General features: G+C 34.2%; 1 protein-coding gene across 3 annotated transcripts; it reads right to left on the bottom strand.

Annotated features, from left to right (window-relative positions):
• Positions 1-2,491: 2,491 nt before the first annotated feature.
• Positions 2,492-55,130, bottom strand: LOC129001400 (ubiquitin-conjugating enzyme E2Q-like protein 1). 3 transcript variants are annotated; one of them, XM_054428654.1, is made up of 7 exons: positions 55,037-55,130; positions 39,270-39,306; positions 14,406-14,576; positions 11,032-11,264; positions 9,029-9,230; positions 5,275-5,378; positions 2,492-4,432 (listed from the first exon to the last, which is right to left on the bottom strand). In XM_054428654.1, the coding sequence occupies exons 3-7, from the start codon at positions 14,518-14,520 to the stop codon at positions 4,301-4,303; spliced, it is 786 nt and encodes a 261-aa protein (XP_054284629.1). In that variant the 5' UTR covers positions 14,521-14,576; positions 39,270-39,306; positions 55,037-55,130; the 3' UTR covers positions 2,492-4,300. The 3 variants fall into 3 exon arrangements, with proteins under 3 accessions (XP_054284629.1, XP_054284630.1, XP_054284631.1); XM_054428655.1 differs by lacking the exon at positions 39,270-39,306 and having other exon boundaries at positions 55,037-55,121; XM_054428656.1 differs by lacking the exons at positions 39,270-39,306; positions 55,037-55,130 and adding an exon at positions 14,686-14,704.
• Between the last annotated feature and the right edge of the window lie 5,818 nt (positions 55,131-60,948).

Below are 60,948 nucleotides of genomic sequence, written 5' to 3'. Positions count from 1 at the left end.
GCTGAGGTATCTTTAACATTATACAGGGTGTCCCGGAACTCTCTACCAATATTTTAGGGCATTGTTCCTGGGTAAGAAACATATCTAAATATCATATTTAAATCGTCCGGAAGTCCTTAGTTACTCAGATAGCCGCCATTTTGTTTTTTTTCACTTATTAATTTTTTTCTGAAAATTGGTTAAACATACGAAGTTGAAACTTTGCACAAACATTTATGACAACTAGACAAAGCTACAAAAAAATTATTACGATTTTTCAAATTCATGAAACAAAATGGCGGCTGTTTAAAATTTTGTTTCTTAAATTACTCGAAAACCGTTGATTTTACAAAAATTTTAAAGAATAACGTTTTTAAGGTAATTTTATTACAAATCGATCGACACCTTAATCTTAAAGATTGGACGACTATTAACTGAGATATGGCAGTTTTAGTGATACGTGACCGCTTTCAGCATGCGCTGCAACTAACCTCCAGCGGTCACGTATCACTAAAACTGCCTTATCTCAGTTAATACCTGTTCGATCTTAAAGGTTAAGGTGTTGATCGATTTGTAATAAAATTGCCTTGAAAAAGTTATTCTTGTAAAATCTTTGTAAAATCAACGGTTTTCGAGTAATTTAAGAAACAAAATTTTAAACAGCCGCCATTTTGTTTCATGAATTTGAAAAATCGTCATAATTTTTTTGTAGCTTTGTCTAGTTGTCATAAATGTTTGTGCAAAGTTTCAACTTCGTATGTTAAACCAATTTTCAGAAAAAAATTAATAAGTGAAAAAAAACAAAATGGCGGCTATCTGAGTAACTAAGGACTTCCGGACGATTTAAATATGATATTTAGATATGTTTCTTACCCAGGAACAATGCCCTAAAATATTGGTAGAGAGTTCCGGGACACCCTGTATATACAGTATATGGGAAGTTCCCTTTAGAAAGGAATAAATTATGACCTTAATAGTTTTGCGCGTCATGACAAACACTTTAAGTATAAGGTTTATGAGAGTGTGGTTTGACTTTTAGTTTTCTCATGTGTACTTTGGGCTCCCTCTTGGCTTGGGTTGGGTACAGTAGAATCCCTCTTATTCGGAGGCCAGTCCCGATAACGGGTTTAGCGGTTAAACCGACGTCCTTTTAAACTGGTAAAAATGGACTGTTTAACTCAGAGAGCATTATATTTAGACATGTGAACACTGGTCTAATATCTTTCCCACGAGAACGGTCTTGTCAGCACCGCCACCACCCACTTCCTGCCGATCTAGTCCGGTTTAACCGTGCTGATAAAAATTGTCCGGTTAAAAAGATGTCATTTCTGCCGAGCGTAGTACTGTTAAACCAATGTCCGGTTAAAACGTGTCCAGATACGGAGTCTAGTGTATATGGATTGTAGCCTATTTGTAAATAAGGTACTTATTGTTTATATCGCTCACTCCAGCTCAATTGGCAGACATGAGGCCGCATCCCTAGTGTAGTCCAGTATGCCAGTGGGAGTGGGGGTGCATGTGTAAAAATAAGAACCGTAATCACGTTTTCAAGCAATCTAGCTATAAGAGTTATTAGCACCGGTATGGATCATAAACAAATGACGATTTTGGCCCGAAAATAAACATTATTTAACATTGCTTAAATGGAACTGCCAAAACATAATGTTCAATGCTATTAGTATAGGATTGGGGCCAACAACGTCATTTGTTTATGTTTATGATCCATACCTGTATTTTTCTAGTAATCATGGTTATTAGCTGCCATTAGCTGTATGGGCTATTAATTTACAGCTGTGTCTAGGGAATATGTCGGCCTTAGTCACTAACAAGACTACAAGATCGTGCCACTCATCCTACACTCATCTCCATTTGGCTCGAGATCATTCCGCACGAGCCGCGGGCGAGGACAACATTGCTCTCGTGTGCAGCTAAGTGCCACTTTGCTCTCTCAACACTTATGTTATTAAACCAAAATCAAAACAGATACTTTAACACAAAACAAACCTACCATTATTATTGCTGTTTTGTTATTGTTATACAGAGTGGTGTGTCAATGCTTGGTATGTTGTGTAACTACACAAATAACCATTTCATTACCTGCTTAACTAATTTATATGGCAAATTTGTTTACTCAACAACATATCTTCCACATTTTTCCTAGGTCAAGAGGAAGTTCTAATCTCTTCCCCCAAATTCGTTCCTCTATAAACACTGGGGAGAATACCTACCCAGGCGTGTTCTTGATGAGAACAAGCTGTTAGTCAGTAACAAAGCTGTCAACCCATTCATCGTCTTTAAATATGCACACCCTAGAGTGTATGCATTGTTTACCTCTAATCTAATTCAAAAATAATATTTCCATAAGGAACAAACCACTACGGGACTTCATGGAAGGAACTATATCACAAACTCTAAAATATGTCTGTTATTAAATATTTGTAAATGGTTCACACACTTAAAAACGGCCATACAGCCGTAACAGGTAAACCCCGGAAAATAAAAACCTACAGCATTATTACTTTTCTCTTTTTATTTGATTTTAGGTAACATTTATAAACACTTCATTATTATAAAAGAATCAGGATCCTACTCAACGATTCGAGTATACAATTATTGAAAATGAGAATAGTTGAACGTAGTACAGAAACATGTGGTATGACTGACTGCACATAAATCTATTCTATCAAGGGAAACATTTTATAAGACTAATACATATTGTCTTTTTAAATCATGTCATTTACATCTTAACACAGTAAATTGATTGATTCAAATTTATTTGTATAGTTAGTTCATAAATTATTTATGAGAACACAAAGTAACTCAAGAACAAAAATCTGATTACTTTTAACCGAAGAAAAATAAGTACACAAATTAATACAGGATCTAAAATAAAAACTTGAATCAATGTATAAAAGAATTATAAAATCAACTGAAAAAAAATCTTCTGCATTTTCTTAAACTAAACTATTAAACACACACAAAATGGATCAAATATTTAACACATTTATTTTATCAATGAGGTAAAACCAACAGAAAATACTTTTTTAATCCAAATTAACGTTCTTTTTTTATTGTAAACCAAAATGAAACATTGTATAACAGTTTCATATTTTAAGCACATTCGGTCTAAGATGGACGTTTTTTTTCTTTTTAGATATTAAAATACAAAGACACTTACCAAACAGTAAATCTAGAGCTAAGCTAATATGCTACAGTTAACAAATATATCACACGGAATGGGAGGAATCTTTGAGCAGGGGCAGATGTCAACCCTGGACGTACTATCAAATTTATCAGATTATTTAGCAGAAAATTTAAAAATTCAACATCTAACTACAAACGGTTCAATCAATCTTATAAAACCTCAGTATATCTAATAAACATATCCTGCAAGTTTTTGTTTTGTATTATCAATTTTAATTTGTGCAATTTCCATACCCTATATGTTATTCAACATAAATCACTAATGAAAGTTTCATACCTTGTAGACCTTTAAGCTTAACACTCACACAAATTATAAAAAGAAGTCTAAACTTTAAGATGAAAATCAGTAAAAACACAAGTGAAAAATACTCAGGTTTCTCGTTGTTCCTAAACTAAGAGATCAAGTTCATTTTTTTTTAGTAGATATCTTAAAAAAAGCTCTAAGTACGACACACATTAGAAACTATGGTTGTTTTGAATTTGTTCTCAAGCAGGAGTAAATTTAAAACAAATAAAATATTGTTTAGACTTTGAGTTCACGTTATAATATTACAAGTTGAATAGTATTCTTACTATTCAAATTTGGTTTGAAATAATTAAAAAATAAAAATGAAACAAAGTTTATCCAATTTTAAGTGCTTAAACTTTAATAAATCGAAAATGTACATGGATACAGTTTTGTCAATACACTTTTTGGCATAGTTTAAGTCTCAGAGATGAATGCACAATAATCGACACGGTATCCTACTAAGATAAATCTGAAAGACATTACCAATTAATTTTTGGCACACAAATAGTACAGGTCGAAATATACTGGAAAAACTAACTCTGAAACTCACATGCTGCATCATATTGGAATGTAGGAATCGTTTAAACTATCGAGTAAATGAGATGTGTGTGAGGAATAAGGAACAAAAATAATTAAATATTGTTAATTAATAATATCTGGGTTACTGTTACTGGGTTGTTCTTGAGTAAAATCAATTATTGACTAGAATAGCCTCTTTAAATAACCCATTTGTCTTTGATGTGGCAAGTTAAGTCGATGCTTGGTAACCGATGCGCATATGATGCAACATATAAAATGCCTTTTGAACCCCTATGGGTTTTGATCCAATTAACCATCTGAGAGAGGTGGTGTAACCCAGCCGTATTTTTCGTGAGTTTTGACCAAACTGCGAAACGATTCCTCTGCTGAACGTCGACTGAAGTCCTTACTACTGCTTTTTGTTTTCTTCGCTATTCTTCCCTGCAACATAATTGATACTCAGAATTCTTCAAACTTTCAAATTATGAAGCGTTTATCAGTATCTAAATCTTGGCATCTGTTCCATAAATCTCTGAACATAGTGGTTTACAAATTCATTCAACAATAAATTAACCGAACAAAATGTATAAAAATAAAAACTAATGCTTTAAGCAAATGATCTATTTCATCATTAAAGTCAACGAAAAAAGAACTCATGGTGGAAGGTGAAGTTTAAATATTCCAGCTTAAATGTTTTCACTATGCCTAAAATGAACCTTAGTTCAATTTGGTTTTACAGTATTATAATAGCAGATGTAATCGTACAGTGTGAGAGCGAGATGTCTATATTCCATCATACAACAGGCCATTACATTCAGCATGCCATAAGGATCTTCCTGAAATTGCAGCAATGAATACTTGATCATCATAGTCTACTTTGTGGCTACTGCTACTTCGTACATTGAAAATCAACTGTAAAACATTCAGTTGCATTGTGAAGTTACATTGACTTTTTGGATACTGAAGTAGGCATCATTTCTATATCCAACAGCTTCAGCAGTTTTTTTTTTCATTCTAAAGACTGCCTAAAAGACAGCTTAAAGACTCAACGAGTGTGGTACGGTCTTCAATTCTATTTTCTCTCTTCGTTTTTGTAACTGAAATAGTTGATATGAGATAAAAAAAACATGCTACAACACCTAGTTGCATAGTTGGTGTGTTGACAGAAATCTTTTTTTACACTAATATATGTTTTTATAGATTGGAAATAAAAGATTTAGGTAAAGCTCATCTAAATGAAAATTAGCTACTCTTTTATACAGAGTTAAGAAACGAATCCTTACCTGTCCTTTGACTATACTAGCAGCAAACTGCATTATTAATGCTTCAACAGTGTAAGCACTCGCCCAACCTCGTGGAGTCAACAGCTCCATACAGATGGCACCACCTAATAAAGATATAATGGAATAAATAAAATATATGGTAGACATGAAATATGATAATAAAATAAAGAGATTATGCTTGCACTCAGTCAGTCAAGTGTTTATTTTTTATTATTTATTATTTATCTAAATCATAGTTTTACTTTGGTTACCAGACTTTTTCTTAAATTTTAACTAGTGGTGGGCCGATCCTTGAATTGGTTGATTCCAATATGGATTCCACAACTTTAGTTTCGATTCTCGATTCCGCACTCGATACAGATACCTGTTAAAAATTCATTTAATAACACATATAACTTATGTGTGCTTCTCGCTATCCCTATGTTATTTTTATTTAATCATTATACAATAAGATAACTGCATTGCTATTGATTAAGGTTAGGCTACATAGATTATTAGGTTAGCCTATAAGGAAAATAAGATACTTCAAGAAGGCATACATTTTAACATATTTTATTAAATTAAATTGAGACAACAATCACCGGTTTAGGTAGGCCTAAAATGTTCACTGAGTTTTTTGTTTGCATAAGAATTCATACATCTAGGCCTACAATGAATGTTCCATATTGCTAGTGTTATAGACTCAAAGTCAATATCAAAGTCATCTTCAATATTGTCACCATCAATATCACTTAAATTACTAAAAAAATCACATAAAAGTCATGGACAGTGGACAAGAGCCCGCGGGCCCCCCCGCAAGTTTGTTCACCGGGCCCCCTCCCAATAATCTTAAAAAATATTATATCACATGTATTACCACCCAAACTTGCACTTTAGCTTGGTACGGCGTCTCCCGAGGCGTCATCATCGTCTTCCATGATCGCGGCAAAATGACCTATGACATCATCAGATAACAACATTATCGTCTCCCGCGTTCACGGCCCAATCCCTAAAATCTCCCGCCCCGCGACCCGTGGTGACGGGGAAATAATTTTTTCCCCAATCGCGGTAAAATCCCAAATATATCTCGCTCGCAGAAAAACGTCAATAACGTCTTCCGCAATCCGGCAAAATATTGAACGTCTCCTGTGGCCGCGGAGACATCGTCATTGTCACCCGCGGGGAAATGTTCTCGTCGATATCCACGATCGCGGCAAAAACGTAGGCCTAATCTTTCAATTTCGTGAGCGTGATCCTCGCAGACATAAAAGTTTTAATTTTAATTTTGCATTATTGTACTGAGAAATTCGGCTTGAGCTTGATTTTCTGACTTTGTGCTTGATCCCTCAAGCTTATATACAGCTCGAGTGCTCGGCTCGAAAATCGACATTATATAAAAATCAACAGTTTCCAAAGCAAACCGATTTTGAACCGCTCTGATTTGGCCCGAGGCCTAAAAGTAAGTAAAATTTTTTACCTGACTCGAAGTAAACAAATCTAAAGAGCAGCCTCCTAATAGTAAGAAATGAAGTGAAATGAAAATCCTTCTTCAGCGTCAATGAAAGAATGGAATTATTTATTAGCTAGTGCATCAGGCACCTAGGTTAATTCACCGATTTGATCGTAAAAAATTGTCAAGTTCATTAAGTTAAATCAGCATTGAGGGCCCTCTCTGGTGTGCCCCACCATTAATGTTTTATCCTCCTAGGCCGGGGACACATTGGTTCTAAATACAGCCCTATATAGCGCCTTCACGCAGTCCATAAGGACTGTTGATGCAACCTGTATGACTGATGACAATTCTTTTACTAAGGTTGGTAGAGAGTTTATATCGATCGGCCAAATAATAGTGTCAGTTAAGCTGTTGTAAACTACTTGTCCTAGTGCTCTTACTGGGGTTAACAAAGTTTCGGCATAAAAAAAAAATATGGTCATTTTCATATAAATATTGTTATGATAGGGGGCCCGTGTGGCTGAGCCTGTCACACAATTGCGGGCCGGTGCCCCGGTAAAATTTCCGAAAAAATCCCAGTCAGGGCTCACGGCACAGAAAACATACTACTATAACCAATACGTTTTCTCTGCTCACGGGCACCCATAGCTCGCGGGCCCCCCCGCCAACTGCAGACTCTCGTGGCCCCTAGTATAGTATAAGTAAGCTGGGGCATTGATCACGCACATATAAAAATAACAAACAAAACTTAGCGCCTACAAACTCGTACGCATCAGTATGATACACTATGATCAGCAAGTTATTGAGCTCTTAAGCTGCTAATGAATTGTACATAAACTCTATTACGAGTTAGAAAACGCGAGTTATACTAAGTACCATTGACTATATACACTTTGTGTGTATTATATTTATATAGGTATTCAATGCTTGTATCATCTGGCAACATTGCCCTTGATGTGACAACATGGCGGTAAGTGATAAGCCTCTATCATTCAACTACAGTTAGTTCTGTTCTACTATTTGTCAGTTGAACACATCATTCTTGTAAAATGCAAAAGGGAGCTATTTTTAATTATAAAAATTATTATGAATGTGCGATAATGAACTTAGAATTATTTATATTAACTGACATCAGAGTATTCCAAATAAACTATGATGTGCCACTCTTTACAACCTTCGACGTCAGTTAAGTTTAGCATCATAATTAACCTCCCTTTTCAGAATTGGTATCGTGTACAATGAAGCGAAGTATCGAGTATTGGCGATTCATCGATACCACTGGTATCGAAGGTATCAGGAATCGGAATATCTCTAATTTTAACCCTTGATTAGCCACACTGATTTTGAAATACAACATAATAATGATAAAAATACATCGCTAAACAGCCATCTCCAATAGTCACCATGTAGCCCTGAATTAGCTGAACAGCTAACCAGCTCAATTAGCTGACATACGGAGGTTACAAACACGTTTGGTAAAATAATTAAATCACATAAAATAAAATTGATTTACAGTAGACTCCCTCTTATCCGGACACCTTTTAACCGGACATCGGTTTGACCGGACTACACTCTGCGGAAATGACATCTCTTTAACCGGACAATTTTTATCAGCACATTGGTTTAACCGGACTAAATCGGCAGGTAGTGGGAAGTACTGAAACGACTGTTCTCGTGGGAAGTACTGAAACGACTGTTCTCGTGGGAAGATTTGAGATCAGTGATCTCATGTCTAAATACAATGCTCTCATAAATTTAAGTCAAATATCACAGTAAACAGTCCGTTTTAACGAGTTTTGGGGACGTCGGTTTAACCGGAAAACCCGTTATCCGGACTGGCCTCGGTCCCGAGGAGTCCAGATAAGAGAGAGTCTACTGTAGTTAGTTATATAAAAAAATTGATTAGTTAGTTGTATAAAAAAGAAGAAATAATACCTCAAAACTGGGTATGAATTGTTCGAATGTGAAAGTTTCAGAACACAATTTTGGAAATATAAATAGTAAACGATTTGAATTAGCTATGTCCTACAGAATTCGGAAAAAGAGCGAGGGCTAAAATAACACTTCTGGCCTATGTGACAAACAATTTTTTTTAATGTCCTCAAATCCAGCTCACTCTCAGAAAAAAAGACGTTTTAGCTCCGTAATGCAAACATGTGTAATAAAAACAGCGGACCTTGTTTTTGAAGTATGACAATACAGCAAGTTGTATCTTTGTATGACGATAAAGACTAAATCAAACAAGCTACAAATAATGTTAAACAGGATTTCAAACTATCCACAAAAATAGACAAACACAGATAATGTGACTACATTAATTACCTTCCATGACAAAGCCTCTCTCTATCCTGGGGGAGATGACCCTCATGAAGGGTGGCATGAAGGGGAAGTTGTCAGGGAAGGTGATGTGAAGGAGGATGTGTGAGACATTGTGTTCACGCATGTCTGCGGCCAAGTCGCTCTCCTGGTCGATACGATAGAGGCGAACATGCCATTCAAACAGGTTGTCATTCACTAGGCTTACCTGCAAACAAGTTAACTTTTTAGCTTTGACAGAGTAGTAAGTAGCATCTGACTATTGGATACTGAAGTAGGCATCCCATCTATATGGACCAGCTGTCACCAATTTTAGTTGGAAACTAGTTGTGTGAGCCAGTCACAGAATCCACTAGTGTCTAGAGCCAGTCACAGAATGAGCTAATGGTCTATTTTCTACCTTACTTCAAGTTGCTGGCCAAGTTGATGGTCATAACAGTTACAGTACTATAGCTCACAAAACAACAGCTCATTCCATTAGTTTGACTTGGTAAAAAATTCTTGTATTCAACAGAATTTAGTAGGCTAATTAAGATCAGCACTATCAGTTTGTGGCTCACATAAATTACAAAAATGTTTAATAAATACCCCGCTGCAGCGGACCTGCGGACTAAGCGAATTTCCATTTGCCTGGATTGATTTTCAATTAATCTATTAAATCAACATTTATGTTTAACGAGTACCTAGGTTATCTGCTACAGGGAAACTAATAAAGTGTGTTTTTTATTGAAATATTAATAGCATGAAATAAATAAATCCGCCAAGTTTGATAAAAATATAATATATCCATAAACAAGCCAACTACAACATTTTATAATATTCTCCATAAGAATAACATGGGAATTTTAAATTAACAATTTTTAAATATTCTACATAACCAATCACTGCACAAAAACACATTGATACTATACTAAATGATTTGTTTTTTAAGCTCTTTAAAAAGGTCTGGAGAAAAATTGTAAAATTTTGTGTTTTAAGGGTAAGAATTAGAAAACCCCATTTTAACCCCATAAACCCCCCCCCCCCCCCCCCCCCCGTTAAACCCCGTTCCCATGGTCCGATCATGCTGGTTTGCGATCTCATTCAAGTTTATCCCGCCTTACACCTTCAAACCAAATTTTATCAAAATTGGACAAAAATTACGCCGGACGGACACACATGTATAAATATACATACATAAAAATTTGAACGAATGGTGTTTTTTGACTCTGGGGACATCTAAATGAAAAAGTAATTCGGTCCCGGGCCAAGGTCTTACCATGAGACCTACGGTAATTGCTACTTCCATGTAGGGAAATTCGCTAAAACTGGTGACAACTTAAACATGGGGATGGAATGTCCAGTTGTATCATTAATCAAAGGTAGTAGCAATCTCATTTCCATGTTGTAGTTATCTTTTTTCTTTCTGTCCTACCTTTACAGCAATTTCAGGACCCCAGCATTGACTTTTGGATATTTAAGCACAGAAAGTAAATAAAAGAAACGTCTCATAACACTTAATTACGCTTAACTTGTACTGTTACTCAAAAGACGGTAAATATACATAAAAGATGGCAAGTGGTTAACCACTTATACAGTCACTCACAAGATAGATAACCAATTACGATCTTTGATGTATATTTGCCGTCACGTGAGTAACAGTACAAGTGGTTAACCACTTACCATCTTTTATGTATATTTACCATCTTGTGAGTAACAGTATAAGCGTAAATATATGTTTTAAGTGTTATAGATGTTTCTTTTATTTACTTTCCATACATTTAATGACACGTACAATGAACTTGAGTCTGAGATATCTGAGACTGAAACTGCTCTAATAAAACAACTCACTCCACTAAAATAAATGGGGGAATTTTACAAAGGAATTTAACATAGTTGAATTGAACCGTCAACAGAGTAGGTACAATTACAGTTAGGCTACATTCACAATGATAACAAAACAGTAACAATATTACCGTTCCCTTGAAAAATATGGGAATGAAGTCATAGAAATATTCCAATAATCTTACTGTGAATACAGGATCATCCTTTTTCTCATTCCTCTGAATTTCCTGCAACTCCTTCATGAGCCGTCGCGTTCTGACCTTCTTCTCATGAGGGGTGGAGTCAGGTTGAGGCATTGCAGGAGTTTTCTTCTTGAAGAGGCCACTCGAGGTCCTCGGACTTGGGTTGTCGAGGGGTCCAGGTTCCGCTGGCGTGACGATATCTCGATGCCTGTTGAGCAAACGTCTCGCTGGTGAGCCTAAAACACATTTAATAGAAAATTAGTAGCCTATAGTTTCTTTGTTGTTCGTAGGCTACATTGTGCTTTGTTTGAATTCGTGGTGGGCGTTAGTATAGGAAGATCTGTTTCAATACTAGAATATAAATAAAAGGATAATAGGGAAAAATTGTTTTGGCAGATAGGATAATTAATAGGTACACTTTTTCAAAATATGTACACACCATGTTATAACTTATAGCAAGGCAAACAAGGGAAGCTCAAGCAAAAAGCCAAGTAGCATACGCATTACGTGAGATCTTAAAGACGCATTTACACCAAAGTTTGGAACAAAATGTTTGAACTTGGTTGCTAACACTTGTTTCTAATTAGTTCGTAACTAAACCTTACAACAGATAGTGCACGGCTATTCTCCACTCTCGAGTTCAACCTCTAACCTACCTAAAGCCATTAAACCAGTACTGTAACATACAAACTACCAGCCCCGGCTGTCTCCTACCTGTAGGCCTACTTATACCCAGCTGTGAAACCTTTAGTGCCGACAGTTCTCAAAACAAAGATTGTACTACTGATCCAATTCTAGTACACGACTCCTGCTCCCGATTACTTTGAATACTCTACTCCAGCAAAATCCATAAATCCAATTACCTACACTAGCGCCACCAGTTAACTATGAATAAACTTATTCTACACCAAGATTTCATCCACAAGTTGAACAAGGTTTCGTCAGCCAATATTTGTTAGATTAAATAAGTGAATTATTTGGTCTGCCTATTCTCTTTTTAGAGGGGAAGACTGTGACTGTAATACCAAATTACCGTACCTGTAACTTCAAATTCATTTGAACAATTATTATCAAAAACATGTGTTATACATTGTGTACTCTTCCACTGTTGTTGTTGTAGATAGTTTAACCTCTACTATTCTGTTGTTTTAACCCTTTCAGACCCAGCACACTCATTTGTGTAGGTAAATGTTTAAGTCCTGACAACCTAAACAAAACGATTGTGTAGGTTAGATGTTTATTTTCTTTTTTTTAAGTTTCTGGATCTTTCTGTTGCTCAGACCTGTACGCAACGATTGTGTAGGTTATGGAGATCAGCTGGGAATTTTTGTTTTGCAGTCTGCCTTCATGTCTCATGGTAACACTGATTGTTTTGTTGCAATGTCACGGCAAGATAGGAGAAAGAGGCAACTGTTAAGGCTAATGACTGTTTTATTTATGTTTTTAAACATATATAATGCTAATTATTGCTGAAACTGAAATGGTTAATATGGTATTATGAAGGTTCTGTCTTTAAAACAAACCTACTGAAATCAATAATTTTAGTATTTAAAATTTAGGTTAAAAACCAACATTTATTCAAAATTTGCTCAGGACTTAAAGCGGTTGAGATGACTCAGATTCCCGGGTCTGAAAGGGTTAAAATTCAATTTTTGTCCTAACATAAGTTATTCACGTAATATTATTGGTTTAAAAGTGAAATATTCTTTAACTTTACTAAGGAAAGACTAAATGCATAAAAATTCACTGTTTTTAGCCAGAAAAATTATGCTTTTTTCGACTCTAGAACCGAAGAGGAGTGACAAGGATTGAAGATTCACATCACTACATCAACCAATTTCTAGGGAGTTATCGTAGACCAAAACTTGAGTTGAAAAGATCACACCCACCATCTCAGCAAAAATTAGCTACAACTCACCAATTAGAATTAGAAGAATTAGAGCAATAACAGATGAAAATACTGCAATTCTGGCATATCACTCACTATTTTCTTATCTGCGGTAACTTATGGAATCGTTGCCTGGGAATCCATACAAGCGAAGAACATGGATCTCATCCTGGTTCGACAAAAGAAGACACTGAGAACAATACTGAGCCTACAACCCTCGGAGCACTGCAAACCTTTTTTTACCTTACCCAGCTTAAAATCTTCAGTCTAATTTTACTCTCTCTAGTATCTATGACTATGAAACCATAATCCTGGCTAGACAACAATCCCCAACCCTATGACAAGAGCAACACTCTTACAACACTCGCATCAAACACAGCATTGACCTACCGCAGCATAGACTTCAAAAATTCAACAAAATCCAAACCTATTCAGGCAAGAAGATTTGACAATGGAGCTGTTAGCTCCGAAACTATAACTTAGTAATCATAAAAAGACTACTAGGATTGAAGACGTAAATAAGGTATTTAGCCTATTATTATTATATTACCGGTATTACTGCTAAATAACATTGTTATATATAAGTTTTGCTATTTTGCTATATAACATTGCTACCTAACTTATATAGGCTAACTTTTGCTAGCCTAGATTTAAAAAACAAATTATTAGGCCTACAGACAATTTTAGTGATTCCGGTGCCCTGCTAGCCTAGATACTTATGGTTCTTAGGAAGTCAGAGGCGGAAGCGAAGTTTTTAGGTTTGATCGTCGCTTGCTTCAAGAAATTACAGTGAAACAGATTTACTACGGGACCTTAATGATGACGATACATCATCAATACGCGAAACAAGGTGCGATGGTAGCTTCAAAAACATTTTACGTGACCACAAAGTTTATGATAGCATCCCGATCCCACGCACTGTCACTTTCCAGCCCTATTATAAACAAAGATCGTCGAGCCCGAGCAAAAATGTCTGTACATAGACAACTGTGATCTGATGACACTACATAGGCCTAAATGCTATATATAAGCACAGATAGCCTACTAGAAAAAAATATATGGGTATCATTGCTATATAAAGCAATAAGATGTAGCACGTGTTTCTTTTGATCTTTACCGACTCCTGATGGATAGCACACTTGTTGCTAACTTAAATATAACTTAGTAGGATCTGCTACATAACTTATAGCAAGTTTGAAAAGTTACCTTTACTCTTTCAAGCAAATTTTACATAATATAATAATATTGCTAGATGTTACACAAATCTCCTATTAAGTTATAACAGGTTTTGCTACATAGTGTAAACCCGGCTTTAGAATAGTAGCCTATATCTATAGGTTAGGAAATAGGTAGGCCTACCAAATTGTGAAAATCATAAGATTTTAAACAAAAAATCTTGATTCATATGTCTTAACTCCTTGAACTCTAAAAAAACTGAACAAATTTTAGGACTGTTGTTACAAAAATAGTGAATTATCTAAAAAATTACCTCCAGTTTTGGCTTGACCACTACTTCCACCTCCTTCGCCGTCGGCCATTTTTTCCGTTGACCGAAAAAGTTTCCGGAAGGCAGCCGCCATCTTCTCTTTGGATCGCGATGACATGCTGATGTTAACTAATCATCAACACAACCCCACCAAAGAAAAGGTCTGCTGCAGCCCTAAAAAATGCAAATTCATTGATTATTGAAAAGTATTGATTATTTTTACTATTCTGTTAAATAAAAGATACAAAACGATTACGATACAGTAATTAATTATGCTACCTACCGTCCTTTAATTCTTGGTAAAACGCGTTGAATTGTTTCAAGCCTCAGATTCAGATTCTTAATTAATTCGTCACAACAATACATTTTCCTGTTCCTCCCCAGCACAGCTGGTAAAACAGGTGATATGTCAACATCTTAAAAACTAAAAGCAAAATATATACTGTATATGATACAATTTTCGGCAAAAACTTAATCGAATGCCTTAATTTTATATACATTAACATATTTACATAATATTACAAAGTGTCACATAAAAAATTATTTATACATTAGTATACTTTGTTTAGCAGCAGGGACTGAACTTCTTTCTTAAACTTAAGATCATTATCAATATTCTTTATTCTGTTTGGTAGCTTATTATATATTTTTCCCCAAAATACTGAGGCAACTTTTCAAAGGAACTTAATCTATGAATAGGAAACTGGAAATCATTTCTGTTCCTAGTCTGATAATTGTGAACTAGGGCCTAAAGTGACTCTTTGACGGCTGATGACAAAGCCGGCTGATTTTGCAGCCCCGGGATGTAAAAAACTGCTTGGTCCCCAAATTACGATGACAGCTGGCATGGCCAGCAAAACGTAACTTTCAGCCACCAATTAACAGGATGTAATACAGCCAAAAACATCATAGTGTGGTGAAAAAGAAATAACAACAAATAAACAAATTATATAGCTACACAAAACAACTGTATACACACAAATTTAAGATACAACCATACTAACACGATCCGTCTTGGGGGTTATGTTTACACAAACTCAAATCTTACTAATATTATAAATGTGAAAGTTTGTGTGTTTGTTTGTTTGTTTGTTTGAAGTTCAATAACGCATAAACCACTGGACGGATTGGGCTGAAATTTGGCATGATGATAGCTTACATTCCCGATTAACATATAGGCATATTCTTATCTCAAAAATCCTTTCGGGCTCCGCCCCAGTGGCTCTGTAATTCCCCATGTTAACCTTATGAGTATTCATATTTAAAGGGAATTAAAGAATTTAGTCAGCTGTTTCAACTAAAATACTTTGGTTCTATCATAGATAAAACATACTCCCTTAGTAGATTTCTCATCCTTATGGAACAGCTGAAGACAATTTTATTGTTAGTTCTGTACGGTTTATGTAGAGGTCGTGTTTTGTTTACAATTTTTTCCCCGTTATTACAGCCATTTAAAACCTTGTTTAACCAAATAATACGATCTAATCATAAACAATAACTTGTCCCCTAGTTATATAACCAAACAGTAAAGCAGAAATCAAGAAATTAAAACTAAAATAATAGAAACAAAGTTTCGTCGACACTAGCGCCTTTGTGACACGTACATGAACTAGACATGAAAAACGTGCTTCAAAATTTACAATGGGATGAGAAGTCTACTTGTGTTGGTTAGTCTATGGTTCTATGATATGGAAAAGCATTAAAAAGTTATAAGATTTACCAACAGGGTGCAGCACTATATTTTTTTGCATTTATGAAAACAGCTAATTTATCAATTATCAATTATCAATTATTTAAGATGGGGACGCCACTATGAACCATAGACAACTTTTGTCTATGTTTGAACTAAGCAGCGTGATTCGCAATGAGAACTGTCAAAGTAGGATTGTTTACAGTTATGTTTATGTTTTTCATTTCATGAATAATTTGTGATATTTTGCGAATTGTTGATAATTTATTTTTCTCTATTGTTTAGGTGAAGTGGTAGAACATTATGGCTATGGTAGATGTGTAATACTATAGAATACTGTAAATTTAAAAAAGCAAATTTTATCAAACTGTGTCCTCCCTTATTGCAAACGCAAAGCTTGAGTATAACTGCAATAAGCATTTTTTACTTATATTCCAACCCCGTACGAAGGACGGGTACTCTGCTAGTAGTAAATAAATGTACTCAGAGCCTTTCATTGAATTGAAAAATAAATAACAGCAATAAATTATACATCTGATCAAAATGTAAACAATTATGTTCTTCATAAGGATAACATGGGAACTTTCAAAGCCACTGGGGCAGATCTTGAGGTGGCTGTGGCAGAGCCCAAGGGACTATTTCAAAAATGTAAGGCCAGTTTGCAAATCTACGCGACACGCTCTTTCCAATGAGACGTCAATGGATAAAATCGGTTAAGAAATGGCGGAGGAGTTCAACCGACAAAGTTTCGTGTAGCGTATTAATCATATAGATATGTTGATCTTCCATCAACATATTAAAATTAGATTTGTCATAAAACAGACATTTACTAATGTACATAGATGGTAGTGTTAAAATTTTGAGTTCCCTAAAAATAGATTTACAGGATGTTCTAGGTTTAGAATTTGTCATGATTCTAAGATATTTTTTTGTAATTTAAAAACAGACTCCATACCTGAAATACCTCCCCAAAGCTCAACACCATACTGCATTGATGAAGCGAACAATTCATGATATAGCCGGAATGCCTTTGAATCCTTTGAATATTTAAAACTTTTGCACATAAGATTGCTATCAAGATTCAAGATCAAGATTTTTATTGACCATTTTCAAAAAACACTAAATAACTTATTTATTGGATGGAATTCACAAATTTACCAAGAACAAAAACACCTTTCCTTGTTTATTGATCATTGATCTTTCCTAATCATTCATGAGGGTGGCCTAAATTTTATAAGACTAAAATACCCCCACCGCAGTAAAGCATCATATTGAGCGATTTTCCTGATTTGATTTTCACAAATCTATGTAAATAAAATAGTGGTAAAATAAACTAAGTATCCAAAATCAATGCTGCGTCGTTCACGTAAATGAGATGTCTACATACAATATCCAATATCAATATCCATAGTCAATAATCCAGTCTGTTCAATGGAAAATTTTGTTCAAACCAACGAGATGTCTTCTTGCAATATCCAAATTCAATGGTAGCCTATATTGCTTTAATACTTTTTCTTTGAAATAGCTATCATACAAAGGTAGGTATTTTAAGCCAAGTATGAATGGAGATGAGTGTAGTTTGCACCACACAAATGAGATGTCTACTTGTGTTATCAAAGTCAATGGTATTACCACAGAGAATACGGAAACCAGACAATTACAGTATTATATTAACTGTGGTTAGTAGAACCATAGATAAAACATACTCCCTTAGGTAGAACGTTTCAACGTCGACAACAAGACCAAGACAAGACCCTCGATAACAAGTCACCCTTGACACATAAAACATACTACTTTTGGTTTAGTAGTATGTTTTCTGTGCCCTTGAAGGGCCATTTCAAAACCCCTTGATATTATTTTACCCCTAATCACATATATTGCAAACCTCGATAAGAAGTCAACCATGATAACAAGTCTTATTTTATAATCCCTATGAGAGTCTTGTTTTCAAGTTTTTACTTTATTTGGTTCACATAAATGAAACGACCGCAGTATTTAAAATAATATGGCGGATAAACCCAAATTGGTTATTTATTTTGTAGTAAATTATGCTCAACATGTTACGACTCTTATTTTGTTTAGTTTTTTATTGTTGTACCGCAAACTGTCATGGTGACCAAAATACCCAAAGGCTCATGTTAAATTTCTAAAAGCTTAAATTCACGTAGAGTAAGTCCTGTTGTCTGATTTATACCATTTCAGATTTATACCATTCCATCCCATAGTTGGTTACTATGAGTGTGCTAAATTTCGTGTGGATCGCTACAGCCGTTCAGGAGGAGTATTTGTAAAACAAAAGCAGGAGCTAAGTACAAGACCTTCGCTCGTCCCGCACATATTGGACAAGTTTGATTAAAATATATCCATAAACAGTTAGTCTATTTGTGTTTCGTAAGCTTTAAACAATGTTTGAAAAATTGGGAAATTCTACGTTTGGTGGTCAAAAATTAGAAAAAAACATCTTCTTTATCCCACAAATCTCCGTTCCCATAGTCCTAGCATGCTGGTTCACGATCTTATTCGAATAAATGTAGGTTTAAACACGTTTGTAGCAAATTTAATCAATATCGGATGATTTTTGCTCGATTTATTGTGCTAACGGACACACACAATATATATTTGAACGGATGGTGTTTTGGTCTCTAGGGACATCAGCTTATTCTCAATATACTGTAGAAATTCATTAACATCCCCTATATGGGAAATACCCTAAAACAAAAATAAAATCGGGCAACTAAAAATACAGATTTTTCACATATTCCTGATAGATATTCAGAGTAATATATCTGAAAGGGGGGCAATGCGACAGGGGTTGGGAACCGTGCCAAAGGCAAAGGTCCAAAGTTTCCCCGTAGGAATTTGACACAATTTGAATCAATTAAAACTCTGCCTTATTTACACTATACAGTCCTATATCTATGTAAATTATGTTGTCACTAAGTGTAACATATTCACATAAAATTGACAATAGTTAGTGGATTTCTACCATGCAACTAGCAACTAGCATGCACGCAATACCTATTCGCCGTTCTCGAAATGTACATAGCCCCGCACGCACAATTTTTTTTTCAGGATTAATTTTGCCAACAGTGTCATTTAGAGGCTTCTGATTGCCTATAACGAAGGTTTAGTAATTGAAAAATTATTTTTGTTCATAGAATAAAATTATAAATGCCTCAAATTCAATTTTATATTTTTTTATTATGAAATTAAACCGTCATAACCTAACCAAACCAACCAAACGTGCTGACAATGAAAAAATCTAATGAAGGTTTATTAATCGAAAAAATAGTTCTGTTCATAAAATAAAATTATAAATGCCTCAAACCCTATTTTATAATTTTTTTATTATAAAATTAAACTATCATAACCTAACCAAACTAACCAGACTTGCCAACAATGAAAAATCAAATGAAGGTTTAACCGAAAAAAATTATTCTGTTCATAAAATAAAACTATAAATGGGTCAAATTCAATTTCATAATGTTTTAATTATAAAATTAAACCGTCATAACCTAACCAAACCAACCAAACTTGTTGATAATGAAAAAATCCAATAAAAATAGTGCTACGGGTAGGATTCGAACCCTGGACCTTCGGATCATCAGTCCAACACTCTATCCACTACACCTCCGAGGCCATTGACATCAACCGTATCGTTGCGGTAAAGATGTTCCCTCAGCCAATCAGAAGCCTCAAAATAATACTGTAGGCAACACTAATCCTGAAATAAAAAATCAGCGCCCCGCACTCGGCTTCGTGTGTGGCTCACAGTCACAGAGCAAATAATAATAATATTATTGTTCTTTCCTCTGTGGTGCGGCCATCTCCAGTTCTCGAGCGGCGACGTACTTTACGCTCTTACCACACAAATAGCTATTGATTTCACAACTGTTATTTAGTTAAAATGGCTGATTTAAAGCGCTTGTTACAATATTCCCCATTTAGATCAACATTATTTGATATGCTAATAAAACTTTAATTAACATAAGCGCACATTTCCAGAACGAATCATGCTTCAAATAAACCAGTATCTGTTTTCAGTCAATAGTAAAACCTCGTTCTTGTAATAGCCTGTTCGTAGCTTTGGATAAACATTGGTTTGACAGTTTGCTGGCAAGTAAAAAAACTGATTTAAATTATTTGTTCTAGTTCCAATTTAGTTTGAATAAAGAAAATCGGTAAAATACTGTACCTCATGGTGGAAGTTCCATCATGACTGTACCTATTAATCAGTGGAAACTTATTTTCCTAATGCCCTGTAATACTCACCGTATATTCTTTGACCAATTGTTTCCACCCAAATGTTTTTCCTTTGTACTGTATTTAGATCGCATTTTAACTAATAAAAATAGCATGTGTTTTGATTCTTTGTTTACATCTACGTTGTTATCTCGTAACCATCATAGCAAGCCATAAGTCTAATGTTTAACAAATGATGGATAGGTTTTATTGCATTATGAATTTGGTCAGCGTCTTATTCTGAGTGTAGGTAAATATTTGTATTTCTTATTTTATATCCATTTTCATAATTTAGAATTTCAACACGTTCTTTTAATTTTTCTTGGTTATGCTAATTTTCTAAAGTATTATCCGCATACATAGAACGTTGAGATGTCTGTGATTATTCGATTTTATGGCTCGGATATAAATGTTCTTTTTATCTACATTTAATTGTTCTTCCAGTCTGGTCAATGTAGAATTTGCAACAATTTAGACACTTCATTTTGGATATTCCAGATTTTCCATAGTTGTTAATTTGATGTGGATTTTTGTTAGACAGCTTAAATTGAATGTGTTGTTTCTAGATATATTAGCTTATTTTGAATTTAGATGCTTGAAATTATGATTGGACTGTTTAATCGTAGGTTTCTTCCTGTCTTTGTCTGAGTTCTGGGGTACCGGTATCTTAATTCTAATTGTCTTAAATAATTTAAAATTTAATTTACTTTGTATTCATTATTTATAACTAGGTTTTTATAACGTTTCTTTTTTATCATTTTAATTTAGAGCTAGCCGTAACATTTTATGTATCATTGAGTTGAATTGAAGACTATTATGTTGCCTTGGTCAGTCAGCAACAGTCATTTGGGTCAGCCAGAATTGCCAGATCTGTTTGAATGGCTTTTCTGTAATTAGTAAAATAAAGCTTTTCATAGTATTTTCCAATTGTCAATTCAAGGAAGCATCGTCCTTTGAACTTCCATTGTGAATTTTATTCGCTTAGATAAGAAATCTTCTTTTATAGGTAAAGTATATTGGCGACTGAAAACTGAAGTGAGATTTCCTTTCGAATAGAATCATGGAAAGACCATTGAGGATGAACCAGTCCTCAAGAGAAAGAAGTCTAAGGTGATGGGGTGCAGAGCGTCAACATCTTGGTTTCAAACCAATGACCATTGCCTCATGTATGTATAAATGTACATTTTCTAGAGAGATTTCCAATTTAGTTTGTAAATATAAAAGGCGTTTTGGATTGATCATTGAGACACTCAAAATGGAAAAGCTCCAATTAATATGACTTAATGAATTGTTTTTATACTTGTTTATATTGATTTTGCTTGTTTACCACTTTCCAGATAAGAGGGGAAATATTTTAAGTTAACGCTATGTTTTTAATCAATTATAAATTATTTTAAGATGGGGATGCCACTATGTGCGTATTTTAACCCAAATATGAGTGAAGGATGAGTGTAGGATGAGTGGCGCGATCTTGTAGTCTTGTTTGTGACTAAGGCTGACATGTTCCTTAGACACAGCTGTTAATTAATAGCCCATACAGCTAATGGCAACTAAGGGACCTACAGTTTATAGTGGAATCCGAACCACATTTTTTTCCTTGTAATTTACGAATTGGTCTAATTATCAGGATAGTACTGCGGATAGTCGTAGTACTCACTAGTGCGGACGTTAATCCACACCAGGGAGCATTGCATCCACAGTGCATCCCTATAAATATCCACAATTCGTGACCTCCTAGTAGCTGGATTACAGGACGACGCCACCCGTCCCAGTTAATTCTTAATTTAAGAATATACAAATAGCTGAACATTGATTTGTTTACTTTAGGTACTCAATCATGTGAATGATGACACGTAAACTCCTGATATCTATTTTTAATAAACCAGCAAAATCATTTCAGGCTAACTTATGAAATAATTGGTAAGAGTAATTCTTGACTTTGATATATTTTTATAGTGGTTTTTAGCGTATTTCTCATATAGGGAATAAGCTATTACCTTAGTACTCATGGTAAGACCTGGACCCGGGACCAATTTAATTTTTCGTTTTGAGGTCTTCAGAGGCCAAAAACACAATCCGTTCAAATGCATATATATATATATATATATATATATATATTTATATATGTGTACGTTAGCACGATAACTCGAGCAAAAATGATCCGATTTTGATGAAATTTGGTTACGTTTAATCGAACGAGTTCGCAAACCAGCATGATCGTACTACGGGAACGGGTGCTTATTGGGGGTTTTATGGGGTAAAAATTGAGGTTTCCCATTTTGAAAAAAATTTAGCAAACTTTTGCCAAACCATAGGCTATTGTAGAGTTAAAAAATCAAATACGGTAATTAAGTATATTAAAGCGTTCCTATGCGCCTTATAGTTTCAGTGAAGAATCAAAAATATTTTAAATTTAAAATTCCCACGTTTTTCTTAAGGAGAATAAACAAACTGTGCTTAGTTTGCTTGTTTATGAACATATTTTGATCAAATTTGGAAAATGCATAAATTTCATACTAAACTACATAGGCCTACTATATTAACATTTTACAAAAAAAAAAAAAACACTTCTTTACCCTCCCTGTTGCAGCAACATAAGTTCTCGTGCAAGTACTAATTCTATTTAAATAGGGAATAAATGTGATATTTCGTGGGCGCCTCCTTTAGTGTGGCCTTGGCGCCTCCATACAAAACCATTGGTACTAATAGCCCTACTGTAGTTTCATTTGCTGCTGACGTAAAGAACTGTTAAAAAGTTAAAAGTTTACAATAAGTTATATAAGATTGCATATGGTTTAGTAATTATTAAAATGAATACCTCCCCCGCAGCAAACCTGCCGACTAAGCCAATTTCCATTTGTCTGAATCGATTTTCAATTAAATCTATTTTGATAAGGTTAGGTTTAACGAGTACCGAGGTTTGCTGCTATAGGGATCTAATAAATAGTGTTTTTGTAAAATATTAACAGTTAAGTATAAAAAAAATTCCAAGTTTGATAAAAATATACCCATAAACAAGCAAACTACAACATTTTACAAAATACTCCATAAGAATAACATGGGAATTTAAAATTTACAATTTTTTGAATTTTTCCCCGTTACCAATAACCGTACAAAAACACTTTGATATACTATTTCTTTTTGTTACTATTGTTATTGTTATATTATTTGTTTTTTAAGCTCTTTAAAAAGGTCTAGAGAGAAATTTTGAAATTAAGTGTTTTGTTATCAATCTTATACATTTTCCCAAAATACACAATTTAAAGAAAGAGTTTTGTGCTCCTGTTGCAGCTACTCACAAGGGAAACTACACAATTTGATAATGAAAAAAAATGCTAAACGATAAATTGATTAAAAATTCACATGTAGTCTGTATATAGTCATTGAACTTTGAGTTTAACTAATACGCAAAGATTGAGTTGATTGCTGGAATAATAGATTTGACCCAGTTGATTACATTATGTGACTTTGTGGTCTCAATCAATGATTGTCGTAACGTTATCTAGATTCCTAATTTTTCTAATTTGCAGATTATTACAAATCTATTATAAGTCTGCTTATCGGTACTACACTATGTAAGTGTCTTTTGTAAAGGGAACTGAAAAAGAATGTTTCTATGGAGAAATAAAGTGTAAAAATGACTTATAGACCAGTCTGCTTCTTCCAGCAAAACAATAAATAGTTTTGAATGTAGGCGGTGGGTTTTGACCTTGAGTCCAAGGCATGGTTTCCTAAGCATGCACATGGTCTTGATCGAGAGAGAATTATGTGTTCGCTGGTCGCGTAACATGAAAAATACCTTCATAATTAATGTATAATCAAGATTATTATCCCCATTACTTGAGAATTATATATTTTTTTAAGTGCTAAACTTTATTGCAGTTTATTAAGAAGATATTTTAATTAAAGAAATTCATTCGACTTGTCTTATTTTTTAATGTTTTTTTGTCCAATCACATGAGTTTATTCACAGTGTTTTACCTCGACTCTGCTCTATGTTGATGGCTGTTTATTTACGTGTTCATTCAACTTTTTTTATCTTCTTGTTTAAAGCGTTTATCGTATCCAACAAAACTAATCAAATTATTTCTTCTTGTTGTGGTATAAAATAAGTTATTGTGAATTTATTTTAGCGGTGTGGGTGGGGAAAGAAAAGTTCTTTGGAAGACGACCTATGTGTGTGCTTAGTAAACTTTGAACATTCATTTGATACTCTATGTTTTACTCTCAACTAACTCTTTTCCCAGTAAAATGTGTTAAATCTATATCTATTACTTATTTAATACGCAAGCAGGATTTTTGTGACAATTACTCCTCCGAAACTACTGAACCGATTGACAAGTTTTTGGTGTCATTGGAAAGAGCATAACGTGAAGTTGTGCAGGAAACTTTCCTTTTAGGAAAATAATTAGAGAGTGAGGCCCTGGGGCCCTTTAAAGTTTTGTATTTCTCCATAAGATTAACATGGGAAACCAACATTGTTTTGAAACTCCAGCTGTTGTCAGAAATTAAATATTAATAATTTGTCTCCATGGAAGCATAAGAAAATTCACAATGTTTACATTTGCTTTGACATTTAAATGTAAACAACCAGAACTGTCAAATGCCTATTTCACAATTTCAGACAGCTGATCCAAAAAAATTAAACAACTATGTGATAGGTTTATTTAATCTTAAACTTTATGATAGATTATTTATTATAAATCTATTTCAATGATTATGAAAAGTAAATAAAAGAAACGTCTTATAACACTTGAAACATATATTTACGCTTATACTGTTACTCACAAGACGGTAAATATACAAAAAAGATGGTAAGTGAAGATTGATTTCGATTGGACACTCCAATCATCATCAGACCCAATAGACGAATGACGTATGATTATGGAACAAATTTTTCCCGTTGGAAGCAAAAATTAATAGTGAGAAGAAGGACATGTTAATTGTAAACCGTCAATGTGTAAATTATCTATGTTGTATTAAAAATGTGTATAGTTTTGGATATTGGTTTGTGTTTAATGATATAAGTTATTAGTTATTGAATTTTTATTTTAAGGATTTGGCATATGAGTAAGTCTATGATAAATAACAACATTTCAGAATTCTGCCAGTTTTTGCCTAACTCTGTCCTGTAGAGTTTAAAGTAGCCTACACCTTATTGTCTACAAATTGGCTAAATAACTTGGGTACAGTATGGTACTTTATAAAAGCTGTTGGCCTTTTTACGTTGACTTAAATTGTAAGCTTACCTTTTCCCGTCCATGGGCAGTTTGATTGTTAATAATTAACCCTTTAAACTCGAATAGGACTGTTATGTAAATTGTGAGTATTTCCATTAGTTAATAATCTTTTAGGTGACTCTTTTAAAATCATCGGAATTATGACTGTTATTAGTTTTTAAACAAGTTATTTGTTTATAAATAACTCCTGTACTTCTTTGCAATTGCTCGATTTCGAGCAACATGTACACTAGTACTTATTTAATACGCAAGCAGGATTTTTGTGACAATTACTCCTCCGAAACTACTGAACGGATTGACATGATTTTGGTGTCATTGGAAAGAGCGTAACGTGAAGTTGTGCAGGAAACTTTCTTTTTAGCTAAATAACTAAAGAATGAGGCCCTGGGGCCCTTTAAAGTTTCATATTTCTCCATAAGGTTAACATGGGAAACAAACATTGTTATGAAACTCCAGCTGTTGTCAGAATTGCTGTTCTGCTATTTCATTTTATTTGTTTGCAAGGAGAATTGTTTCTTGGTGCCAATTGGGTAATGTAATGAATTATACTTTAGCATATCTATTTTAAATGCTATACACTATATAAAATGATAGTATTGTAATACATTGAGAGAATAATCAATAAGCACGATTGAGCCTTTGCCTATATGTTTCCTGGTAAGTGTGTTGTAACTGTTTCTTATAGTAGAATCTCAAAGTAAAACCGTATTATTATTTTCTGTATTCTCACCCCGTAGCGAAGCACGGGTAGAGCAACTAGTCTTCTATATATTAATTTGAAACTGTTTTTCTTTGTCACAGCTATTTTGAGAGAACGGCTGGGCGTAGAAACTCGGTAGAGGTGTCTAAAGAAAGGTCTTGGTCTGTAGATGAGCCATCAAATGAGAAACATGGTGAATTCCCTTGGGGCTCTGCCCCAGTGGCCTTTGGATTCCCATCCCATGTTATTCTTATGGAGGAAAACGGGGTTTTTGTCACAGCTAATTTGAGAGAACGGCTGGGCGTAGAAACTTGGTAGGGGTCTCTAAAGAAAGGTCTTGGTCTGTATATGAGCCATCAAAAGAGGAACTAGGTAAATTCCCTTGGAGCTCTGTCCCAGAAGCCTTTAAAGTAGCCTCCAGATTTGTTTACATTACGACCATATGCATAATTCTACACTACTTTTAATGAAACAGCTGTTAATATTTAAATTGTGATTTATTGAATTTGTCAAAATGAAGTACAGTATTTGCAATGGGTTTTTCTGATTTTAAAATGGATTTTCTTCTGCATCGTGTCATGTTTTGCAATATAATGTTCTATTACCAAATCAGTGGAAAATCCTATTACCACAGTAACTCTTTTCTTTTGGAGTTAAACTTATATCTATTGTATGGGTTGGTTTCTGCCTTTTTTACCACTTCTTGGAGATTGTACGTAGGTGATATTCGTTGGCATATTGCATCTGTAGACGAAACTTGGGTTGGCGTATAGAATGGAAAAGAGTGAGAAATCCTGGACAATTTGATATAGGCTAAAAATAAAACTGAATTAACACTGTTCTACATTTCTTGAGCAATCATTGAAATAACAGATTTGCAAACAATGGAAACATAGAAAAAGTCATAGAACACAACCAAGTAGAAGAAATAGAAATAATGTTTTTTTTTTATTTATAACCGTTATCATAGACAACCTAATGCGACTATGAAAGGGAAAAATTTGTAGAAAACACTAAAAAAACAAGATCAGCTTTTTGAAAAAAGATATTTACAAAAGATTTTGATTATATCTAACTGTTGTGTAGATTGTGAGTATTTCCATAATCTTTGAGTCGCCTGTAATGAAATTGCTCGAATTCGAGCAACAGGTACACTAGTATATTTAATTATTAAACTGGTAAAACATATGTGGTATATAAAAGTAAATAAAACAGTGTCTTGTACTCTTGTAATTAAGGTGTGTTTAATTTTACCTCTCATATATTCTATAAATATTTCTCATACATCAACATTTTACCCATGGTCCTTCGAAATCTTTATAATTACTCTCTATTTCATTTTTTCTCATTTCACATCAATATCTAAATAATATTTTATTAACAGACTAATATCATTCCTAAAAAAATACAGTGTGTTAATTCTAATTTGTAAAAAAAACAAATTATTATGATCTATTTGCAATTATGAGCAATAATGGCGGTTTTATGGTTTTATTCAAATGGAGGAATTTATAGTTAGAGCAGCTAACTGTAAACAGTGGTCGCAGCAATGACCCTGAATCAAGGTCGAACAACTTGTTCGTAGCAATAATCAGCTGATAGGTATCTCCAATCTTCGCAACCGTCAGCTGTTTCATTGTTGTGCCTTATTGTAGTGACAGTATGTTATTTGTATGACCTGTGTGCAAATTCGCACTTTGCTGCATTTTAGTGCAGAAATTATGTGTAACTAGTTAGCAAAGACTGCTTACTTACATTGCACTCGCGTTACATATTTTTCACACAGTTAGGCCTAATATAAAGCATGTACAAAAATAGTCTTTCAAACACTATACATGTTTTTAGTTAGGATAAATGGTTAAATCCAAGCGTTGAACGAAATGGGAAACACTGCACCAGCTGATCGTAGTCGTAGTATCTTTAATAGTTGCCAACTTATTTTCAAAGACGTATTACGTGCCTAATGAAAGCACTTTGTTTTGTGTTGTTTCGTTGAATTACTGGAGTGCGGCTAAATATGAGTACGGCAAAAGTAAGTAAATGCAGCAATTAACTACTTTGCGTGCTATAATCAGTGCAAGGAAGCCTACTTTGTTAGGTAACTGTAGGAAAAGATAATTTACGCAAGTACTACATATTAATACTTCCTACAGCTTTGTATAATTTTCTACATACAATCAAGATGAAACCGTGTATACGTGCGTTGATGTTTTCGTGTATGTTTTTTATAATCGGTTTAGTGAACTGTTTTTTGTATCCGACTGCCCTTTTGTTTGACATTACCTATTTACAATTTACTCAATGAAACCAACACTTTATAGCTGCAAAGTGGTCCTTGGGGTTTTACTACAGCAGCATTGCATTTTACAAATGTTACTTTATGCAGGTATTTTTATTTAAAGCGTATTATGTTATCTGACTCTCGGACGCAACAAGACTCTTTAAAAATGAAAATAAAGTTAATAATCATCACGTTTCAAGAGAAAACTTACACAATTTAGTTTATATACGTCTAATAATATTTCTCTAAATAAATGTTTGTTCATCAGAGAATCTCCATAGAAACGGGTGCGATACAGTGGATAAGGCAGTGAGTGTCATAATCATCGATGTATAATAACTCCCTGGATTGCGCGCTCAGGTTGAAGTAGGCCTCGAAAAACGGGGGTAGCGGATTTCTACCCCCGGATATTTACCCCCATGAAAAAACGCCTACGTCATTTTGACGTCACGAGGGGCGGGGCCTATACATGGTCAATAAACAGCCCGCGACTGGAAATTTACCCCCAATATATTATTAAATAATCAACATGTAATTGTTTGATTATAAAGTGATTTGCCATAGCACGGAAATCTACCCCCGAATATTTACCCCCAGACATTTACCCCCGGATATCTACCCCCGGACATCTACCCCCGGAAATCTATCCCCGGACATCTACCCCCGGACATCTACCCCCAGACATCTACCCCCGGACATCTACCCCCGGACATCTACCCCCAGACATCTACCCCCAGACATCTACCCCCGGACATCTACCCCCGGAAATCAATGGCTCTTCGGTTAAGCATTGTCTTGTAATATCCAGTATTAAGCATGCGATATGTCATTGTCTTGTTTAACATTATCTATCTTCCTAATTCAATAAGCTATAACAGTCCTTTTTTCACCCGACCTTCTTCACCGATTGTTACGATTTAGGTGTCATTTTAAAGTTTAAGATCTTGCGCAGAGCAAAATGGTAATTAAAAAGGATATTTCGATTAGGGCTTCAAAAGGTTGACCCCCAAGCCTTTGATTTATTCCTAGAAGGTGCTTCCGATGGTTGACCAACTTTCACACTATACAGTAACAGTTATAAAGGTGAAATGTGAGCAGATTACTAATCAGTTCCATTTTTAAGTCAGGTTGAAAACCAGAATAGATCGTCTGCAACTGTAAACAAAAGATGGAACACTACACCAAAACGACTTTTCGTTTTCAATTGGCAATCTATCAATAACCTGTGTTGCCTGTACAGCGAGGCATTTTGAGAAGGAGTAAACCAGCCGGATGAATGCTTTAGGTTTATCAATAACGAAGATAAACATAGTTTTAGTTACACACCGGTAATCTTTGAGTTGACTTATTTAAACTCATTGTAAATATTCGTTGTTATTCATTTTGAAATAACTCCTTTAATACTTTGCAATTGCTCGAATTCGAGCAACATGTACACTAAATATATATTATTGCACTTACGATTTATTTGATCCGTTTATTTACGTAAGTCACAACGTTTTTAATCTTACTTGGTTTTGGATTTTATTACAAAACATGATCGGAAATGGTTGCAGTATTTGTAAACTAAATGTAATAACAAATTTCCAGTGACAGCTAGAAAAAATCATCTTTATCCAGCTTTTCATCTTTCACAGCTGTTCGTTATTTCATTGATGTCGTATTCTCCAAACAAATCTATATCTATATATACTTATTTAATACGCAAGCAGGTTTTTGTGACAATTACTCCTCCGAAACTACTGAACCGATTGACATGTTTTTGGTGTCATTGGAAAGAGGGTAACGTGAAGTTGTGCAGGAAACTTTCTTTTTAGGGAAATAATGAGAGATTGAGGCCCTGGAGCCCTTTAAAGTTTTGTATTTCTCCATAAGGATAACCTGGGAGATAATTTTTATTTACAGAAACATATGTTTGTTACTTGAAAATAGTCAAAGTCTACTACATAATAATTGCTGTGTATTATGACTCTTAATGTATACCTACTACATTTCAATCAAGGAATGTGTACCTTAAAGTTTACCCATAATGGATCTTACTACTTTATTTTAATGCTGGGAATAGTAAAATTTAGTGGAGAATAAGTTACCATGATTTAGAAAACTTTACTATAATAATTTATGTATTTAAATCACAAATCTTTGACATTATTAATTCATTTGAAACTAAACAGCTGATCGACAAATCAAACAAATAATCTACTTCATGTGAATAATGTTATTACACAAACATAGTTTTTTTTAAACCAATATCTTGATTCTTTTTTACTTGTGGGTGTATTTTGAGTTTGCAGTTATGAAAGCAACAAACCAAGTAACTTTTATCTAATTTTCTTTATAAACTAACAGTATTAATGAATTACTACATGAACTTGACAAGTCAGGTAATTAATTGTCAGTATACCAAGGGGAAGAAGAGTGGGTCCTTGAAAACAGACGAAGGCGGAGACACCCATCTAGAAAATCCAACTGAGTTGTTAAATATAGAGGTCAGTGGATTGCCAAGACACAGATTAGACTAATAAAAGGGGGCAGTGGTTTTATTGATGAGGAATATTAATACATCAAAAAGGGCCTTATTAATGGCACAAGGCTTCATGTGATCAGAATGGTTAACAACTTAATAGAATGTAAAGTCTTAACCAGAACAAGTGAGTGGGGACGTATTTTGATTTCGAGGATAAAAATTTACCCTAATGCTAATTTCTGTTACCTTTGGCATTTGCAGCGCTGTTCTTACTCAGACCAATTTCAGTCATGAGCAACTATATTATATTTTGTTTTAAGTAAGGCTACATCTCTTAATAGGATACGCATATTCGTTACGGAAAACTCTGACCAGGGTAATCTTCCTGAAGGTAACTTTAAGGCGAAAATCGTAGTATTCATGGAAGTGCTTTTGTGATAAAAATATTGTTTTTTAGTGTTTATTTTTAAAAGTGTGTTTTCTTCAAGCAGCATTTTTATGACCCTCAAAATATGCTACATAGGCCTATTAATTGGTTTGATATGATAAAATGTTTTGTTAAATGTGTTTTAAAAATCTTTAAAAAATGACTACCCTATAACCTTGCTCGCTGCCTATAACATACTTGAACTTGAACACTTATTAATTTACTAAATATAATACACATACAGCTAGAAAATGGCTGGACTGCTTCCCTTCCAAGGCTTCATTATTACTGTTTAATTTTCGTCGTCGAGTCAATATATAATACGATGAATTTGTTTTCTAAATTCATATGTTATTTTGCGGGGCATTGAGCCGCACAGGTTCACTAGTAACACTTAAAACGCTTTATAAGGGATACGCATATCAGTTATTATTCCTAGGTGATCCGGCGACCCCGGACCCCTCGCTCTGTCCGCGAGGAGTGGGGATAAAAGGCATGAGTCACCCTAGTGGCGAGCGTCGCGCCCGCTCTCGCCGTGTATTGCTATGTTAGTTTTGTGGAAATATTCCGAGGATAATTGATTGTAACGAACTTAAGGAGGTTTTATAGGCAGATATTATTAATCTACGTACTTGCTCACACTTTGTAGAGTATGTGTCAAAAGTTAAGCTCATAAGAAATGTAGTGGTGATATAAAAGAGTTAGATTTATTTATATTTGAACATTAACCAGAGGAAAGTATATCACAATAATTATTTAATCACATATGCATGTCATCATTTGCTTCGGTGAGGCCCAATTATTATTGAGAGACTTTGCATTATTAAAGAAAATATATTTTGTTTATATTATAGTATGTTTCTTTGTCATACTGTGATTAACATGTTTGGAAAACATATTATGTTGCTAAATTAAATGAGTGTATAATATTTAATGCCAATATCTCAAATGTATTCATTATTCTCACTGAAGTAAAATAATAACAAAATATTTTCTTAGGTATTAAATATTGCTGTGAAATCCAACATTTATTCTTTGATTCGAAGAATTTTGTTAACTATAGACTACCGGTAAGCATTAAAATGCATAAACATACGCCTGTAAATTTGGTTACCATTCTTCGTAATGTAATGACATATTTGATGTAATATAATGATAATTAAATGCTAGAAACTCGGTTTCTATATCCCGTAAACTGATGCTGAGCCGGCCGAGCTCCTAGCGCCAATGCCGCGCCAAGCGATTTTATGCCTATTTTTAATCGCTTAAAAATGATACAAGCAGGCTCCGTATCAAAAAAAGCTTCAAATAAAAAATAAAATTCATACTTTGATCTAAAACTTTGCCGCAGGAATTTTTTTCCTGACCAAAAACTAAAAAAGTTCCTCGCTTACTACATTTTTCATGTTTTCAATGGTGTTAAAAAACAATCATCGGTTTTAATTTGCCTAAATAAATTATAAAAAATATGTTAATGTAAAAACTAGCTACATAGTAATGAGCACTGGTTTTTCCAGAAAAATAATATATCAATTTGAAATTTTTATGTTAACAAATAAGTGTAGCAGAGCAGGTTGAGTGAATGTATGTTTGTGTAAAACAGAGAGGTTCAATCGGTCCGTCCGCCTCGGTATCCCGCCAATTCGATTGGCGGGCACGGACCGTTTTTCCACCACCTAGCGCGCTATCCAGTAGAGTTATTATACATCGATGGTCATAATAGGCTTATTTATGGCAAGTTACCTAGGTAACAGAACTAATTCTAGAGAAGCTATTTTAGTGTTTGACGTTTTACTCTTCATCAATCCATACAAAATGTGATGAGTATTTTGGTTGCGTATACTGTCCGGAACCGCCTTCACAATAGTTCAAGTATAAAAGGTAATTACGTTATAACGGAATATTAAGTCTAGCAAGAGGGCTAGAGGGTAGTGGGATTATCACTTCGATAAAATACATTGGCGCGATTATCGTAATTTTATTTGAGCCTTGAACCTCGAAAACCAATCCTGTGGTCTAGGACTGGATCAGCTCGCTCCCTATTGCTACTCTTAACTTTTATGGTACTAGATGTTGACTTTTCACACTCTTGAAGAATTCCCCAGGCGTCACAAAAATCACACATATATTCTTTCCGTAGTATACAACTGTGACAGCAGGTTGAGTCGAGATCTACAACAGTTTGACGGCCTTTGACTTTGACTCCGGTCGTACTTGACATTTGCTGTTCCGGTTGCCCGTGAAGTTGTGTGTTGTGTGGAGACCTTCAGTCCTCTAGCTCGATCTATTTCGTCTATTTAAGATACTGACGACGTGTTTCCTTGTTGGGTTGCGTGAAAGTTGAGCAACTGAGACAAAGAGAGGTCGACTACAAAAGCTACTCACACACACTCAACCTGCGTTCATACTGTATTCGTGGTACGTCTGCGTTGTGTTTGCTTGCAGAATTCAATCTTCATTTCGAGGTTTGAATGTAACATGATAAACGGTTTTATTGAAATTGAAAGTCTATGTAAGGAACCACACGTTAAGAAGGAAAGAGTCCCAGATTTTTCAAAGATGTCGACTGATGTAACTTCTAGTGATCTAATGTGTTTGTAAGATTGGTTGGTTAATTACTAAAGCGTGAAATTGTTAAAATTAGCTTTAGCGACATCAGAATACATATAATAACGATCAAGTCATTACTTCAATTAGGTCTGCGACCTACAAATAAATACAGGATAAAAACAGTGCATTCGTGGAAAAAAGTATTAGGCTATCAAATTTTTGATTGGGGAAATCGTTTGTGAGTTGTTTTCTTCCTTCACTAAATTACTGGATTGTCAAACAAATAGCCTCGACAAGTAGTTCATCATGGATTTTTTTCAATAAATCAATCGTATCGAACAGTTAGTGAGTGTATTAAATTTAATAGGGTTTCTTACCTGTTCAATAGTATTTGTTTTACAGCTTATAGCAATTACGTATATTATAGTTTTACCAGATAAGAAACACTGCATATTTAATTGAAATGGGGAGGAGGGTTTACCTTTAAATGAGAAGTTCTAATATTTTTCTTTGAAAAAACTTCTGAGTTGTAAATTTTTGAACTATTTACATTATTGGGCTACTGCCCAAGATAAATAATTTGTGGAAACCATTTATTTATTGAGAGAGCACACAACTTTATCCTTTACTCTTATACGAGCAAAGTATGTTTGTCTGTCTGTATGTCTGTAATATATATCAAAATCAAGCGGAAGGATGTTGACTAAATTTTGGAATTTGGGACTTATAGCTCTAGAAATCAAGAGCCACTACCTCAGAAAAATTCGTATTTTACTACTACTCATTCGAAAATTTAAAAATTTAACATTGGCCTTATGGGTTGCCACGTAACTATGTTGGTTGAACAAAATAACAAGTAAAAAGTAAACAAAAGACTTGTAACACGTGTTTATAACAAGCCATCCACAGTATACTAGCAAATTATAAAATACAGTACAAAGTGATAAACATCAGTTGTAACTATTGAGCAAAGATTACACTGAAGATTACTCGATATAGGGGAAAACAGAGCAAGTCAGGGTTGATGAGTGATGAGTGTTTCGTGTTAGTGTTTGAGTGCTCTGACGCCAACTCGTTTCACTCTTATTTAAGGGTAGATTTTACAATTGTTATGCACTCTTTTTTATAGTTAACATAATTTCGACTGCTGTATTCATTATAAATTGAAATTCCACAGGAATTTAAATAATAAAAGCCAAAATTTGTTGTAAAAAACGTAAGTCGAAATAAACCACAGTATACCGAACCATGGCTCGGTTCCCGGGTACTTTTATTTTAACAGAACCCTAACTATAACTGAGCCATAATTAAGCACGTTTCAAAATTTAAAAGCTATAACATGTGTCTAAAAGACAAGCAAAAATAAATTACAAACTAACTGGGTAGAATATATTTACATTAATTAATTGATAATCCCAGGGAAAACAGCATCCGGAGACAAAATCTACCTCAGAGGACACAATGGGGGATCGGAATGGGAACATCACCATCAAATTTGAAGACACGCACCTAAATCACTTACCTAAACTATTATAATTTGTTTAAAACTAACAACCTTGGTTACATAATAATTGTAGATACACAAAACGGCGTTTTACCAAGCAACATTAAATTAGGTAAACTCGAAAAGCTCAGTAAAGCCCGACCAAATGACCCAATCCAACCTAACCCTAAGCTTACCTTAACTGGGGTCACTAGCCCCGAAACCACCCTGCACAAAGAGTAGGTAAGCAAAACTTTTCGGTTTATATGTACCCTTAGAGGAAACCTATTAAGTTTTAATTAATTAATTTTCACTTGGATCAATCCAATTTCGTCGCCATAAGACGTAAACGACAACAGTGTCCTTTCTACAGACTGACCTCCATGCCTCCGATAGTTCAAGGCTAACCACTCGGTAGACTCACACATTGCATCCTGGAGTCAATAGTTGCATAATCCTGCAGTTTGTGACCGTTTATAGCTTCTAACGGCTTGAGACTTGCTTGGACCTGGAGACTGTACACGCTATCTCCATCCTACAGCAAAGCTGACATCAAGTCTTCAAAGTATTAACTATGGACAATTCTCTATTCTTACGTTGATTCTGTCAGTAGGAAGATTAGATCAGGGATAATCCTCTCGTGTTAACTATAAAACCTCGTAACAGAGATGTATTTTCAGGGTGTGGCCTTGACTTAATCCAAGCATGTTTTCCAAGCGCTTCAGTTGCATTTGCACTAAATACAGCAGGTGGAGAAACAAGTCCTGTATTTATTTTCCACCTTCAAATAAAGGCTGTTAGAATCATCTACAACCTCCCTTATACTTGTCAAATCTAGGGAGGTATTTTGATCAAAGCAATAACTGCTCCACTATTATCTGACCCAGCTGCACCAGTGCACCACCCCTCTCACCCTATTTGCCCCCTCCCGTTCGTTTTTCCTTTGCAATTTGTTCAAAATTTACTCAATTTCCTAAAGTCAAAATGTGTCTCATTTTCAGTAAATTTCCTCCCACTCCTACTTGCATCGTATTAACTCACATCTGAGTATTATCGTAAACGCTTTAATAAGGCCCTTATTCGAGTAAATGATGCATTAAGCTATTGTTTAGCCTACAGTTTAATTTATAATCTGAGATATCATCTAGCTAGTCTGGCTCTGTATCATATCTTTAGTTTGTACCATGTAAATGTAATCTCTAGTAAAAATAATATCTTGTAATTTCTAACCTGATTCTTTGAATCATGACTAGTTTTGTAAATAGCGAGCAAATACAGTCTGAAGTAGTTTCTAGCTTGAAATCAAAAGCTGATGGTGGTGATCTTAGTGAAAATACGCACAGGTTTGAACGGTAATGTAATATCAGAGAAAATTGAACCTAAATAAAAATACATTTTATCTTCTTAAATTTATTTCCATGTCTTTAGCCTAACTCTCGTTTGAAATTGACTCTGGACAGCTTACTTATCCACAAAAGATTTATTTATTTATTACATTATTATATAAATATTAATTGCATTACATACTACGAACCTTCTATCTCCAATGTTTTCACAACGTCGTGTTAACATAAGTCAACAAATACTAGAATCCACTTATATTTTGGTTATACAGTATTATAAATTTTATACATATTAACAAACTCGTTTGTATATTTTTTAAAGTATACATTTGAGTTATAAAACGCCGCACTGCGAGGTCTCGGTCAGTGACTGGATTGCATTGATCACATTCGACAGACGACACAGGCTGCGACATACATGTTACATAACTGCACAAATATTAACTAGAGTCTTGACCTCAATACGTCACTCACTAAGGGAAATATCTCAAACTAAACCCACAACTTTATTTCTAAAAAAAGACTTATCGTTTTGAACTTAATTTTACTATGGACTGGACGTCTGATTCAAAACCACTTTGGCGTTGTGGCTTATGTGTTTTGTGGAAAAATAGGATTTACATGTTTCCATGCTTTTAGAGGAGAGTCTACTATAAACACATTACAAGGCTAAAGTAGCTTTGATTTTGAGTTTGCTATCCTAGGCAAAAAAAATGGAGTCCCTAGTCGTGGAATAGTGAAAAAATCATGAAAAAATCGGGCCATATGATGTATGGTTTTGAACCCTATGATGTAGGCCTAATAATACGAAATTGAAAGTTTACTATACGTTCAGCATTTGATCTCAATTGTTTTTATTACGTGTAAAAAATTTGTCCTGGTTCTCTATAACATTAAACTATTTTGTTAGTTCAAGTCAAACAACTTCAAGTAAACTGTAAAGAAACCCACACACACTCATTACGGCACTTGAGACTTTGGGGCAGAAAACTTTGTTCTTAAAAACTGTCCAATAACTTAGGTGATTGAGCAAACAATTTAATAGATTCCGAACAATTTTATGTTCTCTCGGATTTAAACTGTTCAGTAATATCTTTGACAACTGACTATGCACAAAGAAGTATTGAAAAAAATATTATTAGATCCCTAATGTTAACGCATTAATTGTCAATGTATAATCTTTTAGTATGGTTCAAAGGAAACATGTTGTGTCTTTAAGAGAAATCAGTAAAGTTTTCCTTTTCTTTTCTGTTTTCTTTCACTTTGATATTTACGCCTCATTTCAATAATTGATCGAAATGCTATGATTAAATACTTTACATTTAGTTTCTAGATAAAAGGACATAAGTAGAGTGAAATCTCAGCTTATAATGTCAGAGGCAGTTGTGTCCTGAGAGAATAAATCGGCTTGAAACTTGGGAGCAATATATATCAAAGTGTTTGTCGTAACGTTCAGAGTTCTGAGCAACTACAACACGAGACCTGGTTTATTGAAGCTAAACTGGAGAAGTAATATTACTGACCTGCCCTGGGCTTTAGGTTAACATATCAGTTTCAATATTGCATCTGTAGTTATTGATTTTAGTGGAAGATATTTTTATCTGCAAAACTGAGGCTCGAGTGGTAATCGGAAGGTTCGATTCTGAGAAAAGTCTGTGGCTTTTTATGGTTCGAAACTGGACCCAGCTGTAGATGATCGTTGTTATAACAGTCTTGGCTAAAAAAAAACAGCTGATTTTTGAGAGTCATAATACCTCTATGTTGTTCATTCTACTTCAACCTTAATTTGTTTTCACCTCATAACAAAACTCAAGTTAATAAACATAAACACTATTTTGTTTCTGACAATCTTGACAAAATTCTATTAATCGCATATGTCCCAGACAGGCAAAACTTTTTATGGCAGAACAACAATTTTCAATACAGTTAAACTTTCATGATTTTCCAAGCCTGGGCGAGAAATTGATCTGAGTCATAAGTAGGCCTATATTGCGGTAAAAATTTGGTTACTTATTTTATGCCCTTCTAATGCTTTTGTTTGATATTGTATGACCATCGTATTTTGAATCCATCGTACTGAATATTTTAGTGCTTTGCATAAAACCTAAATGTCTGACAAAATATTAGCTACATCGATTTACTATTTTGCGAGGCTAATTGACTGCGAGACACGACATGAGTGAATTAATAGTTTATGTAAAACGAAATATTAGAAAAAAAACTTTCTGAAACAAAACAAGAAATGTAGTTCGAAAACTGACCATAACTTTTATTACTAATCACTAAAACACCCCCAATATAAAACAATATTAGGGAAATTTAATTTTAACAATTTGCTGCCTACTTATCAATGACTCATTGTATTAGAATGCCTAATTATGGAAGTAGGGCTTATCGAACAATCCAGAAACTGAAGACAAACTTTAACTGTTTATTTTACTTACTAGTTCGGTGGTACGAGCCGGTCCTGCGGTACAGTCCCTGCAACAAATAGATTCATGAAGATCAGACTGTACTGCCTGGGGTGATCATTGACTTTGGATAGACCAAATAGACTTCTCGTCCTATTATGTTATGATGTGTTTCCTGTATGTGACTTTTGAGTGCGTTGATGTTGCCGATTGTGTTTTAATCTTCTGTTAAAATATCCTGAACAACCAAAATTTTTGAAATACAGGGTTTATAACAAACTTTTGAACTTTACCATCTTTCCATCCTCTTTCCACATAAAAGTGTTCTAAAAACACCACTTGAAAGAGTGGCTAAACAAGTTAAAATTAGTAGCAGTTTTATCAGGGAACAAATGTTAACTATTTGTTCCACACCCTGTACATTTTAAGCTAAAAAGTACTAGCGTTGATTTAACACCTCTTATAGCAAGGAACAAACCCACACACCAGTTAAACTTGAATGTATTTAAAATACTAAAATGCTATGGAAAGAGATGACAACAGGCCGACGACGTAGGAAGTAGTAAAGTTTAGCCTCGCAGAGTGTGGGAACCGTTTGTGGCAGTTAGATTAATGTATCTTTAATACTTAAATGCTATGAGAAGGAAAGGAAACAGGTCCATGACGTAGGAAATGGCGAAGGAAGTAGTAAAGGCTGGCATCACAGCGGGGGAATGATTTCCCCCGAGCAAAGCTCGGTCCCCAGGTACTTTTTATATAAATAGTTTGAGAAAATTGAATAAAGGTAATACAAAATATAAGACGCATTCAACATTTGAGACAATGGGATTTTGAAAAGTTAATCGATGTATATTGACATCAACGTGATATTTAGCCATATTTGAAGTGGAAACGAAATTGGAGTACGACAAACTTGCTTTAAAATCTTTACAAAACTCGAATAATGTCCATTAATTGATAGCAATGCTTCACATACAAAACATCGTGAAGCCGCCGAGCCAATATCCCACATCAGATCAATATCAATCACGCCATCAAAGGTCTCTAGTCAATGGTTTATTGACAATCCCTACATCAATTATTCTATATTGATCGACCTACATAGTTTATTCAAGGCGCTCGTTCCTGCAGTGCCTGACCCAAAATATTTAATTGCTCGATTCTCATCAGATCACTTTGTGAATGAACAAACATTTTCTAGGTTTACTGTGAAATTATTTTGTTCAACGGCATAGTTTTATATGTTCTAGTTTGTGTCAATACAAGTTGTCATATACACTTTTCATTTAGTAGGGGGTTAAAAGATTAAAACTCTATTATTTATGTATTGCCTGATTGTTTCACACAAATTATGTAGGGATTATGGGGGAAATTAACGGGAAAGGTCCGTTTAAATTATCTCTGGAATAAATATTTTTCTTTCATCTATCACCCATCTGACTTAAAGAGTATGTTTTCTGTGCATAAAGGGACAAGAGGGTTTTTTTCAGATACTCATTTCCAGCATGTTAACAACTTTTTAAGACTGTTCAATATTATTTTGCTAAAATGCCAGAACAAACTTGTGGTCAGCATGTGGTCGCTGTTGCATTAACTAATTGTTTCGTGGTGTAAGATCATTGCTATTCAACGATTAAGGATGGACATTTGTTGTTTCCATGATAATTTGGGTCTACTTCACAAGATTTGTATACTGCACTAATAGGCTTTCAAGGTAGCCTAATCTATTTAAATAGGCAAGCAGGTTTCTTTAAAACCTTTTTTCTCAGCTCGTGTGCATCGCAGGGAAAATCTACGCATACTGTTAAAAAGATTTTCTTGTGGATGTAAATTACAGTACCTTAAGGAAAAAAAAGTATCGTTCACATAATTTCTTTGGAATAGTGCCAAATTACTAATACGAAATGACTAATAAACAAAATATTGTTTATTATAACAATTTCAACGACGTAATCAAGGATAACAAAATCAAAAGAGAATTCATGATTTAAATAACTATCGAATCAGCCTGCGATATTCGTAACAACAATTAGAACATAACTAACAGAAAGACCAAAATCCAAATCAAATTTTTATAATATATATACTATTATCTGACTATTGTATGAATAACAATAATTGATAATGATCTGAAAATTTAAAATTACAACAAACACATTCATACAACTCATATTTTATTTATTTGTTTAGAAGCGGACACTTCATTCCATTGTTCATGTATTGCGAATTTAATTGGTTTTCTTTAGACAAAAACAAAACCAGAAAGAGACAAAGGAGGCAGGTGGTTCAGGGGAAGACAGCTGATCAACAATCAACAGGTGAAACTGGGAACACCTGCCACGGAGTAATAACAATCGAGGTCAAGACACACAGAGGAAAGAGTTAAAATTTTACGAAACCTTTGTTGAAAGAATACACACATTCACAGTACAGTAATGTCATGTACAGTATATTTTATCGTAGATAGTAAATGCTTTTGATTACAATGCGAAGACACGATTAATTATTTGATCGATTCCAGTTGGAAATGCTCCAAGTAGAATCACTGATGGACAATTTCTAATCTTTAGGAACGAAAACCTTTTATGTCTATATAATTCATTAAGATTAATAAGACGTCAACACATCAGGGTGCGTAGTTTGGTGTGTACATATATATATATATATATATATATATATATATATATATATATATATATGAATTTGAAAGTATTGTGTTTTTGGCCTCTAGGCACCTCAAAACGAAAAAGTAAATCAGCCCCGGGTCCAGGTCTTATCATGAGTACTACGGTAATAGCTTATTCACTATATGGGAAATTCGCTAAAAACAAATTAACATTTAATTAATAGGAAGGGAAGCGTAAACATATTCTTAAAACATATTTACACGAATAAAACTATATCATATTATTGATTCCGAATACACCAAACCTATTTTTAACAGGGCAGTAAGTGAAAGAGGCCCTACTGACCGTAAACGAAATAAGTTATTACCGGTGTAGCATGATGAACAACAGAAGCCTTTTAAAAGCAATATTCTTAAAATTAGTTGCTCTTTTGTAAGGTTGATTGATACAATCTGCCTGTCGTATTCCTATGTATTCTTCCATTGTTGAGACGGTTGACAGTTAGTTTGATATATATGACTAACATTTCTCTTAGGCATTTACCACATAAAATATGACTTTTGTTACGTTTGCAACATAATATTATATTAGAGGATTTCTTTTAAAAATTAGATTCATTTTAAGCGTGTTGGTGTATGTGTAGTAATATTTTCATATTATAAATCGTAGAAGTATGATAAGTTACTTATTTAATATTTAAGAACTAGTTTGTATTTAATTTCACATTAATCATACTTTAAATTAATAATTTTGTCTAATAATTGCACATTATACTTTTTTTAATTGAAAATCCGTTTTAACTAAAGAACGATTATGAATTATTATTACAGTATTACTAAGTAGCTATGTCCGCTAAGAGATGAAAAATAAAATAGTAGGGTATAGGCAGTATTTTGCGCTTTTTTGTACTTTCCCAAACAAATGGTATCAAGCGTAATACAGTACTTAAAAAAATCAATGAATAATTTTTCAAGATATTTTCAAATATCTTTTACTGGATTAAACTTATTTTATGCTCTCGGGCAGCCCATTGATTAAGTTACTATAGTAACCATATCATTAAAAACACTAAAGGATCATGAATTAAAGGAGGTATCCAATCAAGTTTGATCCATTTCTTGCTTTATAAAAATAACAACATCATAACTCCCCTGCCACAGCAAACCTGTAGATTTGACGAGTTTTTATTTGCCTAATTGGATTTTCACTAAAATGTTTTCTTAAAACTGTCAGATTTATTCCCTATTTCAATAACATTATGTTTGAAGAGTACTGCTACAGGGGAGGTAATAAAGTGAGTTTTAGTGAATTGTTAATATACTAGTACCGATAAACCAGTACTAGTATAACTAAGTTAACCAAAATTTATCAAAATATATCCATAAACAAACAAACTAAATTAAACAGTTTACTTAACCTCCATAAGAATAACATATCCAATTTTCTTTTTTTCTTTAAATATCTTATGTTTTCTATTTTCTCCGTGACAATTGCTGAAGCGTACAGCAACCCTTCTTTATACTAAATTATTTGTTTTTAACCTACACAATTGTTTAAATTAACCCCCTTATTGCGATCACGCTGGTTCCCGCGGGTTTTTTCGAATAAACGCGGGTTTACACGATTGTACAAAATTTCAACAAAATCTTATGTTTACTCGAGTTATCGTGCTAACGATGGCTTGTTAGATTTTAGATCTTATAGATCTTATCTACATATATTTATATATTTTAGTAACAATTCTTTAAACATACCCTGTATTACGTTGAGACATTTTTCTCACGTCAACAGTTATAATTCCATTAAACAAGCAAATTCCTATCAACTTCATACATTTTAATCTCCACAACGATTTTTTACATAACAATGCATTTCTAACCGTGTTTCGTAACCAAATAGCCATATAATTGAACCAAGCAATTGACCAAGGTAGTTGTGCGATCTGTTGCATAACTGATAAAAATCCAGTGACCTTGAATGCAGGTAATAACTCTGGCCTTGTGTGTGTGGGTATGAGAATGTGTGGAATTGTATCTAAATTTAAACTGATTTAATTCCCTGACAAATATTAATGTTGTCGGAACGTCTATGTATAGTCAGTTTTGTCCTAAATGTTAATTTAATTCGAAACAGAACGTGTATTTGGTATAGTAACTTCTATGACTGAGTCAATTTAGACTTCTCGGTATCGAAAGGATATGCTATTTCGGTTCCATCACAGAAAACGTACTACTGTAGTACGTTTTCTGTGGTTCCATGCACGAATTTATGTTCGGTACATATTAAGTCAATGTAGATTTTTGGGTAATATCATTGGTACTATTCATTCACAGAAATACGTATACAACTACTTACTATCTTTTATATGTATTTACTGTCTTGTGAATTGATTGGACAAGTGTAAATATAGCTGAATTTATATTTAATTTCCGTCATAAAAAAGTTCAAGGACTATATAATGGATTTTTACGAGGCGTGACATCCGTACCCCAAAACATTATGCATTTACAAATAATAACAACATATTTAAATATGATCGGATTAAGGAACAGACTTAATACACATTTTAGATACAGTATTCAATTAGTATAAAACATTATTTACATAGTTTAATATTTAATAGGCCTACACAAGCCCATTTAGAGTGTCATTTTTGTAACTATAAGTGAAATTGGACAATCAGCAATAAAATACGTGTTCAAAAATTTTTTTTTAAGAATAAAGTCAAACAGTGAATATTAAAACAGGGAGCAGAAAAACATGCAAATACTCAATGTAAATTGGATCTGGCGACAGACTAAATGGAACGGCTTTAGCATGAGGGTTAGTGGGAATAAATGAAAACGGGGGATAGCAAGGACTTTTCGCCCACCTTGTTATTCTAAACAGTACTTCACCCAGTCTGGAAATAACACGAGAAACCAAGGCTTTCAGCTTTCCTTTGTGCAGGATTTTTTCGTTTGTTCTTTTGTTAAGTGGGGTCAAAGTGTTTTCAAGATATTGCTTTTCATACAGTTTTGCATTTTTGTTTGGAATTTATATTTTTGGAATTAATAAATGTGTCGTTTGTTTGAAGATATAAGTTGACAAAAATTACAAGAGCAACAACATTTATTTCTTTGTCTGATCTACTGATGTAATGTTTTTCTAAGTTTGATAAATATTTATAGCTTAAATTACGTACCCTATTGTGTTTCCAATTTAAAGTGATTATTCTCAAACGTTATTCAAATTCCGAAATGGTTACAAAAACTTAACTTAAAAATAGCTGGTAAAACATTCCACTAATTTTATTTAACATTTTATGTTCGTAATATTTGGTATCAAGTAAATTTTTATTTTTTTTGTTCGATTAGAATATACAATAGTTACAAAACTATACGCTAAGGTCTAAAATATCTATCATTTAAGCCCACATCTCCACTATTAATGCTTAGTTTTCCTCCTCGTCTAAAACTTCTAGATTTCAAAAGGGCCCCAAGCACTTGTGACAAAATCGATAGCTCATTGTCGGTACAGTCTGGTCCTTTCGGAGGTACAGTCCGGTATTTATCAGTTACTGAACTCTGTCCGAAACACTTAATTTTCTTCACAAAATATTTTATGACAAATTTCATCTTTCAGTTTTACCTACTATCTGGAAATCCATTTGACAAATAAAAATGTGCGTTTCTTAAAGAAGAATTAATTGGAGATCCCTCTCCATGAAAGGACCAACGATTCTTTTTTATTAACGCTGTATTAATGCTAAGCATATTACCTATAGCACAGAAAATATACTACTAGGCCTATAGGCATATTGAAACGCTGAAGAAAGATGATAGTGATCCATATTTTTATACTGTCTTAGCCAGTGTTAGTGGCAACTTAACTTCGAATAATGTTTTTACATTTTTCAAACATATATAAGGTCACAGAGTATGGTGGAAGAGGTTAGTTATAATGTGGCTTCAACATAGTTATGTTTAAAATATTACTGTTACGCTGTAGGCACTGTTGTAACATAAAACAAACAAAAAATAATAAAATATCGAAACATAAATATTTTTCTATTAACTTTCTTTAAACAAGTACACTAAAAGTTATGAAGCACAGTGTTTTGAGTGTGTTAAATAAAACCTAAATAATACACTTTGTTCACTATTTTTAAAGCTCAAATTTCTTAATCTTATATAGCTTTAATCCAATTACGTACAGAATGAAGATGAGTTGATCCAAAATATACTCCAAACGTAAAATGGCTTAGGTAACTTGCACAAAGTAGTTCACTATCTGATCCCATCATATCTGGAGTATTTCAAAGATTAATTGACAACCAAGTCCGTAGAAACTCAATATTGAACTTTTCTTATTTGATATTTAAACTAGTTTCTAGGATTAAAAAAATTAGAATGTAAATTATTGCAGAGGTTGCTTTGAAGATCAGAGGCACTTGGTATCTCAGATGAATATTTATATAATCTTTTTATTAAGTTTACAATATTTAGGTAAGTAAAGATTTCAGGAAGGTAAATTAATTTGGAAACTCAACTGACTAAATATTATCGGGTGGCGTCGTCCTGTAATCCAGCTTCTAGGAGGTCACGAATTGTGGATATATATAGGCATGCACTGTGGATGCAATACTCCCCAGTGTGGATTAACGTCCGCACGGGTAAGTACCACGACTATCCGCAGTACTATCCTGATAAATAGACCAAATCGTAATTACCATGGCAAAAATGTGGTTCGGATTCCACTAAACTGCAGGTCTCTTAGTTGCCATTAATTAGCTGTATGGGCTATTAATTAACAGCTGTGTCTAAGGAATATCGGCCTTAGTCACTAACAAGACTACAAGATCGCGCCACTCATCCTACACTCATCTCCATTCATACTTGGCTTAAAATACCTACTTTGTATGGTCGCCATTTCATAGAACAGTATTAACAGTATCAAACCACCATATCAATATTTTGCAACCGAGTTTAAAATTTAAATCCACGTTGAGTCTGAATGCAACATCCATATTATAAATTAAATTTATATGAGTTTATATGAGGAAACCTCTTATTTCGTCTCCAGTTTATGCTATTGGAGTTGAAAAGGGATTTTGAAACAAATATGTATAAGAAAAGCTGTTTGAAGTTAATGCTGTAGCTTTGACACTAACCAAGATGGTACCTCGGCTCTTTAAAAAGTGTGTTGTTCAAAATCAGTGTTGCAAATCAAATTACATACTTATCAATTGATGTACATGTACACTTAAAATATTGTGAATTTTTAAAGTATAAGTCTGTAGTATTGGAAATGCTGGAAGACTAACGCGTATTCATTACCTATATTTGTACCTAGTCACAGTTCTTCCCAGTCTACACAATATTAACGTTCAAACTGCAAAATGTTACGAAAGACAAAATAAAACAACAAATAAATAACATCAAGAGCACAAAAGTGTTAAAGTACACACAGACGGGGAAGGTAGCATTGTACAAATGAAGCAGTCGCACTCTCTAAGGGGTAAGGTGTGATAAGTGAATAAGGGTAAGAATGGGAGTAATCAGGGCGCTAAACGTGATATAGGTGCAGAGGTGTGCTGCTTGTAGCGTGTCGCCCCTACCAACAGCGCGCTCTCTGTACACTGTGGAGTTTAGGTTATTTACACAGAGATTGTACACGGAGTTGGAAAGTTACAATTTTATAAGCGTTTTTAAAAGTTGTGATTTTTGTCATGAAAAATACTTTTGGTATTGCAACTGGCCTCTCAAGTTTTGAAAATAATTATTGAAGATTAATTATTTAACTGTAATAGGAGATGACAACGGATCTGGAACGACAACGACTATTATAAAGGGAAATAATTTGATTGAAAATCAATTATTACACTGATAATATTTTGGTCACTGTTTAAAACTTAACATGTTAGACACATAGGCTTAGACGCATATTAAAATAAAGAAAGCCGATATACAAATATTATTGAGTTGTACTATTGTGATTTGCAATAATATAACAACAAGAATTTGGTGTAATAGCCTAACATATTTTTATTAATTGAATGTGGGTATTATTAACATATTAGATGTTATTTAATTAATTTTAAATAATTACTAAAACGTGTTTAATCAAATCAGAATAGTATTACCCATATGTAGGCTACCTAATAAATGTTATTTTTTATGGAAAACGTCAAAGTCTACCTAGTAAGATCGACCACAGACAATAGTCTGTGGCTCTACCCAATAGGATCATGTATGATATGGTGAGGAAAACATTACTTAATTGGATTATTTATGTACACAAATGTAAAATGCTAATTATTTTGTATTTTTGCACTTTACACCTCTTAAGGTGTTTAAGTATACCTTAATCCCTTTATACTTTATAAGCTTTAGAGTATTTTTAAGAAGAGGCCACCACTTTTTAAACTGTGGAATTACCTTAGGTTAGGTTAGGTTATTTTATAGCTTTACTCACAAGTTTAGTTTTTTATTCACTGAACAGAAATAATCACAAAAACTTTAAAAAAATCATCACCTAACCTAAACTCTAGTTTTACACGGTTTAAACAGTGGCGGCCCTCTTCTGATAAATGCCCAAGCTTTACTTCCTACAGACTTCATCTCTTGATAAAACACAATTCTCATAAACAATTTTATGGAAGTGAGTATCACAAACAATGTTCGGCCATGCACAAAACAAAGTTCTATTTCTTGTCTGTATTTATTTCGTCACTAACTAGGTCTTGTGTTTGTTTACGTACGCTGTTATCAGCAATGGCCGCTACTGAGCCGTTGATTGCGTATACAAACAGTGGTCGGTTTAAATGAAGGTCGGCTCCTATCTAATCTGATGTTGACATTGCAACTAAATTGGGCTGTTAACCTTCCGTTTGAACGCAAGCTAAATTGAATGTGGTTCAGTAGCAAATATGAGTACTGTGTATAGAAAATGTTAAGACAAAGGATATACGGATGGTTGGAAGGGGAAAAATTGATAAGGTGGTAGTACTTAATGCATATATATTACGCCAACTGAAGTATGTATCGTATTACAGGGACACAATTGGGTGTATTTAACCATAATATATATGTATGAGTGTAGATGGAGAGAGATGGTTTGAGTAGTTTTTTTACTGACCAGGGTTATATGTTTTCTTGATCCATGATCTTGATCAATTATTAAAACCCCAATAAAAACAAGGGAGTATGTTTTATCTATTTTACTACTTTGATGGGAAGCCTACTTCTATCATTAGACTAAGCTTGTAGCCATGATGTCCCCTGGGTCTGCAAGGTAGGTTATCGTTCCCCAAACCTAGATAGTTTGCTAGTTGGGTGCCTTTCCCAGATACTTTCACTAACACTAACAAGCCTCGAAATCTACCGCTATAGTTCGGCCGCTTAGAAAACGACCTCCTCCAGCATTGGTTTAGCATTAGCGCGCAGGTCGTTTTCTAAGCGGCCGAACTATAGTCATCGGCGATGAACTCGAGCCACTAATCGAACATAGATACATCGACTAATTTCAAAATTGAAGCCAATTCTTATGTTAGGTTTGCGTTTATATTTTAGGACGAATGTTTGCTTACATTTATTTTTCCATCAAACTGATTTATTTTAATAAAATAGAACGTAAGATAAAACTAAAAGTTAATATTTAGGAGTTGGAGGTTACAGAATATGAAGAAAGTATTAGTTTTACAAATTAGTGCGAGTGTATTCAGTGCGAAAAATAGTCTATCCCTGAAATGCCAGTGAATAAACAATGTTTTTGTTGTAGAACAATCTTAAGTACTTTAATTAAATTCAAATTAAATTAAGGCATTGCCCTCCCTTTTATTGTTTTCATGCTTTGAGAAAGGTTTTCATGTTTACATATTTGACAGTAGAGCATTTAAACGTTGCTGAGTGCACAGGTGTGCTGCGATTGGGGTTTAATATATTTGGACTTGCCGTATCCAAAAGTAAAATAGTTTTCTGTGCCGCATTCTGCGGTGCTGTGGCACTATTTCAAATCATGGCTAATACCATTGGCTATTGGATACTGCTAAACAGAATGTCGTGATTATTCAAACCTACTATACAAAACAGATGGTGAAAGTAAACATCTGCTTTTAATCAATCAATCTATATATTAATAGGCAAGCATGATTCTTGAAAACCTTTTTTCTCGGCTCATGTGTATCGCAGGGGAAATCTACGCATGCTGTTGAAAAGATATTTTCCTGTAGATGTGCAGAATCCCTTTATAAATTTAAATAGACTAAAAATTAGCACAAAAAATGAATTTAAATTTTTGAAAAAATTTACATTGATCTTATGGGTTGCCATGCTGGTGACGAAATAACAACAAAATATAAACAGAAAATCAAAACAAAAATGGAAGAAACTCCAATCACATGTTTTATTTACAGTGTGGGGTGAAAAAAGAGAAGTCTGTAAATTACATATTTTTGGTCGAGTTTCGATCACTGGACGACCTCTAGTTATATTTATTTGTAAACACTGTACAGTAGTTCCAAAAGTTTGACATTGGACCCCTAAAAGCCCTCTGGGGCAGAGTCCTTTAGACGGATCTGCACCAAACTTCACACAAACCATGGAAATGGACAAAGTGTTATTTGTTATTTTGGAATAAAGAACTTATGACTTATGACCATGAAATGAATCATATCTCGACATCGTCTCGAATTTAAAAACTCGATCCGGCAAAACCTCATTTTTGGCCCTAGGTACGAAATATTCTATATCGTACTTAGTAATAATAATGCAGTGTTGTAAGCTTGTAGCTCATATTCGTCTTAATTTACTATAACGTAAAAATGACATTCAGAAATAGAACCTTGTCTTATGGTATGGAAGTTACTTATTTCCAACGTAAATAGAGTCTTTAACGAATAAGACACAAACACAAGACAAACCCGAGGTAAATAAGGTGCAACCCCATTGTTGGAACTCAACTCCCAACAGGGTAGTCTCAATTCTGGATTCGAAAAAGCTTTCAATTCAATTTAACTTGTTTGTCGATGCGATTGATAGGAATTTTCCGCCCACCCCCACACCCTACCTCCCATCGATTCTCCATTTATTCCATTTCCCAATTTATTTTATCACTGTGATAGGATTTCTTAATTGAAAATATTATTTTGACATGGAGAAGTAGTTTTAAGTCGCACGTGGGTTTTCATTGTTTATTGTGACATTATTTCGACGAATAGTCTATATCAAACATCGTAATTTATCTATTATCTATTATACTATTAATTTTATGTAAATTGTTAAGGCAATTTACCAAATAAAAATATAGGCATATGGCATATCAAAATGGAGCTTAGAGTGTGTAGATTTGCCGAAAAGTATTGATATGGACGAACTCCCTAAGGGCTCTGTCCCACGGGCTGATTTCCAAAGGGCTACGCCTTGCATGTTTTGGAAGTTATTATTCGATGAATTTAGTGAACAGCTGGCCAATGCAATTGACAATATAGTTTGTTTGTTTACATTTTTGTTTACTTATTTTATTTACTTTTATGTTCTTAAAAGAAGTGTGGCGAATGGTCAGTGAAGCTATTTCTAGCTGTTTGATAAAAGTGAGTGAGGTGATCGAAACACAATAAATATGGGATTAAAAACCATGTATGTTCTTCGTTCCAAGAGGTTGTCACTGATCTTTAACAGGTCGCAATTTCATTGAAAAGTATTAAAGTAAAGAACGTCGTGAAAGAGAACACACCACCTGCGTACCTGGGGTACCTGCGTTTACAGGTACAACCTCGGCCGACCTTAGGACGTAAGGTATGAAGATTCCACTGCTTTTAACACCCTTTCAGATGACAATTTCTCGAACTTGGGCCCTTTAACTGAAATATCAAAGTTGATTAAATTAATTTAATGGTGGCTTCTGTTCACCCGTGAATTCGCGGGTAGAACCTCTTGTATTTATTTCATGTAGCCATCATCTGAATATAGAATGATTTTTAAAGATTATTTAGTGTTAATGACAACGAGTTCTAAAATATTTTTCATAAAACTGTCAGATATTTCTATACTTTGGATCACAAACACCTTTATTTTGTTTTGCTCACTCAATTCTAACTCATAAAAGCAAGAACAGGGTAATGCTGGTTTTTGAGCAACATGGTAAGAAATCCTCTTTAAATTGGGCCACAGATAATGGAAATACCCCCGCCGCAGCAAACCTGCAGACTTAGCGAATTTCCATTTGCCTGATTGGATTTACACTAAAATGTCTCCTTAAAAATATCACATTTATTCCCTATTTAAACAGAATTAGTTAAATGAGAACTTAGGTTTGCTGCAACAGGGAGGGTAAACAAGTTTTTTTAAATGTAAAATGTTAAAAGGTACTGTAGTTTAGTAAGAAATTAATGTATTTTCCAAATTTGATCAAAATATGTTCATCTCCATAAGAATAACATGGGAATTTAAAATTAACATTTTTTTATTTTTCTCCGTAACAATTAGGCGCATAAATTTTGCGTTTTTAGGGTCAAAAATGGGAAAAACCTATTTTTACCCCATAAAACCCCCAATAAACCCCCGTTAACATAGTCCGATCATGCTGGTTCGCGAACTCATTCAAGTTCATCCCGCCTTACACCTTCAAACCAAATTTTATCAAAATCGGACAAAAATTACTAAAGTTATCGCGTGGATGGACACACACACACACATATATATATCTATCTAATATATAAAATTCTCGTGTCACAGTGTTTGTCTGCAAACTCCTCCGGAACGACTTCACCGATCGTTATGAAATTTGGTGTGTAAATTCTGTAGGTATGCGAATCGGACGTAAACTATTTCCCGTTTCGAAATTCTTAAAAGGGCTCCGCCCCAGTGGCTCTGGAGTTTCCCATGTTAACCTTATGAGAAATGGAATTAATGAATCTTAACAGCTGTTTCAATTAAACAAGTTGGTTCTGTTCTATGATGTTCAATAGCATTAAAGTTACAAGGATTACCAACAGGGTGCAGCACTATTATTTCTTTTACATTTATGACAACAGCTAATTTGCAACCAAAAGGTGAGTGAGCGTAGCGAACGAACTTCAACCTGGAGGCGAGTTAGCGTAGCGAACGAGCTAACCTGAAGGCAAGTGAGCGCAGCGAACGAGTTCCAACCTAAAGGTGAGTGAGCGTAGCGAACGAGCTCCAACCGAAAGGTGAGTGAGCGTAGCGAACGAACTTCAACCAGGACGTGATTGAGCGATGCGAACGAGATCATCTTGAAAATTAAACGGAACGGTACTTTCTTTCCATCGGTCTGTCTTAGGGGAAACCTATAACTTAGGCGATACGAAGTTCGCCGGGTCAGCTAGTATATATATATATATTTGAACGAATGATGTTTTTGGCCTCTGGGGACATCAAAATTAAAAAGTAAATCGGTCCCGGGCCTAGATCTTACCATGATACCTACGGTAATAGCTACTTCCCTATAGGGAAATTCGCTAAAAACACTTATTTCTTAGCTGTGATTAAATAGAAAACGTCGAAATCTTATCAGCGGTCACCAACTGAAGTACGGTAACCTAACTTAATGCAATAAATGAAAACAAGTCGAAATCTGTTTATTGCTAGCTATGAACGGAGAAACTGTTATTTGTGTTTTCTGTTACGTTTGATTTTAATTACTTAGCTTTTGATATTTCCTTTTACAGAGGCTGGCAATGTTTATTAACCTTGGCTCAACCAAGGTTTTGATCCGGTTATCCGGGACAACCGTCTCTTATTAATGCGTCTCTTACAAGTTCTAAAGAATTGAATCGTGTAAATAACTCATTAAGAACCACGAATACGCAACACGTTTTTTTGATAATTGATTCTTGATATCATAGACATCATAAACACTTTTAAAATGTTGTTGGGGGTGGATCGGGCGAAGAAATTTAGAGTTGAAAAAAATATTGGTAACAGTTGACATGTAAAATGTAGTTCTTTCTCGGATTTGTTGTTCATTGATTAATGACCCCCATTACCATTGAATATACAGTTTACTGCCTGACAGAAAAACGTGTTTCTAGCTAAGTTGCGTTGTTTGTGCTGCGTCATAAATTGTTAAGCAGGCAGAAACTCCATGGACTTAATATGAATTTTTTGTCAAAACCATTTTCAATCCAACGAGTAAGCCAAGTATGTGGAGTTCAGGTGAGATGGACCAGCCAGCTTCCTAGAGGAGCAAAAAGAAAACAAGAAGACGCCAACAAAGTTTTAATATCCACTTTTATCATGTCGTCAACCGAACTTTCGTAATCATAAAATTCTAATTAATGCTTTTCACTTTACAGGTCTATGATTTGTTTTCATTTATACAAAGATAGTTAAGCACTATTTGCTCTATGAAGACTTAACGCTGAGGAGCCCCCTACTACTGTAGTAGTCGCTATAGCGATGCCAAAGGAAATAACCAAAGAACTAAGAGTGATATAACTAAACTGGGTTGTTTCCAACTCCGACATTTTAAAATAAAAAATAATACGGAGGATACTAACTTACACATCTTTAGACAGTAACGAATTTCTTATACACGATATACCATTGGATAAGTAGGTTTTTTAAAAATCAAAAATAAGGTAAATAGTTGAAGAAAGTAGGAGAAATTTCAAGAACTACAGAGTAATTACATTTGGTATATAATCGTCACAAAAATGTGGAGACTGTACGAAACCCCTTGGTCCGTAGTTACAACTCAAATAAAGAAGGGTTTTGTGCACTTATTGGAAAGTATAAATAAATGTCATTTAATAACATTAACCTACCGAACGAATAGTGTAGTATCATTTAAAAAAAAGTCAAACAAAAAATCGATGCCCAAGTAGGGGAGGTAAACACATTATAATGCGGCTTAAATACAACACAAACAACGACACGTTTTATTAGGGTGTTAATTATGTACAATTTGATCATATTTAATCATTGATATGCTTTATGACTTGCAGTCACCCTAGAAGTTCCTAGTTGAAATCAGTGAGGAAATAGTTTTCACTATGAAGTAATTTAGGAAGCTGCAATGTGCCTGCCCTGATTTTGAAAAAGAGGTTTAGATTCACATTTTTGTTTAATCGTACTTTACACAAGGTTCTATAATTTGCAAAAGCTAATATAAAATATTTCCTTTATGAATATTAAATTCTAAACAACATTGTTATGATGCTGAAAAACTTACGTGGACTGCTGCACTACCCTGACCACACCTGACACTGCTGAAATACAAACTGCTGGGCTGGGTGCTGAGTCCGCAGCAGACAGCCTGAGACAGCTGTAACTTGGCGGGAGATCCAGGCTGCCAACCTTTCATGAGGCAACACGAAAATCCCCAAATATGTGAAATTTCCCCGTTGTGCAAAACGGCCCAAAATTGCATTTGGGTGAAATCTTTTTGACATTTTAGTACTTTAAATTTTGTTTTATGAACTAATATCGTAGTTTAAAAAGGGAAATGTAAATTAATAATAATTCAGATATATGTGATATTTTATCGATTTGTTTGGTGTGTGTGTGTAAGTGTGATAAGTTTTAATACCGGTACGGCATTGTAATTAGTTGCACTTTACTTAGATTTACTCTATTTACTTTGTACTTTGGTACGGTCACAACTAGCTATAAACATATATAATGTTTTAGTAGATATTTAAAGGGATTTCACCCACCGTTTTGGTTGTTTTATGTCCAAACGGGTTTTTATTAAATAGTATTGATTTGAAAATTATTTACTAATAAATCATATTCCATATAGGCATAGATGCATGTAATTACAAAATTACAAAATGTATGTACTAAAACCTTATAAAACTTACCTTTCATCTAAAAGTTCTTCTCGAGATGTATTTATTAGCATACTAAATTAGGCGTAGTAATTAGTTACCGGTAATTGATTAGTTAATATTGATTCAGAATCGCAGCGCAAGAGCCATAGAACCTTTAAAAATAACAGCCATGTATAGCTAACATGCATAACATTAATAAAAGGTTAAAGGAATTGAAAATTAGATTTTATTTTACAAAGGTGCAAATCTAGCATCTCATACGTAAGGATTAGTTTTGTTTAGTAATCAATTCCAATGTTAAAAAGTCAGGAGGAAATCAAGTAACTTTACAATATAAGTACGTTTTCCAATCCTGAAAAATGTGAGGGTTCAGAATTCAGAAATATTATTTTTACTACACTACTATGAGTTGAGGTGTTTTCGTTATGTGTTTACAACCTGCAATAGTTATTTGTGTAACTAGTGGTGAAAGTGGCACTTTGCTGCACACGAGAGCAATGTTTACGCACGAGCCGCAGGCGAGTGCGGAATGATCTCGAGTGCAGCAAAGGCCTTTTTCACTCGTGTTACACATTATATTTTTCCTACAGTCACTATAAATCATATAAATAATTAGTCTTTCAAACACTATACAACACGTTTTTAGATTCAGCTGGCACCGCAAATGGTGCCCTTAGAGAAAGTAGTACCCGCGGTCCGTATCACTCCGCTATTTTTCCTCGGCAAGAAATGTGCTCCGCGTTTTGAGAATATAGTCCCTATGTTTTTGTAATTTGAAGTGGTTTCCGCGCCTAAAAAAATGCTTTAAATGTATTTTTTTTGTTTATTAAGATCGTAGGAATGTTTTAAAAACGTTTAAAAGAAAAGTCCAGGAAGTTCAGAAATACTGAAACTATAAACACGAAATGACAGGTTAAATCGAAGTTATAATAGTCAATCAGCTGCTCATAGTATTATTATCTTTAAGTGTTGCCAACCTATTTCCAAGCGTACACGGATTACGTGCATAATAGAACCACGCTGTTTTGTGTTGTTTCGTTGGAATCCTGATGTGCGGCAAAGTATAAACGGTACGGCAAAGTATAAACCGTACGGCAAAGTATAAATATGCAGCAATTAGCAGCTTTCTGTACTATAAACAGTACAAGGAAGCCAACTTTGTCGGGTGACTGTAGGAAAAACATATTTTCAACAGCTGTCTATTGTTTACTACCGAAAGTAACATTGTTTACAACCGAAAATTTTCCACCGTCAACAACTTCAATATATGTTATTGTTTTATCAACTTTTTCAATTTTCAATAACTAAAGTCAATATTAACTTTAAATTGAAGGCATAACATAACAATTCTATGAGTTGTGTAACTAAGAAAATAAATTATTCTTTGTAGTGTAGCGAAAAGTAACGTTCAAAACACGAGTGAAAGTGTCGACCATTTAGTGCTCGATAAATCTCGCACTTCAAACGTGGTCTCAAATATGTAATGACTCACTTTCTACTCTTGTTCTACTCCTATTTTCTTATCACCTGCGAAAATTCATCATTACATTGTTTACTACGGAAATAGAATTTAAATACAGTTGATCAAGTTTTAAGAAAATTTCCCTTGATCAGGGAAAATTCCCAGCGTACGACACAACTGCTCTGTTTGCTGGGATGCGCATGAGTCACTAAACTAAGGCTGCTAAGGCTAAGGCAGTCCGGATCGATGTCTACGTCTGATGCTGATGAACTGATCCTGGTCTAAACTATTAAAATGTTCCATATTGTTGGCATAAACGTAATGGTAAAACAAGAGTTATTTATAAACGTGAACACATATCTAAACACTACCCTATTTTTCTGTGGAAGCGGGCAAGTATTTTGTTCAGGGAATTTGGGGGTGTGAAATACCGTAGTCCAACCTCCAACAGGATGGGGACTCGGGAAATATGCCCTTCATTGAACAAACATATTTTTACTTAAGTTTTAGCTTCTTTTAAAACTCTTTAACACGCATTTTTAGATTGTCTTAAGAGCCTAAATTCTCTCCCAAAAAAGTGTTACTGTTTTTACTATTCAAGCAATTGAAATTGAAATTGTCGAATCAACATAAAAAACTGTGAAAAAGAGGAAAATTAAATGAGTTGTTTTAAATGCAGTAGTCCCTCAATAATACTGCATGATCTGAGTGTCTGTAGATGGTCTGCGGTTATCATAATATTGTGAAGCACTATGTTCTCGAGAGGTAGTTTTGCGCCCTCTCCCTTTCATTTGAATTTAAAAAAAAACCATTAAGGTCCGCAGCAAAACAACGACAGGGCTTGGTTTATTGTGTTTAGTTTTGATCGTTGATAAGAGCAAGAGCACTCGCACAGCAAAGTAAAAACGTACTCCGTCAATTAATTGCGATAAGTCCAATTTCTAAATACCACACATTTGTTTACATTCTTATTTCACAAAATTCCAAGGGCACTATTTTAAAAGTAAAATGGATTTAATTATAAACAAGTTCCGAAATTCATTTTGTTTTATTTTAGACGTAACTACAAACATTTACAACTCTTATAAACTAATTTAATTAGAGCTAAACAAAATGTGTTTGTTGTTGTTTTTCCCTAATCAGCTCCCTCATTCTATTATAGTACAGTAGTACGCGACGATCGCGTAAGGACAGTCTTTACCACGAAGTTCAAGTATTCGTGGTCTCATTTAAAGACACGAGTAAACATTTTAAGGTACAGGCCTTGGCGACTGGCGAGTGTCTTTAAAACTTCTACGAGGGTCGTAAAGGCTAATTACGTGAGTTGCGTACACTAATTTTCCCTACAACCGTTTTTTAATTAGGTACTAAAAATCACTACTCATGACTTTCGTTAATAACTTCGCATTGCCACAGATTGTGATGTAACGACTTATCCCAAATCAATGCATTTATTGTCGTATAAAAACATACAAAACATACGTATGGCATCGTCACATTTTACAATAAATTGTTATTTACATAACTGGACACCTTAAATAAGTGATAAATTCGTCAACATCATAAACACTTAATTCTATCAAAAGAGTTTTCAAATGCATTTTGAATTTTAATTCAAAAGTGGATTTAATGGTAGTCTGATAATTACATTGGTGAATACTGTACTTATAAAATAGCTCTGTCTGGTAAAATATGAATGTACTGAATTGTTAGCAGGGATATTATTAAGATTTTCTTTAATGTACAACAAAGAATCTAGTACATATTCCAACTACTCACTCGTTTAATCGAATAAATTGGTCTTAACAGCTGATAACTGGGCATTCGTAGTATTACAATTTTACTTCTTTTCTCCCAATTATTGAACCTCATTGGCCCAAACTTTTACTGTTAAGTAACAAAACAATACTGTATAGTATCGACGTTACTAGTCCTGAAAATAAGTGTTTACCAGACGAGTGTGGTCGTTCGTCTCGCATGGGATTACCATACGAGTCCGGTAATAGTATATTACGTTACTAGTCCTGAAAATAAATGTTTACCGGACGAGTGTGGTCGTTCCCGTGCGAGACGAAGTCGAGTACGGGATTACCATACGAGTCTGGTACACACATTTTGGACGAGTTACGTACGATAGTTTACGCCATACTACTTAATTCGTCCAGATCCTTATATATTTCCACCAACTAAAGGACTAAACATCACCAGTCATAACCTCCAAGAGAGGCAATGTTTTTGTTTATAACCAATCATTGCCACGCAAATACAGTATAATCAGCTGATTGGTGTCCGGTAAAACTCATTGCAGAACAGTATTACGCAATGAAACCCCATTTGAATAAGCTGGCGGCAAACAGCTGTTTTCTGGACTAAATCCTTGCGTGGGAAGTTCGTCAAAATAGTGTAGTGTGGCGTAAACACATTTTGGACGAGTGACGTACGATAGTTTATACGCTAGACAAATTAATCTATCCTTATAATTTAAGGATACTGTTATATTTCCACCAACTAAAGGACTAAAAATCACTAGTCATAACCTTTAAGAGAGGTTATGTTTTTGTTTATAACGACTCATCGCTAAATACAGTATAATCAGCTGGTTGGTGTCCGGTAGAACTCATTAGAGTACAGTAGTATGTAATGAAACCCCATTTGATTAACTGGTGGCAAACAGCTTAAACAAATGGGGTTTCATTGCGTACTACTGTACTGTAATGAGTTTTACCGGACACCAATCAGCTGATTATGCTGTATTTGGGTGGTAATGTGTGGTTATAAACAAAAACATAACCTCCCAGAGAGGTCATGGTTATAACTAGTGACAAGCTGCTATACCCGTGCTTTGCAACGGGAAGAAAATGTGACCTAGAGAGCTATTAAAGTGGTGCTGATGTGTGTTTTAAAATACAGCAACTCTATGATTTAGTTTGAAAATATAAACTAATTTTAAAGCGTAAACTTACTTACTTTCAAACCCCTACTTTTGATGTTCATAGATCCATAGAACATGACAACATACCTTAGTGTAGCAATAGCATCAATTGCTTCATATTGATGCTTCATAAATGACATGTTTTACCATAATTCTTCAATTTTAGTCAAGCTTCTTCACATTTAGCTTACTATATAAATTAAATACCCCCGCCGCAGCAAACCTGCAGACTAAGCGAATTTCCATTTGCCTGATTGGATTTACACTAAAATGTCTCCTTAAAAATATCACATTTATTCCCTATTTAAATAACATTAGTTTGAGTACTTAGGTTTGCTGCAACAGGGAGGGTAAAAATGTGTTTTTTTGTAAAATGTTAATAGTTTAGTATGAAATGAATGCATTTTCCAAATTTGATCAAAATATGTTCATAAACAAGCAAACTACAACAGTTAACTTATTCTCCATAAGAATAACATGGGTATTTTAAAATTACAGATTTTTTGAATCCGTAACCATTAGGCGCATAGTAACGCTTTAATATACTAAATTATTTGTTTTTTTAAGCTCTACAAAATAGTTTGAAAAGAAATTGCTAAATTTTAAGTTTTTAGGGTAAAAAATGGGAAAACCCTATTTTTACCCCATAAAACCCCCCATAAACCCCTGTTCCCATAGTCCGATCATGCTGGTTCGCGAACTCGTTCGAATAAACATAGGTTTACACGTTTGTACCAAATTTCATCAAAATCGGATCATTTTTGCTCAAGTTATCGCGCTAACGGACACATATATAAATATATATATATATATATATATATATATATATGAATTTGAACGGATGGTGTTTTTGGCCTCTAGGGACCTCAAAACGAAAAAATAAATCGGTCCCGGGTCCAGGTCTCACCATGAGTACT

Source organism: Macrosteles quadrilineatus, unplaced genomic scaffold, assembly GCF_028750875.1.
Source record: "Macrosteles quadrilineatus isolate MER2022 unplaced genomic scaffold, UCM_ALF_1.0 Scaffold_8__2_contigs__length_117827958, whole genome shotgun sequence".
Classification (NCBI taxonomy): domain Eukaryota; kingdom Metazoa; phylum Arthropoda; class Insecta; order Hemiptera; family Cicadellidae; genus Macrosteles; species Macrosteles quadrilineatus.
This window is presented reverse-complemented; position numbering and strand designations above follow the sequence as displayed.

Excerpts from the sequence above, each read along its gene's own strand:
- LOC129001400 (XM_054428654.1), bottom strand. The coding sequence starts at position 14,520 with ATGTCATCGCGATCCAAAGAGAAGATGGCGGCTGCCTTCCGGAAACTT. Across the intron at positions 9,231-11,031 it reads AGGATGATCCTGTATTCACA|GTAAGCCTAGTGAATGACAA; the intron begins GTAAGATTATTG and ends ACTTGTTTGCAG. Across the intron at positions 4,433-5,274 it reads CTAGTATAGTCAAAGGACAG|GGAAGAATAGCGAAGAAAAC; the intron begins GTAAGGATTCGT and ends ATTATGTTGCAG.